General features: G+C 41.9%; 2 protein-coding genes across 7 annotated transcripts; both read left to right on the forward strand.

Moving 5' to 3' along the window:
* The first annotated feature begins 7,447 nt into the window (after positions 1-7,447).
* On the forward strand, positions 7,448-10,387 carry LOC148016516 (pentatricopeptide repeat-containing protein At3g61360-like). The gene is made up of 2 exons (XM_087664222.1): positions 7,448-9,366; positions 9,690-10,387. The coding sequence occupies exon 1, from the start codon at positions 7,565-7,567 to the stop codon at positions 9,305-9,307; it is 1,743 nt and encodes a 580-aa protein (XP_087520348.1). The 5' UTR covers positions 7,448-7,564; the 3' UTR covers positions 9,308-9,366; positions 9,690-10,387.
* Positions 10,388-32,145: 21,758 nt separating this feature from the next.
* Positions 32,146-58,528, forward strand: LOC148016517 (pentatricopeptide repeat-containing protein At3g26782, mitochondrial-like). 6 transcript variants are annotated; one of them, XM_087664218.1, is made up of 4 exons: positions 32,340-32,351; positions 32,435-32,559; positions 54,130-54,784; positions 55,794-58,526. In XM_087664218.1, exon 4 carries the CDS (start codon positions 55,832-55,834, stop codon positions 57,968-57,970), a length of 2,139 nt encoding a protein of 712 aa, XP_087520344.1. In that variant the 5' UTR covers positions 32,340-32,351; positions 32,435-32,559; positions 54,130-54,784; positions 55,794-55,831; the 3' UTR covers positions 57,971-58,526. The 6 variants fall into 6 exon arrangements, with proteins under 6 accessions (XP_087520340.1, XP_087520344.1, XP_087520342.1 ...); XM_087664216.1 differs by having other exon boundaries at positions 55,816-58,526; XM_087664214.1 differs by lacking the exon at positions 54,130-54,784 and having other exon boundaries at positions 32,146-32,351; positions 55,816-58,526.
* Positions 58,529-64,793: the final 6,265 nt, after the last annotated feature.

The raw sequence follows: 64,793 nt of genomic DNA on the forward strand, positions 1-64,793 counted from the left end.
ATATACACACTAAATTAATGAAACGCCCGAAAAGGACAGGCGTCCCCATCAACTTCTCGCACAAAGAATCCTCTTTGTGTATGAGCCCCGGTCATCTAAGTTTACGGAATCCACCGTAAAACCTCATGGAATCCACCGTGGAATATGCCTCCTGGCATCAGTAATGTAATATGTTTTCCTTGAAATTGAATATTAATTTAATGCGTGGAATAATCTATATCAGGGTTATGCTGATGACGCCAAGGCATACCTAAAATAATATCACTGGACTGTAATGGTACAACTAGAAAATTCCTTCTTTCAGTGTATTGACCAATTTGAATTTCTAAATCATGCACTTCCTGTGTTCCATTATACCTAGTGCCTAAGAATGCTGCTTTAATGCGATAATGCATAGGAACAGTTTGTAACTTCAATTCTTTTACTAGCTTTGCAGAAATAAAATCATGAGTACTACCATCATCATGCAAAATAATCTTTTCCTTTCCATGCACTAAACATTTCATTGTCAATAAAGAATGTGGAGTTGGCATACCTGGTAAAGTATCCGAAGGAGTAGTAATATCGTCTTCATCTTCCGTGAAATCAGGCATTTCTTCATGTTTTTCATCTTCCATTGCTTCAAGGTAGTTGATATGGACAGGTGGCTTCTTCGAATGGCAATTGGCTGCTAGATATCCAGGTTGGTGGCATTTATAACACACTATAGGTTTGGCTTTAGATACATTGTTTGCAATGGCAGGAAGTCTAGGAATATTAGGATTTGGATGTGGAATGGGCTTGGGGTTTTGGTTGGTATTGGATGGTAAAGCAGGTGGTTTTGCCCAAGATTTACGGAAAGATGATGAAGGAAAACGACCTTGATTAAATCTTCTAAAATTTGAGTTGAATTGCTTAGATCCATAGTTACCATTGGTTTGGAATTGCTGTGGACTCTTGTCTCTTCCTCAAAGCTTGTCTTCAGTGTCATGAGCTAAAGAAATTGCGTCTTCAAGAGTTGCAGGCTTGAACATATTGACTTCATCGTAGTAATGCCCAAGTAATCTAGACATATACTTGCGCTTGTGTGTCGCTTCAGGTACGTCTTCAAGCATGCGTAACTGGAGTAATGCATTCCAAAAGCGTTCGGTATACTGAGGAATAGGCTCACGATCTCGTTGCTAAAGAAGGTCCCATTGTTTTATGGCTTTTTCATGAAATTGTGGAGGAAGGAAATTCTGCATAAACTTCTTCTTGAAATTCTCCCAGGTAGTGGGACAATCTATATTCTTACGAACCACGGTCCACCAAAGAGATGCTCTATCCACTAAATGATTAGTGACACACTTGATTTTATCTTTTTCTGCGTATGTTTCCTCATGAAAGTAATCATGAAACTGACTGATGAATGCAAGAACAGTTTTTCCATCTCGAGTGCCATTGAAAGTACGGAATTTGAAATTTCTTTTACTTATCTTTGTTTCCTTGCGGATGGATTGAGCTTTGAGAGTCGTGTCGATGGTACGTCGAATAAGGTCTTCAGATTGAGGTTCTTCTTTGTCGGTAGTCGAGAGCTTGCAATGCTTGCCTAGCTCGTCGTTCTTCATCCAACTGCATCATAATTAAATCCAGCTTTTGCTCCATCGTAGGTTCAGGTAGATCGCCTTCAGCCATTAAATCATCCATATGTGGTTCCGTCATCCTGCAAAACTTCAAAAAACCTCATACTCTCAAAATCCAATTAGCGGGATGAGCGTAGCTCAAGATCGGGTGTACAAGGCTTATATAATTTTGTGTGTGGCTTTCACAGTCTTCGTCTTTGGCTATTGCGGGATTTGTAATCTTTGAAAAATCTGCATTTTATCCTTCTGTGTGTGCTGAAACGGGTTTAGCAAACCTACGTATGCAAAGAGTACCTTCCAATGAACAACTTTGCAGTTCGGAGTTTCTGCGCAGGAACAGTCCTTCTATGAGTTTTGAACAGAAGTCAGTTTTGACTTCAGGTGACTTGTCTGACTTGCAGAGTTGCAAACTTATGTGACTTGCAGAGTACCAGAACTTGCAGAACTTGGTTGATTTAGCAGACTTGCTGAACTTGAACTTTGTAGACTTGCAGAATTTATGAGGCTTGTGTGATTTAAGGCTTAGATGATTTAGCTTATAGCTAATAGGAATCTAAACAGCGAATTTTAGGGGGGGCATTTTTTTCAGCCGCCGCCGAAATTCACGCAGACATACTCTGAGGCGCCGATTTGACGAATTGAATAGTTTAAGCTTTTTAAGATTAAACTAAGCTTATTAAGCTTATGAAGCTTACTTAAACTTTTAACCTTGTGGATTGAAAGACTTATCTCTCTGTGTAACCACGACTTGGAGAAGAGGATGTAGGAGTGGTCCTCCGCTGTTGCAGGCCGGTCCTTCGCAATCTGAGGATGGAAACAGAGGTTCTTGAGCCAGGAATCCACCCGTATCGACCGTTCGCGATGAGATTGACCGTAGAGCTCGATCGTTCCAGGAGCTCCGCCTTCACACAAGATGGGTAGCGATTGGAAGCTCTCGATCTCAGCTTCGCTCTGATACCACTGGTGCGCAGATCGGATGTTGTACGCTCGCGTAGTGAATGCCGGAAGGTCCCCAAGAACAAACGAACTCTACTTTTTGCACAAAACTCAAGGTAAAAAGCATGCACGACATGAACAAGAGACCAATTGGGTGCAATCTCCCCCCATACCTTGTGTGAGCACTCCACAAAGCATGTATTTTATGTATTAATCATCTTCAAGCTCAAATAATAGCCCAAATTACAAAATAGCAAGCTTTTGGCTTTTGAGTTTGCTTTAGCACAAAATAGAAATAAAGCTAATGGGCGGTGCCCAAAGAGTCAGGCATACCCAATACAATGTCCAAGTACAAATAACATAATCGTGCGCCCATGCGCATACAAAATAATAAATAAATATCCAACGCCTCAATAAATAGGCACGACAAAATATAGGCGCCATGCCTAAGGTATGCGCCCATCAAAATATAAATGATAAATTGAATACTCGCTATCCTCCAATGCTTTCCTCCACCACTGCTGCTATCTCTACACATCAACTGAAGCATTCACAATCGTTAGTAAAATAATACAATAAAACTGACAAAAGTGAATACCTAGCAGTCTTCAGCTACATAAATAAATCAACTGGTTAGAAATCAATCCTAACCTTAATTTATTACGAGTGCGCACTCTAAACTCATAAACGTTTATTAATTTAATATGCATTTTGCGGAATCACCCACTATGGAATCACCCCTGTACACACTAAATTAATGAAACGCCCGAAAAGGATAGGCGTCCCCATCAACTTCTCGCACAAAGAATCCACTTTGTGTATGAACCCCGGTCATCAAAGTTTACGGAATCCACCGTAAAACCTCACGGAATCCACCGTGAAATATGCCTCCTGGCATCACTTCCATCCCTAGACTCTAAGTGTTTTGAGTCTTGTGATCATTGTTTATATAGTCCACAGACACATAGTATGCATAATAATTCTGGCATGAAGCGCATGGGTGAGTCTTTGGCTCTTATTTTCATTCGGATGGATGTGATCCCATGCCCTATTAGTCGTTAGGTGGTGGTGCGAAGTACTTTGTCACATTCATTGATAATTACTCACATAAGGTCTAGGCTTACTCTACTAAGCAAAAATCAAATGTATTGTCTACCTTTTGGCGTTGGCTTGCTCTTGTTGAGAACCAGTTTGGGTATAAGCTAAAACGCCTAAGGTCAGATAATGGGGATGAGTATGTCTCGAAAGCTTTTGATTAATTTTGTGATGAGCGGGGGATTAAGCATCTGTTGACCACCCCCTACACCCCTCCCTAGAATGGTATTGCCGAATGTATGAATAAGATGATTCAGGAGAGAGTCCAGGCAGGCAAGCTTACCCTAGTACTTTTCGATTGAGGCAGCTACTACTGTTGTACACTTGATTAACCAATCCCCTAGCATTGTTATTGATTGCCAAGTTGTAGAGGAGGTATGGATTGGGAAACCTCCATCCTATGCTCATTTGCGTATCTTTGGTTGTGAGATATTCTGCCATGTTCCCAAGGACAAGTGTAATAAGTTGGATCTTAAATCCGTAAAATGCATCTTTCTTGGTTATGGGAATGCTGGTGAGATAGGCTATCACCTATGAGATTCACAGGCTCGTAAGGTTATCTACAACCATGATGTCATTTTCTACAAGGAAAAGATTCATAAGCAGCCTGAGCAAGTCGTTGAGATATGTAGCATGATCTTTCAAGAGGAGCCTCTTGCTCTTGTATAACTAGCTGGACAACTTGCAGCCAACCGATGCTCCAATGGCCCAGACCTCACATGTTGTGCAAGATTAGCTTGCTTTGAGATGCTCTACTAGAGCTATACATTAGCATGAGAGCATAATGTCCTCCATGGATTATGTTATGGTGACAAATGTAGGTGAGCCTCTCTCTTATGATGAGGCCATGCACAAAGATGATAGTCACTCATGGAACAAGGCTATTCAATCAGAGTTTGACTCCTTATAGACTAACCATACATGCGATTTGGTTCCTTTACCTAGTGCCAAGAAGGCATTGCTATGCAAGTGGATATACAAGTTGAAAAGTATCCCTAGATGCCCCAAGCTCACTTATAAGGCCAGACTGGTAGCTAAGGGTTTCAAACATGAATATAGTATTGACTTTGATGAAGTCTTTTCTCTTATGGTCAAAATGACAACCCTACACTTGGTACTAGCATTGGTTGCTTAGCTAGATCTAGGCCTTCATCAGATGGATGTAAAAATGACTTTTTCACATGGGGACTTGCATGATGAGATCTATATGCAATAGCCTCTACGCTTTGAAGAAAAATAGGGAACACCTAGTGCACAAGTTGAGAAAGAGCCTTTAAGGCCTTATGCAAGCACCTAGGGAATGGTACCATAAGTTTGATGCTTTTATGGATTCATAGGGATATACCTGTAATGCTATGAATCCATGCTGGTAGGCCTATGCTTTTGATACTCTATGTGGAGGATATACTTATTATTGGGAGAGCTCATGATGAGCTGGATGCCTTGAAAACTTAGCTCAAGAAGAGTTTGAGATGAAGGACATGGGACAAGTCTCGCATATTCTTGGGAAACACATCACGTGGAATCACTCCAAGGGGCTCCTTTATTTGTCATAGAAGGAGTATATCCAGAAAGTTCTTGAGCGGTTCTATATGTAGGATGGGAAGCCTATTGGTTGTCCTCTACCTTCTCATGTGAAGGTTAGTTAGGCTGATTGTCTATAGTCTGATGAGCAAAAGGTTGAGATGGCCAAGATACCTTATGCATGCATCATGGGTAGTTTGATATATGGCCTGATAGCTACTCATCTTGACACAACATTTGTAGTGGGAGTTTTGGCACGCTACATGGCTACACCTGGCAAATGGCATTAGGATGTCGTCAAGGGTATCATGAGGTACATGAAGGGTACAATAGCTATGTACATATGCTATGGTGGCTAAGATATAAGGGTTGTGGGATACATTGACTTTGATTATGCAGGACATGCAAACACTAAGAAGTCCACCTCTAGCTATGTATTCACATTTGCTAAAGGTGATGTTTCTTGGATGTTTAGGGTGCAAGAATGCACGGCCCTCTCTACTAATGAGGTTGAGTATATTGCAACCACCACTAAGGCTTGTAAGAAGGCTCTTTGGTGGCAGACCTTGGTCTTATTGATGTGGTCCTTACATTGCATTACGATTCTATGAGTGCTATCCATTTAGCTAGGAATCCAGTCTTCCATGTGAAGACAAAACTCATTGAGGTGCATTACTACTTCATTAGAGAGGTCATTGAGGATAGGATTGTTGACCTTGTCAAGATCTCAACTGACCAAAATCCTATAGATCTACTCACAAAAAGTCTCTCAACATAGCATTTTCCCTTCCTTAAGAAGTTGATGGTGTTGGATGAGATGACATCTTTCCTCATCTTGTTGTGCTTATGCACATTTTTCCTTTGTCACCTTTTTCTCATTCTCTCCTCACACTAGGGACACATTCGCCTTTAGGTGGGAGGTTGTTGGGGGTAAAGGCGCATGTGCCTAGCTGCCGGTGTATTACTACACTAGTAGTACATGCACACCAATATACTACAGGTAGTGAGTGCCCATCACTGTCACTTCATTCTTTATTCTTTATTCTTTCAGTGACATTTGACTTGTACATTATAGGTGGTGGGTGCCCATCATTGTTACTTTATTATCTATTCTTTTAGTGACATTTGAATAAAGGGAAGGTTGGTTACATATTGTGACTGTTGGAGTTCCCACATCTTGTGTCTCTCTCTCTTACTCTTGCTCCTTCCACCACAGCTCTTACTTCCACTTGCATGCTTCCACTTCGGGCTCACTCCCTTCAAGCTTCAATCTCCATAGCTATATTAAAGCAATCTAGTGGATTTTTGTAGAATCTTGTTCCACATGTTTGAAGGCATAGAGATCATATCCAAAAAGCATCCTCCATAAATCTCCATTATAAAGGGATGTAAATTTGGCCCTCCAGATCTAGCAACACTTACTCCACACTTTGTGGAGACATCTCCTTCTTGTATTTGCATATCTCACCATCAAAATGTAATAAGTGACCTATTGATTAGGTATTTCTACTTTTATAGCCAACAAATGTTTATTGAGTACCCTATTAGCAAGTCCAAATTATTATAATAGTTCATACTAGAGTTGATTCCAAAGCAAAGCTCATGGAATGTTTCTCCTAACCTTAAAGTTGCTTTAAAAATGATATTAATACAACAATCCTTCCAACATGTGGAAAATGGGCATTTTTTAATGTGCCTAACATAAGAAGTTTTTGACAGCTCCCCATGTGGAAAAGGGGTTTTTTTCACTTGTTTTTTTCTATAATGTTCAACATCATGAGCTTCTACTCAGGGGGATTGCACACCTACCTAGGTGCAGTGGTGGGAAAGGGGTTGCTCGCCTGATAGGTAGTTAGCAACTAGCTTCCTACTGCACCTAGGTTGAGTTGGCATGCCCCTTTGTTACCAATCACACCTAGCTATGTATGTGGCGCCCCTCGAGTAGAAGAAGCTCATGATGTTGTTGTAATTCACAATGTGGGGATTATAGTGGGAATTTGTCTAAAATAGGCGGGGTTGGGTTGGTAGCCCTTTGCCCCTAACTGCACCTAGCTAGGTATGCAGTCCCTCTCTCGTAGAAGCTCGTGATGGTGTTGTAATTCGTAATATGGGAATTTGTCAAAAATAGGTGGGGGTGGGCAGTCCCCTACCCCTCTAGCCACACTTCGCTAGGTATGCTGCTTGTTAGGAGGGGAAGCTCATGATGTTGTTATGATTGAGAGAGTGAGAATTGAGTGGGAATTTGTCTAAAACTTAGTGTGGATGTAGATGTGTCTATTGCATAAATTAATGAAGCTTAGGTTTTATGCTTGTGGGGAAGGAGAGAAGGGGACAGAGACGCACGCAAGAATGAAAGAGACAGAGAGAGAGAGCTCTCGCTCTGAAGAAATGTGCTGTTGGGTGGAGCTATGGCGGTAGCTTTCTCACGGCTGCTGAGAAGGCGCATCTGGCTTGCCCCTCGCAGGCTCGACCGTGCTGCCGCCTTCTCGTCAAGCGCCGCTTCCCTGTGCGATCCGCCGCCCCACCCAGGGCCTCCTCCACGCCGTATCTTGCGACACCTCGGCAAGCAGAGCGGGGTCCCGCACCACTTCCAGCGTGATGCCGTCGCCCTCCGCCGCATCATTGAGGACCATCGGTGGGACTCGACTGTGGAGCGCTCCCTCTCGACTGCATCCGTCTCCCTGTCGGATGGCCTCGTTGCGGAGGTCATCAAGGTCCTGTCCGAGGCTAGATTGGCTCTGCGTTTCTTCATCTGGGCTATGGAGCGCCTCGAACTGAGCGCCAACACAGTTGCTGTGCTCATGCGCCGGTGGTGCCACGAAAAGGAGTTCGGTCTCTTCTTGAAGATACTGCAGAATCGCCACCAGGTCATGTCTCCGGAATCATATTTGGTCCTGATCACAGGCTATGGATGGGCTGGCATGGTGGAAAAAGCCTTGGAAACCCTAGAAACCATGCAAAAACAGGGCGTGGACACTTCCCCTGCTCACTATATGTCCATTATCGGTACTCTATTGAGAGAAAAGCGGCTTGATGTAGTCCCTATTGTTTATGAGAGAATGGCCCAGGCTGGGCACTTGCCAGATGTGCATACATATAACAAGTTAATTTCAGAGTTCTGTGCAGCCGGACTAAAAGAAGAAGCCTTGAAGCTTCTGTACGAAATGAAAGGGAGAAATTTACGCCCTAAACTTGAAACTTACAATATCGCCATTTCTGCTTTTAATAAAGCAAATCGATTCAATGAAGTCATCTGGTTAGCCAGTGAACTTGAGGATAGAATGGAGTTAGATGTGAAGTCCTCCAATGCTTTAGTTAAATGCCTTTGTTTGGCTGATAAGACAATGGAAGCCTTAGAGGTATTAGAGTCAATGATACAGAAGAATTTTATTCCAAATTTTGTGTGGGTCACCATGGTGGCCAATGGGCTCTTCGACTCTGGAAACATTGATAAAGTTTTTGGGCTATGGAAACAGCTGAACAAATACTTGACTGAGACGTTGGCATTCCAGGAGAGGCTCTTGAAAGAATTATGTGATGCACACAAACTTGCTGAAGCAGAAGAAGTTTTTGAGTTCCTCAAAAGCAATGATTTAATGCCTTCCAAGGCCATATATGGTGTCTTGATCCAAGAGGCATGCAAGTTGGGAAATGTCCAAAAAGGGTGTGAAATTTTTCTAGAAATGCCAGAAAAGCTTGGGGCACATGACAAGGAGACATGCAATACAATAATCAATAGTCTTTGTGATTTTGGGAATATGGTCGAGGGAGGCAGGATCCTTCATCATATGGTGCACCAGGAAGCAGATGCAGACTTTAGTGCCTACCATGCACTTTTGATTGGCTTTTGCAAGGCAGACAGCAATGAGAAGGTCCAACAATGTCTAAACTCAATAAAAAAGAAGTGCAGCTCTCTTGAAACTGAGACATATTACTTAGTTGTGCACGACCTCTGTAAGTCAGAAAGTTTGATGGAGGCTTCAAGCTTCTTGCAGGAAATGGTAGACATAGGCCTAGTTCCTCCTTTGCCCCCCTGCAATGAACTCATCAATAGACTTCAGACTTTTCTTGGGAACAAAGGAGATAATACTGTGACCAAATTAGAGGATGCAGCTGCTAAGCTTTCAGTGCAAGAGATTACAGGCACCTGATCTACCAGGGCATGCAGTTGGCGGTTGTTGACACATCCAAGATTGCAAGACAGAAGGAGGTATCTACCAGCCTAAGTTTAAGGACACTGCAAAAAGTTTTCTGAATACACTAAGATACGTGCTTGTCAGAACATGATGTCTTCTGCTGCTTGAGAGTTATTCAATGGGCTTGCAAAGCTCTAAGCAGCTACTTAATGGTGGATCAGGTGGCAGAGATAAGTTCCATGTTGGTTGGGATTTTATGTCTGCGCATTATGGTGTAAAGGCATTCCTAACTTGTTTGCTTAATAATGTGATGACTTCATGAGCTACAGAAGCTGATTAATTGTTACACACCTTTTTATGCTGTTTCTGATTTGTTGAATGCAATTGGAGCTTGCAGGTGATGCACTGTGCAAACTGTGATGTGTTTGAAAGACGTAGCCATGCTACTGAACAGTACTCGCATGTCAGGAAGGACTTTATTGCTATCTTAGTGGAGTATTGTTTGCTTGATCTGGTATAGAAGCTTGGTCGGAAGTTGTGGATCAGTTTCATCCTACAAAAGAGATTATTTCCCTTTAGGTTGAAACATGGCAATGCAAAAGATATGCAAGTTAAAAGATGTCTTCAGGGGCATGCTAATATGCTCATGCAAAGGCTGTAGAATTGGTACTTTTCTTGAAAAGAAAGACCTGACCAAGTCTGAGGCCTTACAGATGATCCCCTTCATGGAAAGATCTTAGTGTTCACTGACCAGGGAACAAAGGAGTCTTACAGTGTTTTTAGTTCTCAGTTATGCTTTTGTTGCATGCATTTGCATCCATATTTCTGGAGTAAAGCGAGAGGATGGAAGCGGCCACACAAAGATTTGCATAATTGAGAAAGTGTTACTCTCGTGCCAACAACCTATATCTATTAAAAGTGACATGAAGGCTTGAAGTACTCAACTTGTCACAATTTGTTTGGTATAAGAGATGAGATATAGAAGAGATGGAGAGATGGTGAAGGCAAGTCCATGTGACATGAAGCCTTGAAGTTGTGTGTAAGATTTAAGTGTTATGTTCATTGATATATTAAAATACATATTTATTAGTTCAATGCTAAAATCCAGAACTCCTAGTCTCCAAAACTGATCGAAGCTTCAAAATTTTGGTTTTTGACATTTTCGTTGTACTTCGTTTCCGAACCTCCTTGTACTATTGAGAGGTGGGCGCATTGAAATCGGGAAATAATCATGAATGACAAAACATTATGGTCACTTGAGGGATACAAAATAAGAAATTGATTAAAAATGACAAGCAAAGTAGTTCTTGAAGCAGTGAGAATTGAACTATTTGGTCTCCTAAATTTTGAGACGTAGTCCATATAGGAGAAAACCTTGCTTGTGATTAGCACTCAAGGAACATGTTGAGACCTTAAGGTTTGAAAATAATCAATTTCTCCTTGAGTGCTTGTGAATATTAAGGTTGATGAACCCCATGTCTAAAATAATAGAGGTGAGGCACATCAAAGCAAGACTTTAGCATCTTCTTCCACTTTGCAATGGTCTTCTTGGTCTTTGTCATCTTTGTTAGCTTCAATTTGATGCAAATTTTGGCTCCTCATGCTTAGCTTTGAACCTTCACTAGGGTACGGCTTATTATTTACTACAATATTGGCACTTGCATAATCAAAAGGTGAGCTTGGAATGGCCTTTGGTGGCATCACTTTAAGGCAATGATACTTCAAGTTATTCAACTAGCTATATAGTTCAAGATCACGATAAACCAATGACTAGTTGGGGGGTTGCCAAAGCTACTATGAATGATTGCTCCTTTTCTTTTGTCAAATTAATTTATTGAGTACAATGCTACAACCCTAAGAGGGCTTCAAGAAATTTTGCATGCACTACTATAGCCAATATATGACCAAATATTTTGTTGTTCAACCACCTTTTTAACTTTAATACAAATTGCCATCCTTTTTTTGTGCAATGTCTTGATTTCTTATTAGGATAATGCAACATCATTAGGAGCAGTTCAAGTTGAGTTATAAAGCTCAAAATATTATATATTGTGGTTATTGCAACAAGGGAAGAATAAAAGCTACCTCTATTTGGCTATGGCTTCCAAGATTAGGGTTTCACCTCTAGGAGAAATGAGTTTGATGGATTGTTGAGAAGTAGTGTTATGGACATGATAAATACATTGAGAAGATTGATGTCACGATAAATGACAAGTACAATGGACAAGGAGATATTGATGCCAAATTAGAGTTATTGGCTAAGAAATATAACCAAGTTGTAGAAAAATGGCTATGGTGGATAGAAAAAATTTGGATTGGAAATAAGGAGGACACGAAGAGAGCATAGGCTTTGATATGAAAATGAAATTGTGGATCTCAATCAAGGTCAACATATAAAGGTTTATTTCAAAGTGATGAGAATGAAAGATTAAGCAAGAGAGTTGATGTTAAACACACACACAATATATAATCAATGGCAAGCCTCTTACATAGACATCAAGTACATGAGTTGTATGCTCCAAGAAACCCTAGATCATGGTTTCCTTGTGTATTTTTGGAATATTGAATAGATCTAATCCATTTCCTTTCTTTCAAAGGGATTTGAATGATCTCAAACTCTCGAGTTGCATCTTTGGTGTTTGCACTAATTCTAATCTAGCTACCATGCTTTAGATTAAACTAAAAAAAACAATATTTGACTAAGGATTTTAGCATTAGTTACCCTTGGCTTCTCAACCCTACCCTTATCCAAACATAGCATTGAAAGGTCCTCTAAGTATTTTGTAGTATTATTTTGTAAATCTCAATATATTTGGACTCACTTTGGGCTCTTAGCAAATCTACTTTTTCTTTCTTCCTACTCTCTTCTTCAGCTTTCTTCTGTGGTGGAGTCTTTTTCTTTGACTTCTTGTTCCCTCCTTAGCTAGATTGTGCTTGCCACTCTCCTTCTTCGTCACTCACCATCCTCTCGCTGAATTGCTCCTATTCTTGGTGCAGAGGGGACTTGTCTGGCGTCTCACCGACTTTCTCATCTTCTTGCGCTTCCCCAAGGCCTCTCTGATGATGGCCATCAAAACCCCTCCAAAGCCAATGGTGGAGGCCTTTGACAACGACAACTTCCTAGCTTTGGAGGCCGAGGACTCTCCCCACATGGCTCTTCCACTTGCGGCCAATGCTTTTGCCAATGTTTCTATTGTTTTCTACACGAAGCCATTTAGGTTGACCTGATCGAGCTACTCATCTCATAAAAAACATCTCTGCTCACTATAAACTTACGAGTAGAAGGGTTATAGCATCTATACCCTTTGTGCTGTAGAGAGTAACCAATAAATATGCACTTCTCAGCTTTTGGATCCAACTTGGATCTCAACTCATCTGGCACATAAACATAGGCAATGCAAAAAAAAAATTTCAAATGAGAAATATCTAGTTTCCTACCAGTATATCTCTCCTTTGGAGTCATGCCATGAATTGTTGTAGTGGGAGTCATGTTCATTATGTAGACTGCTGTAACAACTACATCAGCCCTGGCAGGTCTTTTTCATAAAGCATGGCATGAGATACCTCTCCAATATGCCTGTTTTTTCTTTCTGCAATTCTATTTTGCTATGGGGTATGACTACATGAATATTGCTTCTTTATGCCATGCTCCTGCAAGAATGACACATTGATTTTGCTCATCAATGTGTTGTACCTTTGACTGGAGAACAAGGCATGCACCATTTTGGCTTGTAGTTGGACTTTGAGGTCTGGGATGTCACTAGGCCAATGCCATCATTGGTGTGGACCATCACTTTGTCCATTCCCAACATGTTGTACATGTTCCTTTTTCGCCATCTTTCAACTTTGTTGGGCAGGCCTAATGCTCTATGCACCAACTCCAGACTCAGCTCGATTTTCACTTGGCGAGCTTCATTCTTTTGATGCACCATAATGGTGCCATGGTTCCTGTTGAAAGTCGGGAGGAATTCCGCGCACTTCTCATAGTCCACAACTTGGCCCACCTTCTCCACATACTTCTATAGCTTACATTGCTTCATGAGTTTCTTGATAGCTAGCTCCTCCATGACTATGTCTTCCAAATTCAGGATGTGCCTGAATTTGAATTGGTTGTAGGCCCTTGTCTCCACTGAGAGGCCATACTTTGCCTACTCTTCCTCTAAGAATGGCCGCTTGTTGGTTTTCTCCTATCCTGCCATTGTAGGTGCCTTTCATGAAGCCATAGCCCACCATTAGTATTCTTTAGATAATTTTTACGAAAAGACACATAGGAGATGGAAGAAATGCTAATGAAAATTGAAATACTTAAATATAGAACAAGAATTTTTCTTTAAATAGTCCATGCATTTCACAAAAATTTCTAACACTTTTACTCAATCATGAGTTGATTTTTACGCATTCTTTTCCATTTTTGAATATTGATTGAGGTTTTAGGGTTTGTTTTTATGTTCCACACCTTTTATCATTCACACCCTCCCCCCTTAGAGATGGGAAGAATCCTTCCTAGGATTAAAGGTTGAAGGGTGCATACCATTCAATGTGTGCTCACTGTGTTTCACCTTTGCATGAGCCAAGCGTAGAAGTTCGGGTTGTACTCCATTTGAGCATAATGGTCCATGTTAACAGGTTAGATGCTTACATGGGTGAGGTAAGTGAGGACATCTATGAGGAAATCACCAGAGTCCATTTTTATTGGCAATGTGTAGCTCCTTCTTGGTCAACATGTGATCTAAGTAGGGGTGAGTCATGATGTGCTCTTCGAGGGGCAGGTTGCGGATGGTGGTCAACACTCTATAGGAGGTTGGGGCTACATGATTTGGGTCGTATTTCGAGGTCTTGATTGCACGTCTCTGCCCAACATTGGTCATGATTTGGTAGCCTTCTTGCTTTCATTGGAGTCTGAGAGCATACCATTGGCGCAAGAAAGAGGAGTCATTAGCAGCCATCTATTTCAGCTTCTCAATTTCCTAGTCAGTGGTAAGGATCGTGCCCTTGGCGTAAGATGTAATGAGGCATTGCTTGTGTGCTTGTTCGCAAGTAATCTTGATGTCTATGAGTTTACTTGCAAACAAGCATGCAAGCAATGCCTCATTACATCGAGATTACTTAGTTGGTTGCCTTCGACGTTTGGATGCCATGTTTACCGCACTTGCTAAAAGCTATGACCAATTTGACCTAGATCTCTTAGACGAGCCTTTAGCAATAGAGGTACGCACACTACCTTGCTCATGGAAAGAATCGGAATTTGTATTCATCAAGTCTCGACCCCCTTCCTTAGACTTGGTGGTGGGTTCCTCTACCAGTGGCCTCACGAGCTTTGGTGGAGCCACACTACCCTTGCTAAAAGGTGTAACTATTCGTACATTGCCAATAGCAAGGTGAATACGTTGTGATTTGTAGTTGACATTACAATGTGCTTGCTTTTTAAATGAGTGTCCTAACGGCAATTCCTGGCCAACATCTTTTGTGTTTGGAAATATGTAAAAGATAATGGGTATGCTTTTAGACTCAATAGAGGCTGCTACTTTGCACCTTCCTAGAGGGACATATGATTGACCCCCAAATGGGCTGAGTTTGGTGTTGGTAGGTTGTAGTTGTGGGCGGCCAGTTTGAGTCCAATGATTGTGAGTTAATAAATTGAAACCATCTCCCTCGTCAATCAATGCGTTGAAGGTATGCATTTGTTGGGCAGTGAGGTGACTGTTATGCATAGGTAAGTAGGTGCTACTGCCTCCTCATCTTCCTTCTCAATTTTTGTTATTGTGGCAACTCAGACTTTCACACGGGGTTACCAGCATTAGAGACTTGTGTGGTAGGTGCGTTGGTATTGGTCGATTACTAGAGTTCTTGGCCAGAGTGGTATTGATGTTGGGACCCTATTCTTCAGTGATTGCTGAGATGATGTGACTTTTTAGGACTCACCAAAAGCCCTGGCAACCTGTTTATAATCCTCCTCTTCATCTGTGAACGGCAGATCGATAGTGGCTAGCATATGCATCCAATCCCACTCATCCTTCAAGGGAAGGGATATACTTTGTTAGTGGCCCATAGGATTTGCTGACTTGTGAGTGGAGTTTCAACATAGCATAGGTGGCATCTAGGTCGACTGGAGTGGTCTCCCAAGTGTCCATCTCGACTCTTACAGCTTTTGATCTATTGCCTAAGAATATGAGACCGTTGCCCCAATCTTCTATCACCCATGCATTTTGCATCTAAGGTCAGCCTAGCAGGATGTCGTAGTCAGCTCCCTTCATGACTATGGAGTTCACTAAGAATTAGACTCTCGCTATCCTCAAGGGCCAGCCTTTTAGCACTCCAAACGGTCTGACCTTCATTCCATTAGCCAGCGTGACATTAAACCTTGTGGTCTCCACATGTGGGTTACTCCAAGCCTGCAAGACTGCATGGCTGAGTACATTGACTCCTGCTCATGTGTCTACAATCTCTTTCTTATAGCATCTCCAAATGCATTGATAGGCAAGATTGCATGTATCTCTGTGCCTTCCCCAAAAGCGTTCACGTGCAAAGACCTAGGCACTGAGTTCAAGGTTAAGCTTAGTATGTGCGTTACTGCATTGTGGTCAGGCAAGTTGGTCATGCCAAGCTCATCATGTTATTCTACCCATTGGTTCAACCCTTGCCATAGCGTTGGGTTCTACCTGAGTAGCTCTCCTAGAGGTAGGGTCACAGGGGCTGATATCAACGTCATGAGAAAGTTTCCAACTATCTACTTTTCGTTAGCCTCTACACTCTTTTGCCAATGATCTTGGGCAGTCTGTCCAACTGTGGCATCTAGTCTCTGTCTGTTACGTGGGGTGCGGATGCATCTCTTGATTTGAACCGAGTAGGTGAGATTGGTGTGCTCATGCTAGAGAGCTCATCGATCTCGTCTTCCATGATGGGTTCCACATATTTTGGGTGCACTTGTGATTATCTCACCCACTCCTTGACCTTATCGATGACTTCTAATTAGTGCCTTGGATCAGAATATTCTCCAACCTTGGCACTTTCCTTTTCTGCTATCTTAGGAGCAGATGTCTTTGCTTCTGCATCCATGACTTGCTTTCCCTCTGGTAACGTGGTGGCACTATCTGTCGTCTTAAGTGTAATCCTCGTCTCATCTCACTTTTTCCTTCTTCTACGACTTCTCTTCCCTATTGAAGCTGCATCGAGGTTGGTAGGTCTTGGTAATGAAATAATGGCCTACTTTACTTGTGCTCGGGTCATGACATTCAGCGGAATTGGTGTGGCTTTGCTGTCAAAAGTGTTTTAACTCCAAACAATCCAAATGGTATAGATGGCACGATAGCTGAACTAGTGGATGGTTTTCGCTTGGGGCACTTGGCATACAAGTGTGTGATTCCACACTTAGGGCATCTCAAGTTAGCCTTGTCTTGATTAGCTTTCTCCCCTTCAAGACATTGAGATGAGATGTGTCTTGGATGACTACAAGTCCAACATGCGATGGGTTCCTGGTTCTATTCTCCTAGATCTCTACCTCTTCCTGTGCCGAACACCATCACTGGATTTGGTCTGAAATCCATCAAGATGGGATTACCCTTGTTGTCATACAAGATGTAAGGGTTTACATATGCTTTGTCCTCGTTTGGCTCCTCTACGTAATGTATTGGAGCATTGCTCATTGATGGATGGGTCACGTTGTGTGTAGGTGGTCTAGGTATCCCTGTGGGGTTGATGTCCATCCTAGGGATAGATGGCTTTGAATCATTAGGTACTGGAAGAGCTAGTGGAGCTCCCCTTTCGTAATGTGGTAGTCTACTCACTAGGTAGTAAGGTTGATTGTATGGCCTTGGTAATCAGCAGTGCATTGCATCATGGCCAAACCTACCGCAATTGGCATAAGGCTTGGATCTAGGATCCATATACTTGGTTGGAAGGTGGTTTCCTCCGCAATGCACACATTGCACATGAGGTCGTGCAGGCCTTCTCATCATCTCTTGTAGGTTAGCCAACTCTAGCTTCACATTTGCTAACTCTTGGCTCTAATCGACATTCTTTCCCTTGACTTGGGTGCTTTGACTGGATCTTTTACTAGCGGTCAAAGATCTTTTTGAGGTTCTAGAGGCAGTGATGTCTCAGGTTATGGGTCTTGAGATCCTCTCTTTGAGTAGATTATCCACTTGTATGGCTTCTTCGAAGATCCTAGCTAGTGCGTCTCTCAGCAAGCTTGAGTTGCCTACCATGGCCTTGTAGACTTCCTCACTACGTATTCCATTGATGAACACTACAGACACCACTCTCTCGGTGGGTTGCTCGTTAGTGGGGATTCTCTTATAGAGACTCTGCATGTGAGTAACGTAGTCCTTGATGTCCTCTTTGTTCCCCTGCTTGACATTTATCAACCGCATGATAAGATTATTCGAGTACCTAGTCTCTGAGAATCTCTTAATGTGGAGACTCTTAAGGTCATTGAAATTGTTGCACCCCGCACCATCTAGGCTTGTGTACCATGTCCTACCCTTATCACCAAAGCATAAGCTAAAAGCTTGTGAGTATTGGGTGAGATCTGTGAGGCAGTTAGCCTTTCAAACCTGCTCTACAAAATTGTATAGGTCATTGACTAGTACTTGTCTAGTTGTTTCACAACTACAGGGATCCTCGACTGGCACTTGGAGCCCTGGGTAACTCCTAATCCTGCAAGAAACAATGTTGCTAGTGCTGCCATGCTTTGCTCTATCGACATGTTGTGTATTAGTCAATTTGTGAGAAGCTCACTCAACATTAAATTTGCCTCTAGTGCTTTTTTCCTCTTTGTGTTCGGTCATGTTCACTAGAGCCTTGACCTCTCGCATTCCAATGTCTTGCCATAATCTCCTAGTCTAGTGCATTGGTTGTATGCTGCTATGCTCTGCAAGACCTTCCATGCCATCTTTCTTTTCTCCTCAAGGTCCATTATGATGTCTTTTGATAGTCTTCCATGGTGATCCAGCCTAGTTTGTGCGTCATATTTATTCACCATTCATTGGATTACGACTGGAAAATCTCTCAAGTCAAGCTATTCGTTTTCGTGGTTTACATTGGGCTCTACCATATCTGCGGTCTCTTGCTCCACTAAATTGTCGATGAGGTTGATCAAGTCGTCCAGCATCGCGCTCCCAATGGTGTTGCTCCTTCGATGAGTCTGGCCTTCTGTGTTGTGTCTGTCACTTAGTTCTACCAATTGAGTTGCTTGATCCCCTGTCTAGGTTTGAGGGTCGTCTCCTATGGGTGGGTTCGTTTTATTAATTAAGTCTGAGCATGTTCCTTTTTTTATTTACAAACAATCCTCAATTTATGACCACTCAGTGTGTGCATCGTGCTTTTCCATGCACTGTGAGAAATTAGGCTTTCAGTTTTTCCAAGTGTACTTCCAATGTTAAAAACAATGCGGGTGCAAACACAAGATAATGAATGCAGCTTCTGCACTCCAATCTAAGTTCTCGACCAAATAGGCCTTTATACTCAGTCACACCAACCTCTCTCTCTAGTCTCCAGGGTCTATGCTACTCTACTCAACTAGTGGTCCGATTTTAAGTGTCTGATTTGCATGAGTCCAATCATCCAAGTGCTTGATTGTCCGAATCGGACGTGCCACATGTCCGATCGGAAGGGTTGGATGGTGTCCAAGTGATCCAATTTCCAAAATTGGACCATTTGATTACTTGGAATCGGATAGTCTGAGTCTGATTCTGGGAATTATACTCTGTCAATCGCATCTGATTTCGTCGGTTGTGTTTGAAATCGAGACTAAAATTGAATCAATGGCAACGATTTTGGGCATGCCAAGCCACACAACCTTCCAAAATGCAATAATAGATAAGGGGCAAGGTTTGTAGATACCTAGGATGGATAAAAAAGTCTAGCACAACTTGATCAATTTGTTTGTTTGGCCCTGGACTCTCTCTTCTCTCACAAGCTCTCTCTCTCTCTCTCTCTCTCTCTCTCTCTCTCTCTCTCTCTCTCTCTCTCCTTCTCTACACTATAGAAGCTAAAAATGAGCCTTTGCATCCCCCTTCCTTGGATCTTAAACCTTTGTTCTAAAATGCCTGAGTGTTGTCCCGTTAGTGCTTATGCCTTGTCAATGGATTGCAAGCCCATTTTCCCCCTATTTTTACCCTATTTTGGGCATGTTTATAGTCAAAACCCTAAAAATATTTGATTCAATCTCTTGATCCTATCCTACTCTAAATGCAACAAAATCAAAACCCAAAAAAACCAAAATGTAGTGGGAGCTCACACTCAATCGCCAAGACCTACAGACCGCTTATTGCTTTAAGCATTCCAAGTGAGCACAAATGGCTATCTCTCACCTAGCCGATGCACCTTCAATCCTACGAGGGTGTAGTGAGCTTATCTTGATGCCAAAATGAGTAGCCTCCTCTCTCAAACGAGTCGGTAGCTCCACGATTCAAGATGCAAGCTCAAGTCTCCTTCTTCAAGCTCCATCCTCCATAGCCGCACACGAGACAATGTTGAGAGTATAGACATATGAACTCTCCTTTTGCAGGAGTGGATAAGGGCAGGCACGTGTAAATGGTCCTAAGGGGAAGAGGAAACCCTAACCCTAGCTAGTTGGGGCTATATAAACAACCCAAGGGTCTACGTCAACTTTTGAGTGAGAGTGACCTAAGTTATACTTTCATGAGCAACTGAATAAGCAAGACTTGTTCTTGTACTTGTGAGCTCTTCTCTCCCTCTTATGCACACTTCAATTCTTGCTTCCACTCTAATTTTCCACATGGTATCAGATCCATCTCTGATCCTTCAGCTTCTCTTAGTGTCTTTACACACCTAAGTGCACAAGAAGAACTCTTGCCCTCTCATTTACCTTCCTTTCCACCATTGCCAGCCTAACCCACCTCTATTGGAGGACTTGGGGAGAGAAAATGAGAGCATTTTAGCTCTTGATTCCTTCTAGAGATCTTCTCTCCAGCTCAGGGCGATTTGGAGCGGCACATCAAAGTCGGAGATTAGGCGATGTGGAGGGCAGCATTGTAGCAAATGCAGAATACGACACAAATTTGCAAGCGATATGTCCTAGAGCTCGACGCGACCTGTAGATGGCACAATCCTCCCAGTTACCATGGGGCTTTCTTAGCCCCCCTAGTGGGCCATCTCCACCTAAGAGGGCTTGCACTAATTCCTTCTATGCTGGCTGCTGTGAGCAAAACCTAATTGTGGGTTTCTAGCTGCCATAGCCAGGAAGCTTCAAGCTTCCTAACTTTTCACTTTCTTCAATCTGGAATCATTAACAATGATTCTAATCACTGAAGCATATGCTTTGAAGTGTATTCCTGATCTGTGAGTAGCTCCAATACTTGGGAGACATCATAAGTTCACCAAGAAGTGTGCTCTCAACACTGGTAATGAGTCAAGTGTCTCACCAAACTTGACAAGGTAAATACCTAAACATCTCAATCTTGATATGAGTGCATCTAAGTACTGAAAAGGCATTTAGGGACATCAGTATTAGTGCCCTATGTTAGAACATGAATATTGATGTGATTGAAATCTCCTTGGACTCTTCACCAAGTGTCGAAGTCATTAATCAACCTTGCTCAACCAAATGCTCGTACACTAAACCACAAGGTGGGGAGGAGCCAGAAGTCCAGTCAAGGTTCACATCATTGAAACCTAGGAAAACAGTAAAGCTTAAATCAAGGGTTGTTCGAAGGACAAGACCGCCAAAATCTTACCTTGAGATATTACATATGTATGATTTCCAACGTTTTTCATCCTTACAGCTTTAAAGTTGGTTATCATTTGTAGGGCTATCAATTCTGTTATTTGGTTCGTACTTGGCCACCTATAAAGGACTAGACATTGCCATTGCCTAAGGCAATAGGTAAGACCTTCCTATAATGGCCATGGCCTATGCAGATGTAAGGCCTCAAATTTGCAAGTTTAATGGAAAAGATTTCCATCCCTGGCAAGTCTTGGTAAAATATAAAATGATGAAATGAGGCTACTGGCCCTTCATAAAAGGGACCAAAGTTATTGACCCATCAAATCCCCTTGATATAGAAGACGATGAAAGAGCTCAGGCCATCATCATGCTTCATCTGGATGAAGCCTTAATTCATCATATTGACAAACTCTCCACTGCAAAGGAGAAGTGGAATGAGCTTGAAAGGCTCTATGGTGCTACAGGGAAGAACTTCAAGATTTTTCTAAAGATTGAGTTTTTTAGCTTGGAGTATAAACATGGAGAACATCTAAGTAAGTTTATTTCACATATGAAGGGGCTCATGGCATAGCTGGCCTCCGTGCAAGCACCTATTCATGATGAAGATGCCATTGCCATCCTTCTGAATTTTGTAAAGAAGGTCTTTCCAACCCTTGTTACTACCCTTACTAATATCCCGAACCCAACTTTGGCAAGTACCATCTAGTCATGCCTGGATGAAGAGAAGAGGAACCATAACAAAGGCTCTTAAGCATTTACTTCCCGTGAGCAAGTGTTAGTCCATACAGCTTCTACAAAGTGCTCCTTCTGTCATAAAAAAGGGCATATTGTAAGTAATTGTTGAAAGAAGTATCCCGAAAAAATGAAATGCAATAAATGCAAAAAGACTGGGCATATCACCAGTAAGCGTCCCAATGTTCCAGAAGTACCCAAGGAATCGGAGGCCAACTTTGCCTCCTAATCCACAGTTGATCGACTCTTCTGAGTCCTGTATCCCTTTTGCTTATAACCATCCTTGAAAGCCTGTTCTATAAAGGCATTCTAATTTGGGTTAAGGGGGGGCATTCTCTTATGCTTTGTATTCCAATGCCACTTGGCATTGAGGTGGGGTGTTGAGAGTATAGACATATGAACCCTCCTTATACAGGAGTGGATAAGGGTAGGTAGGTGTAAATGGTCCTAAGGGGAAGAGGAAACCCTAACCCTAGCTAGTTGGGGCTATATAAATAGCCCAAGGGTCTACGTCAACTTTTGAGTGAGAGTGACCCAAGTTATACTTTCATGAGCAACTGAATAAGCAAGACTTGTTCTTGTACTTGTGAGCTCTTCTCTCCCTCTTGTGCACACTTCAATTCTTGCTTCCACTCTGATTTTCCCCAAACAAGAGAAGAGAAGAAGAAGAAGAAGAGAGGAGATTATGGAGAGCTTCTTCTTCAAGATCCCTCACCCTCACATACTCACTCCTTCACACTCCCTCTCTCAAGCACACACAAGCAAGCAAGAAGGAGAGAAGCAGAGAAGAAGAAGAGACTCCTTTTGCCACACACCAAAGAATGAGCTCCTCATTCACTTTTCAGGTTTATATACAAGCCCTAAGTCCCTTGGGCACATGTCTCCTTTTTTACATGACCAGGCATCTTGCCAAGTCCTCTTTCCCTATTCCCTTCTAGTTGCCTTATCCCTTTACCTATGTCCGTTTAGACTTTACAACTTGCACATGAGGGAGCCTGGTGCTCTTATAAAATGAGTTACATTGTGCCTCACACTTTCCTTGCGAGAGCTCGGAGGTTCTCCTTGATCCTTGAGAGGAGCTCCTTCATCCTTGAGAGGACCTCCTTCATCTTTGAGAGGGCCTCCTTCATCTTTGAGAGGACCTCCTTGATCCTTGAGAGAGCCTTGCTAGAATATTTGGTGGTCTCCCATGTTTTTTCTAAGCTTGCCTTCTCCTCCACTTTTCCTACCTAGGCAGAATGAGCTTCTTCATTCACTTTTTGACTGGGCTTCCTTGGTCTTCCTTTGCTTCTTTTTGGATGCATGGTTCGTGACAGTGACATGTCTTGTTTAGTCTTCCTTTGCTTCTTTTTTGTTGCATGGTCCGTGTCCGTGATGTATCTTGTAATAACAACCTATAAATAACAAACCTATCCTGTGTCACAATACTAAAATTTGTATGGAAATCATTAGAAAAATCCTAATTGTTTTCTTTTTGTCATGCACTTTCAACTTCTCTTCTCTCTCTCTCTCTCTCTCTCTCTCTCTCTCGACCTTGGCTTTTATGGTGCCTCATGGATGCTATAGGTGAAGGCTAGACTCAAAAGTCATCTTCATATTGATATGTATGATCATATTGAGAGTGCTACAAATGCAAAAGTGAGATTGCAAAGCTTGAGACTTGAGAACAAAATGGCTTGGTCTTTGCATATTGTTTTTGTTGGTAGGGCCCAAACTATACAAGGCAATGCATGGCAATCCATATAATTGTGACTTAAGTAGTGCAATCTTCAATGTCCCTGCAACAAGTAGTGTTTCTACATTAGTTGGAGACCTACGACTCTCTCAATGTCAATGTAGTTATGGTGTCTGATTTGGCGAAGAGAAACATGTGTGTACTCTAGTTGAAATTGTTGCACCTACATGAAATGGCACCATTTTTTGTGTTCCTAATGCCCTTCTCTTCATTGTAGCATTCATTTGAATATCTAACATTGGTGTTTGGTCACACAGTGTTCACAAAAAACTCAAGCTTAATATAAAATGAATTTCAAAACTTTCAAAAGAACCTTTAAAAATTAAAGAAGAATATTACAAACCTTAATTTTTACAAAATTCTTAGTTATAAATATGGTAAATACTTGTAATTTGGTTCAAAAATCCATCCAAAAATTTTAGTCAAAGGTTTTTGTATTTGTTATGGAAAATGTTTTTCTTGAACATGTAGTTGGCTAGCACGCATACAATATGGTATAAATTAGAAAGGAATAATCAAGTAGCCAATCAAAGCTAAGTTGCATAAATGAAAGTATTTCAACAAAGAAAATCAAGGTTCAAGATGTACAAGGCAATATATGGTTGTCCATGCAGTTATCATTGTACATAGAACTTCCATACTAAACTTACATTAGCAAGCACTTTCTTTTGTCCAAAACAATGTGAAACTATGCATTTAAAGCATAATTCTTAAAAGACATTAGGAGAATAAGAACTATAGACACATTAAAACAATTCTAACAATTGTACAATAGATCTTGGTTTGAGATAATCAAGTTGTTTAACAAACTAGTGCCATGGACTCACCCTGCTATTGAGATTTTTCCAAAACATATAGTGTGTATCCTTTCTTACAAATGATGCCATGGTTGTTGACACAACAAGGATAGTTCTTCTCATACAACTCTTACTTCCATGCTATTGTTTGACATTGCAAAATGGTCTAGTATATTAGATGGAACACATGCAAATCATAAATGAATGGAAGTGCTCATGTAGCCTCTGTCGTGATTCATGTGTTCGGCTACACTCAAAGCATATTAGCATTTGAGTGTACCTCCAAAAATATAAGTCTAAAATGTAAGTAAATCTATAGGATTACACTTATAGAAAGGGGTGTTTAATCTTATAGGTGCATTAGTTGAGGTCTAGATAGTAGCTCCACACAAAGTTGGTTAGTGATATAACATATCTATTAGCATGGGCAAGCACAGTTTTTGTTGCCCATGGCACACTCCAATAGAGGTCTCTACTTGATAAGTCACTAATCTCCTAGCTAAGCAATGGGAAAGCAACAAAGTAGCAATTAGTACATCAAACATTGCCATGTGCTTGCTATAGCTTGCAACACAATTTGACTTTGAAGAGGTACAAGAGTATGTTGGAGTGGACTTACAAATGGCTTCAAATGTGCATGCTTTCTAAAGATGCTATCATAGAAAGGGCTTAATTAAATAACAAGCTCTTGTTGTTCCATCTCGTGAGTAAAGCAAAGGTACATAATAATTTTTTAGTCATTCATAATATGGTCGAGCATTCAAGGCAATGCAATTACAACACAAGAAACATGCAAGATTTTTGTTCCATCTCGCTTAGAGACTCAAACTTGCTTGAAAATTGAATGGTAACATTTGGGCACGATGGATTAATATTGAACACATTCTTGCCCCATTCTGGCTAATCACAATGTTTGAATTGTACCTCATGTTAATGTACAAACTAAAGCAAGTCATTGTGATCACAAATAGCACAAACATTGCAGTGCTCCAACATGACATCAATAGGTACAAGAGAGAAAACATTAATGCTACTTAACAAGATGTGATAGGGCATCTTGACTTATACAACCTAATGGCATCAATAGCAAGCACATTTTTATGCCATCCTAATGTACTAAATGACTGATCAACATGGTAGACACATGGGGCCTGCAAACATCTTCATAGTGTTCATAGCGGACAAAGTCACAAAAGTCAAGTGAATCAAGGAATGAACAATCAAGGCAATTATTTAAAAATTCAACCCTTAATGTTGTTGGAAGGAATGCCCTATCAAGGACATCATGTTCCATGCCAGTCTCAATTAACTCAAGAACAAATACATACTCCAAGGCAAGCAAGTACTTGATGAGGTGCATCACCACTTTATTGGTCTCACTCTTTGTCTTAAGCATTATTTTTGCCTTGGTCCTATTTTTTCTTTTTTGCTGACTCTTCTTCACCATAGAAGATGCATCCAGGTTGCTCGATCTAGGTAATGAGATATTGGCCTGCTTTGTTTGAGCTCATGTCATGAAATTTATGGGGATAGGTGTGGCATTATTGTCAAGTGACTCAACACGAAAGAATTTGAGAAGCACAGATGGTATGATTGCCAAGCTAGTGGAGGGTCTTCACCTAGGGCAATCAATAAATAGGTATGTGACTCCACATTTGGGACACCTCAAGTTGGTCTTCTCTCTATTTGCTTGCTCCATTTCAAGGTAGTGATATGAGATATGCCCTAGACGGTCACACATCCAACATGCTATGGGCTCTTGGTTTTGAGCTCCTCCTAGGCCTCTACCTCTCCCTATGTCTAAGGCCATGACTAGCACAGGTCTATAGTTCATCAATATGGGATTACCCTCTTCGTCATAAGAGACATAAGGGTTCACATATGAGTCTTCCTCTTGTGGTTTCTCCACAAAGTCCACTAGAGCATCACTTGGTGGATTTTCAAGATCCAATATGAAGGCTTCTTTGCAGATTGTTGCTATATTATCAATCAACCAAAGCCGTATTGCAAAAATAAAGAATGGGATTGCCACCTACATATATAGTGTAAGCACTAGAAGTAACCATGTTGACAGGCAAGATCCTCTGCAATCAAATGCACATATATCATAGCACTTGTTGAATGCACCATAGTGGTCCACAATGTAAGTACAACTTTTATTGTGAGCCACAATATATAGAAATGGTTATACTACTATCTAAGCTTCAAGCATCAGAACCTTGTGCCATATTTTTTAATGCCTATAGTACTATGGGATACACATATGAACATCTACCAAGGCATCAACTCATCCATCTCACAATACTTACTAAAGTACATTATGAAGGCCACACCAATAGTCTAAACATTTCCATGGAGGATGATGCAAAACTAGGTTTGGAAGTCATGGACATCATGAACTCAAAGATCATGATCGTGTAACTACTTACAAAACCAATCTAAAAAACAAAGGCTCCATTAAATTGCCTTCAAATATGCATCATTGCCAAGAGTAAGCCTATCCATTACATCACCCTAGTTGAAACAACATCTCGTATCAAAAACTAAAGTGATGATCATCTTTTCTTATTATTAACAGGAGGTCATTGGGGGGGGGGGGGGGGGGGGGGGGGTTTGGCCACATGGCACTCTCTCACCCCTTCTTATGCTTGGCAGGGTGGGTGCCATGTGGGATTGTGACCCTCCCACCGCCCCCATTTTCCTTGTAACATGTGTTCATCTTGTAGGCATAGCAATCTCCAAAGAACCCTTAAAAAGGAAGTATAAAGTGAAGCACAGGGAGAAACATTACTTCACATCAGTACATCCCTTAGGCAGACGATGTCCGCGTGGTGGGCAAAGCACGAAGTTAGGTATTTTTTGGAAAACAAATTTGAATACCCCTGCTAGACCACCTGCACGACAATTAGTTAAATAAAAAAGCTTTAATATCCCCTCATCTGTGTGGTGCACCAAGCGCACAATTATCTAATGTAAAAAACAATTATATGCCCCATGCTCCCTCACATGACGCTCTAGACGTGCGATTGTTTGCTTCTATAAAAATTTATAAACCCCCCCTTGCTAACGTGCTGCAATCGTTTACTATTAAAAAATAAAAACCCTCTAGAGGGCCCACTCGGTGCATGATGCATTTGCGTGTATTATTATTTGTAATTTGAATTTTATCTTAAAACACCCCCTCGCCCTTGGGACCCAAGGGATTATTAAATTTTAAACAAGAAATATAAACCCCTTGAGGATTATTTAAAAGTTTTTGAAAAACCTAACTTCTAACGTGACAATATGTGTGTGTGTGTATGTATGTATATATATGTATATATATGTATATATACATATACATGTGTGTGTGTGTGATATATATATACATACATATATTACACACACACACACACACACAAACACACACCCAACTTAGCTCACAAGTTGCTTGCTATAAGTGTGTGTATGGCTAAAATACAAAGGGCTTCATAAGCAAGTCGAAGGGCTATTTTGATTGCTTCTATTGTAGTAGAAGGCTTTGCACATTGAGTTAACTACTTTTAGAGGCCACCCTTTGTCCCCTACCATCCATAGCTTCCTCTCAACATCTACCATGAGTCTTGATGTAGCAACCTTGATATGTACATCAATCCACACATGGATCTAGCTATCAACTTCTCAAGCTAATGACACTACAACCTTCTACCTCAAACTTCTTAGCATGCATGAGGTGCATGAGTTGTAATAGAAGGCTCAATAACTTTGAAGGTCTCCAATAAGCATATTGAAGAAGGGATCATGATTTTTACAAAAATGTTGATGATCATCAAGCCCCTTGATCATCTTATGTCATCGAAACCTTTAGTCACTACCTTTGGTATAATACAAGTGCTTCACAATAGTTTTGGGGTCTCTCATGGTTTGTTTTTTAGGGACTCAACTGACCATGAATCATATTTCCACGTAAGACATTCATCAAGATGTGAAATGTGTTAACCAATAGAAACAATGGTGCTTCAAAGTTTGGCGTGGAGTGTGAAATGTAAGCTGGTGCATAGCACCAGCCTTGCACGAATTGTCGGGAGGAGACTAGGCACGGAGTGCCTAGTGCACCCTATTGACTTGTGCTTTACAAAGCCTAGAACTCTTGAGAATGAGATGTTCTGAAAGTACTACACATGCTATGTGGTGGACAAACCTAGTCACATTAACAATTGTGACCCACTCATTGCCATGTTAGGGAACACCATCAAGTTGTACAACAAGCTCATGCAATATACTAATAACCATTTGAATCACTAGATAGAAACCTTCTTCTACAATGTTTTTGTTGCACCACAAGACATTCCACAAAGTTATTGTTAATAGAGAGCATGACTAGGTCTTACTTTGTGAAGTGTTAATTATGAACCTCATGCAAAGAGTAGACCACCTAGTTGCTTACTTCTTCTTCATTGCCCCAATGCCAATGCTACTCAATCCAAACTAAATATTTCATGCAATATCTCATTGTAGTAAAAGCATGAACAAGTTCAAAGAACATCAACATTGTCATATCGTGAGAATTTAAAGTAAAATAAAGACAACCAAGCAAGACTAGTTTAGACGATCAATGTAATATTATACTTTTGTTTTGTTGCTTTTATTAGGCTTTACTCATTTCTAATTTTTATTGCAACAAGTCAATTTTTGACATTTTTCTTTAAATGGTTTTCAATCATGTTATTACAGGTGTAGCTATGTTACATTTTGTAATGATCTTTAAATGGTTTTCAATCATGTTATTACAGGTGTAGCTATGTTACATTTTGTAATGATCTTTTTTGTTATTTTTTGGGTTAAAGAAGGAAAACATAAGAGTACACCCAAAATTTTAGGCTTTTCAAGTTTGTAAACTACAAAAGCTTTAAAAAGCTTAAATGAAAGCTTTGAATGTTGGGAAGCCTTAAGCCTATATAAAGGGGGGGAGAGTTAAGTAGTATGGGCCATTCTCTTCATTACAAAATTCATCTCTTATTTAAGGAAAGAGGAAGGTCATACATAAGTGTGTGGAGACGTGTACGTTGGTTCCTTGATCATCATGTTTGCAAGCTAAAAGATTAGATTCAAATCTTCATCATTTGTTCATTTTAGGATTAGTTTAAACAAATTTATCATTTGTATTTTTATTTGATTAAGATTAGATTCAAATCTTCATCATTTGTTATTTTTAGGATTAGTAAATAGTAGTGAAACGAAAATGATGGAAAACGATCTTTTGAACGTATGGCGAAAATGAAAGCATAACGAACTTTTGAACATACTAAAAAAAATGAAAACATAAAACTTCAACAAACCAGATATTTTGAATGAATGGGAGAATAGCACATTCTTCCATAATTATTTAATTACGAAGAGATTTGTGCCAACTCTTCGGTATGCTATATAGCATGCTTTCTCATTTCAATTAGTAGTGAAATGAAAATGAAAGAAAACGATCTTTTGAACGTATGGCGAAAACAAAAGCGTGATGAACTTTTGAACGTACTGAAAAAAAAAAACCGTAAAACATCAATAAACTAGATATTTTGAATGGATGGGAGAATGGCACCTTTTCCCATAATTATTTAATTACGAAGAGATTTGTGCCAACTCTTTGGCATGCTATATAGCATATTTTCTCATTTCATTTAGTTTTTAAAAGTTTTTTAAGTACTATTATTGTTTATTGATTTCATTTATTTATTTTATTAGATTTACTATAAAGAGGAAAAAAATCATCATCCTTGCACGTCGAAAAATAAACTATATTTTAGGAAAAATAAAGTTACGAAGTATATCATGTTTTTTCGTGAACAAGTGCACTACAGTTTTATGATAAAAACATATTGTTCTCATCAACATCAATGGACACTATGAATAAACAAAGTCACAAGGCATCCTTTATGACTTCTAGAAAAAGGAAAACTATGGCTTCTAGAAAAACACCACTAAAACTGTTTGATGCAACTTGGTACAATATATAAAAATTCGAATCATCTTGGGGTGACAGAATGTGAAAGCATCATTGGAAGAGTAACAATGTGCATATCCGGTGGTATAGTCACAATGCAACATCATGCTATCAACTTGCAAAAGAACGATCCATCTATAGAAGAAATACAAGCCAATGGCTTTGTCAAGCACTATTCTCATCCTTGCATGCCAACAACACAGAGTCAACATGATGATAACTAAATGCCGACCATGTCTTGCGAAGAAAGAGAGAAAGAAATACGTAATTCTCAGTGCAAAGCCATTATGGCTTCAACTATTGAGCATCATTGATACATCCATCTCGGTCTACAAAATGATAAGAGCGATTGTGAATGGAACCTTGGACTGTCGATCTATTCTTGATAACCCTCTAGTCTCTTGGAATGATGGATCGCTTTTGCAGCCATTTACTAGAATTGACTTGACTACATTTGATATTGCAGATGTGTCTACATGCTACATAATCCATTGATCCAGAAACATATGGTTATAGTAGAACATCCACATCTAAGGACATGGCTTTGCATCCTCAATAGGAAATCCATTGAAAGGATTATAGAGCTCCATTGTGAAAGCTCTCCATTTGATCTAATGCTCCAAGTAGATCATGAGAATGAAAGATGTTACAGTTTGGTCGAAAATGCAGTCGAGCCAAGCTGAAAGGCATTCCAAAGAATCGATCAACACGAGTTCGCATGCATCATATTACGGAATAGTAACCGCCTCATTGAAAGAAAAGCGACGTTTAGGATAGATGGCTTGCCTACAAGAACCTCACCTTGCCTAGATATCACCTTGGAAAATGTGGTGTTTAAGTTCTTATTCCCACTTGGCCATGGCACCTACAACCAAAAGAAATGTGAACATTCAAAATCTCAATCAGTGACTCAAACTACATATGCATACATATTCTCCTTTTGACATCCTCCATGTATTTAAACAACACAAAAACTTATCTACAAACATACTTCACTTTGAAACATGATGCATGTCTAAACACCATTAATAAAACTGCTACATAATAAATATGCAAGAACTACATATAAAACTTCAAACTTCTTTATTGAGCTGCACATGTCAACCTAGTTTTGTGTATACTTCTTTCATAATTATACATCTTGGGTGCTTTGGCAGGCATGACCTTTTACTTTCGAGACATATTTTTTAGTGAGAATGGATTGACCTTTGAGTAACTATACTCATTTTCCTTTTAAAATTGATGGGTTTCTACATATTGTTGTGTGCAAGGAGCACCATTTGTTGTGCATGAAGCGCATTGTAAGCTAATAAAACTGTGGGATGAGCTCCTCTCAAGTTTTAAAAAAAAGCAATTGGACATACACACACCCATGTGGTTACTTACCTTGAGGCAACTTTCTATTTCAATCCTTCTCAAAAAAAAGGACACACTTATTGTGCGTAAGAGCATTGACCTTTTTTCACAAAGAGAGAGAGAGAGAGAGAGAGAGAGAGAGAGAGAGAGAGAGAGAACACCCTTTTTCTTTAATTTTCTAAAATAAACTCTTCTTTCTTGAAAAGTAAAATATCCACACAATTCAAAGCGAAGTGGATCACTTGATTAAAATTAATAGTGGGTAACCTTTTTTGGGATTTACACCATCTTGTCACACACCGTCGTATAAGCATATGCCCTAAAGAGCAATGCTAACAAAAAACGAACAATTTAGAAGATTATCATTATTTCAATTCGCAAAAATGACGCGACGGATCGTTTTAGGGATCCAATTGTAAACAAAGTGAAGATTGCCATTATTTCAATTGGGTGTCTTGCACTCACTTGGTAAAGAAATACTATTCTAAAATATGAAAATTTTAAATTAAAAATAGCCTTAAAGTGTATCAAAGGTGGGTTTAAAAAATGAAATTAAGAAAACGCTATCATATTTGCACGGGAGGTTCCTGCACACGGTCTGAGGGGGCAAAATGGCAGCACCCATAGTCTCTACCACCTTCATAAGCAGTAGGGGCAGCAATGCATGGCTCACCTACGAGCCCGAGAAAGAGAAGCGACTGCTCAGGCACGTATCAGCATATGAGAAGACGTCAGTCGCACTGGTTTCCCCCCAATTGTACGACAAGCAGACATACAAGGTATTGCAGCCATGTCTGTTCACAATCTAGACATGGATTCTATGTGATTGCACAGATTGAAGCCTCCTTTTTATGCTTTCCAGAAAGGTCATCAAGTTGAAAATGGCACCTCCATATTGCCAAATGCTACTGTTGAGTGGCCTCTGCAGGAATTGGGGTTACCAATTCCTGCACAAGCAAAAGAGACCGGTTTTGTGAACCCGGACAGGTGAAATTTTCTAAGCAGCCTCAGAAAAATGGATAATCATTGCCTATTTCATTACAAATTGGAATTTCGGAGTGGGCTTTCCATTTTATTCAAAAACAATTTATCAAGCTATGTCACAAGAAGTTTTAGATGAATTTCCACTAGAATTCCTACATTGTGAACCACGACAACATAATGATCTTCTGTGCGGAAGGGACCATATACCTAGCTGGGTGCATTTGGGGGCAGGGGGACTGCTGACCCCCGGATTTGTAAACTCGGCCAGGTGACATTTTCTAAGCAGCCTCAAAAAAATGCATCATTGCTTATTTCAGTACAAATTGAAATTGGATTGGTTTTTCCATCTTGTTCCAAAAAATTTATCAAGCTATGTCACAAGAAGTTTTAGACATTCTTCCATGTGAAAAAAATGGCATTTTCCCCTACAATGTCGAACATCGTGAGCTTTTGCTTGGGAGGCACTACATACCTAGGCCAACAGTCCCATGCCCCTTGCCATACCTAGCTAGGTGAAACCGGCCTTCCTTCTTGGCAAGGGTGGTGATAACCTAAATTAACTCAAATTAAAGCAAGCATAAAATACACAAATATGGAGATACACACTTTACCACTTAATCTTGGATAGTCGACATCTAATTGGCCCCAACAATTGGTGCCCCTTATGGTTTTTCTATAAGGTTGAAGTACATTGAGATATAGGCTGATATCTTGCAATCTTCCATACAAATGACTGTCATAAATAACCAGCACTGCTTGGTCACAATTTACTCATTGATCGTACAACAATCAGGGCTTAGATTGGGTCTTCAATCTCTTGCATGTAGGCCACAAAAATTTGGGAATGGGCTACCCCTTGGATCAGCTGCAAATTTGGGCACGGATCCTGAGGTGGATGTGGAAATCCTAATGGCTGCTGCAAGTTAGGGCTTCAGCAACAATATCTTCAATTGCTCTTCACCAATGGCTGGAGTATGCTAAGAATTGTTGAGGGAATGTCAAAGGATGAGAGAGAAAATCAGCTGAAAGGATTATCTTGTGAATGATAACTCTAATGGCAATTTTGATGGCACCAGCAATTTTGACAGGGGGTGAAACCTTAGTGCTAATGACGAGCCCTCGTTTTCTCTCACCGCCTCTTAGTGAGGTAGAGAAGCAAACTTTTTGCCCTAGTCCTATCACGCTACACGCGATCAGCTATTGCCTCTCTCAAAGCTTATGTAGTGGCGGCAACTCCTTCCTTCCTCAGCCTTTAAATATTGGAATGACCTACAAATGTACCCCCTCTTAGCTTGCATGGGTAATCTTGATAAGTGGCAGCCTCTTTTGCCACTTGGTAGTCTTCTAATTGTAATTTTCAGCTTTAATTAATTATTTTTCAGAATTTTATATTCTGAAAATTAATTAATAAACCATTTGACCTTACCCAATGACTAGCTAGTGTCTATTCACAATTAATGTGCTAGCCCTTAGTTGCACAGTGTTACCACTAGACATGTAATGGCCCAATTAATGGCCTAGATCCCAAACTGGCACCAAGTACCCACAAGTACTTGACCGACATAACTTTGTATAACTTTTGCAAATGTCATCCACTGTTCACTTAAGTTACTTAGGCCGTCTCCATAACTTAACTGACTTGCACTTCACGTGTGCACAACTTAATAATATTGAAGCTAAGTATTAAAAATATACATCCTCACAATAGACCTCCTTCTTGAAATCCTTGCAGTTGTTCCTGATCGCACCAACTGTAGTGTAAGGTGACAAAAGAAAAGGAATACTGAACTAGAAAAAGCACAGGCATCATAGTCAAATAACATTGGCCTTGATTGTTCATACCATGCTACGGCCAAACTCATGGTGACATTTCCAGTCATAATTAACTAAAAATGAATCATAATTGTTGTCAAAGCCGAATGGGGTGCATCCATTAACTCTAAACCAAAGGCATTCTAACCAAGCAACCATAATAAAGCATAAACTAAGCATAAACCATGGTTGGAACTATCAATGGCATCCAATAACACTCTACTACCCATAAAAACCAGCTGAATACCATTGATTAGTGATGATTATCCATGGAAAACCAGCAACCGATATTAATCTTTGATGACCATAAACTAATGCAAATATATAGTTTCAAAGCCATGGTAAAAACTACATCCATCCATATACCAACTACAATGCACTATCCACCCGCATACCAACTACAGTGACTATTGCACTAAATATTGATCTCATGGCAAACATGCTATGGGGCCAAACAATACCTTGAATGCGTAGCGAATACATCCAATGCTCCGGACCCTTGCTTTGATGAACTTAACTACGTCCGATCCAAAGTTGGCTCCAATTGAAAGGCATTGATGTAAAGTTGCAACAATTCTGAGTGGATTGCCAAGTCACTCTCTTCTATTCATTTAGCATCCATTGGTGAGAGTAATTTTGAAACTTCACCACGTATCTCTTGGAACTTTTACCTTCGATCTTTCTTTCTTTATGTGCCATTGTGCCAGGATTTTCTCCCATACCAATATCTCATCTAGATTCTCAACCTTCTAGTTGAATTCTATCTAGTAGGTATATCCTCTGGCACATCACCATAAAAAGGCCTCAACAAGCTCATGTGAAAGGCATTATATACCTGCTAGTGTGGGGGTAATTTCAGCCTATAAGCAACTTCAATGATTTTCTCCAATACATGGAAGGATGTGTCAAAAGTGGATGTAGGAATGGAAGCATATATGTATGCTGAAATAGACTATTAAATACAAGACAAAGACAAAAGAACATTGCAAAAGAAGAAAACTTAGAAGAATACTTGGGAAATGGAATCCATATACCAAGACACAAGACGGTCACGTACAACAGTGAGTCATTGGCTGTGAGGGCACTGGCACTGGCTCTTCTCTCCAATGAGGACCTCCAAGTGATGAATACAATGACTGAGGAGGAGGAGCATAGAATCTATAGGAAATAAATATGCCATGAATAGTATGTGTATCGTTTGTATCCCATGTAAGCACATCTTCCTCATGATTGTCCTCATCAAAATCCTTTGGAACTAAAAAGGACGTTGAGGATGTGAAATAGCTTGATAAACAATGTACCATAATTGCTTCTGCATGAATGAGGCTTTCATAACAGCACTCCAAGTTAGATAGTGAGGTGTCATGATTGGATGCAGTGATGGAAGCGTGGAAAACTGCTGTAATAAACTGCTGCACATAAGAGAGAAAGGAAAGAGAAAGAGAAATATTGCAAAAGAAAAGAACACTGCACAAGGAACTCAGAAGCAAAGAGATGCTCAGGAAATGGAATCCTTATATCAAGATATGAGATAGTATAGAACCAATGTGAGTCACCAGTTGAGGCAAAAATAAGGCCATAAATAATGTCAGGTCGGCCAACAATAAATGCTAAAATGACCATCATAAAATGCCAAGAAAAAGTAAATAATGAGGATAATATCTTGGTGCCCTAGCCCTCTGACATGCATAGACTCAGCCATGAATTGACATATTTTCTAATATCAGGGTCATGTAACTTATCATTAGTAGAAGTGTATAGAGGAGCCATTTGGAGAGGACAGGAAGAGAAGATAGAGGATAGATGGTGGACAAAGAGAGACGATAGCCAAACCAACAGCAAAGACTATACAAAATGAGAGTTTATAGGTAGTGAAAACTAAAATCTCATGTTTGGGACGAGTGGAGGAAGCCCTAGCATGCATTGCGTGTAGAGTCAAATGGGCTGCCTTTGTTTTTATGCAAGTTATTCAAGTGAAAATATCTTTTGAGATCGACGGAGAGTTTCAAGCTATCATAGACTGTAAGATCCCCATGTTACTGGCTCTTCCTTCAGATAAAAAACTTAATGGGGAGAATTACCGCATCTGGTGGGTAATGGTACTTGCCATCCTGGAGTCTTATGATTTGGCAGAGCTCGTAACCTAGGCTATAAACCATCGTACATCACGTGATGCCTCCAAGCTTTCTACAGATGGATAAATTGAATACCTACATTTGCTCTTTCCTATTTCTCTCTTGCACTTTAGCTGTTATTGCTCACATTGAGCACTTAATTGTGGCTCGAGAGATATAGCTAGAGTTGGATCAAATGTATAATTGGATGACTGTCATGAAGCGGGTGTCTCTAGAGGTTTAGATGTGGATGTTGAGTGCCAATAAGTCTTATTCTATGTGAAAACGTGCCAATAAGCTTCGGCAATCGCAAATGGAGGTTCATAATGCAGGAAAGGTGATTACCTTGGAGGACATGGCGATAACTCTTCTTTCATAGTTACCACCCTGATTCAATGTATTCTATTATACTGTTGATTGCTTCAGGGTGGATAGATACGCTTAAGTGGGAAGAGTTGGTTCTGACGATCTTGGACCAAGAGAAACAACTCAAAGGTCAGAATGCTTCCAAGTCGGAGGCATTGATAGGTTAGTCTTCCCAATAGCAGGGCAAGGACAAGAAGAAGAAGAAGAACGAGAAGTCCAAGTAAGATAAAGCCAAGGAGTCTACTTGCCATATTTGTGCTATTACAAATGGGTAAGCATTTTCATTCCCTTTAATGACATGTATCCAAGTCGATGATGCCATAACGATACATGTAGTACTATAGCCACTGCCAAAACATAGTTAATAGACCCAGATATAAGTAAGGGATAAAGAGTGCCAGACTTGGCACCTTGTGCTAGGACAAGATTCTCACGGGTAATCTTCCATGAGGAATCCCCAAAGGATACAACATAACCTGTATCATCCAACTATCCAGCAGAAAATGGGCTTTAACATGGCATACACAATGCAAAGTAAACATATTGCCTGAAGCAAACTACAACTGGACATCTCTAATATCAACAATATCTAATGCCAAGTCATTATCTGATTTGACAGATTTAGTCATGTTGCGATAGGAGTGGAACTACTCCTGATGAGGGGTAATATGAAATGAAGCACTTGAATCGATCAACCAACATTGAGCATAGGTGGACGAGACATCAATCAACAAAGAAACATCAAGAGAAGAAGTTGCAAGTATGTAATCATAATTAGAATTAGTCTGCAAGATATTAATCTCTTCAATCTTAACACTGAACTTGCTAGGGACAATGTTGCGATCATCATTCTTTTCCTACACATTGCCCTTTTCCTTTTCCTTGCGCTTGTCATCACACATTTTATGGCCATGTGACTGAATATAACCCTACTTCCTACAATAATGACAAGTCAATGCAGACTTACAGCCAGGGGACTTACTGCGAGATTGTCCACATGACTGAGAACGAGACTTCTAAGAGTCTCTTCCACGGCGGTTATTACCGCTCTTACCATTATTGCCTCTGACTGTCAAAGCATGAGAACTACAGGAAGTATCAACATTCTTTCTGTTAATTACTTCATTCATTAATGCGCCCTTTACATCCCACAATTTCAATTCATTAGCATGCATATTTTGCATACATAGCAGTACGAAATGTGTCCCATGACTCAAACAATGTAACCAACAAGAAAAAGGAAGGAAGATTATCCTTAAAGTCAATCCCTTGTGAAGACAAGTGGCTGAAAATAGAATGAAACTCATTTAAGTGGGCGGACATGGAAGTCCCCTTCTTCATACGAGAGTCTATGAGTTACTTCAGCCAATACATCTAAGAGGCAAGGCTCTGCTTGTCATATATATTATGAATCTTGTCCCATAGCTCCTAGGCCGGTCTGTCCTTCAAAGATAACATTATAGAAAACCTACATAGAAAGTGACAAAATGATTGTAGATTTACATAACTCATCCAGTTCAACCCAATCCTTTGTATCAAAGTGTTTGGGCTTCACACCCTCATGTCTTAATGGCTTAATCTGCAAATTTTGCACCAAGACTTGCCATATCTGTGCCTTCCAATAGCTGTAATTAGTGCCATTTAGTTTGTCAATATTATAGATAGCACTGTCATTTGACCCACCAGCCATAATGCAATAAATGCAAGCACAATCCAAGACAAATAGGCTGTTGTAAAAGACAGCAAAACGGGCCAAAATTGAGACGAAGACAATGTCTAAATAGATGAAATCAGCAAAGAGTAAGGCTGTCCACTAAACTGCTAGTAAACGACGATCAAGTCAAAGCATATGCCATCATAGATGATGCATAAACCTGCAATTAAGCATGCTGAAGTAATGACAGTGGAAAAACCAAAGCCAAGTGTGAGCAATCAATTGATAGAATCCAATTTGCAACTGCTACATGTGACAGACATCTGGGAGTGTAAGACCCAATATCTTCTTCAAGTTCGTAAGTTGAATCGCTGAAGTACCCAAAGCATAAGGCCAATGCTCAAATACATGTAACCAATCTCAAGATCAATTGCCAAGGCAAACCATAAGCATATCCAGGCATATCTCAATGCAAATGTATCAATGTCATACATCAGTGCATCCAATGGTATGCCCGAATAACCTCCAAGAGCAATAGGCATATAGTTTCTTTGAGAAAAGAGCTTGCTGCCCTGTTATACCAGCAGTGAAATAATGTCTAAAAACTAAGCCAAAATGAGCTCAATACATCCCATAAAGCTTCTAAAGACATGTCCCAATGATATACCAAAGGTTCAGCATCAAATGAGCACCATGAGACATCAGTAAGAGCTCCAAAACTCTGAGAAATAGGCTGTCCCAAAGGTATTACAGTAGACCTGTCATAAACAGTGAGACAATGGTTGATCCCATGAGCTCCAAATGATGCCCGAACTCATGCCAAAGGTATTATAGTAGACCTGTCATAAACAGTGAGACTATGGTTGATCCCATGAGCTCCAAATGATGCCAAACTCATGCCAAAGGTGCCAAGTACAATGCCAAGTGGTTGCCCAAGGCTAGGAGCAAGTGCCACAAGCTGGAGATCAGGTGGGATGAATCAGAAATAGGGACATGGTTGCAGGTGCAAACATGTTGATTGCTGTTCTTGTGACTGCTGTAAATGCTCAAGGCAATGGAGCTCCAAAGGCACTCTGAAGTGCTCAAGCAGGCCCAATGAAGCTCTAATACAAGGCCAAGAAGACTGGGAAGAAAGGGAGCATCAATGTTTACCTCTTCAAGCTGAAGCCATGGCTGCCATGAGGGAAGTATTGTAGGTATTCATGGGCTGAAGCAAACTGAAGGAGAAGCTCCCCAAACCAATGCTTTGATACCAATTGAAGGGAGAAGACCGAGTGAGAGCACAAGCAATTGCAAGCACTGGAGGTGTGAGCTATGGCAGATGGAAGAAGAGAGCAAGAGAGAGAGATACAGAAGATGTGGGAATTCCAACAGTCACCATATGTGACTGGTGTTCCTTATTCTATTAGTTACTAAAAGAATAAAGAATAACGTGACAGTGATGGGCGCTCGCCACGTGTAGTGTACAAGTGTGTAGGTATTGTTAGTATAGTGAATGCACAGGTGGCGTAGGCACAAGCACCTTTACCCCCAATAGAGAGTTTCTGTGTCCCATATGCAAAACCCTAATTTGAGAGAATCCTTCTATTATTGATAAATAGATAGGTTGCCCACCATTTAGCCCTATCCTTCTATGCAAGTTTCTCACCTCCACGTGTAGCTTTCAGTCTCATCAATCTTTTTCCATGGCTGTTTAGCCCCACTAGATTGTTGCCATGCCATCATTAGTTCCTCCAGACTATTGTGTTTGCTGATCATGGAGGCCACCTTGTTGTCGAGGTATCTGCTTGGCATCGGATAGGCTGTATTTTGTAGTGCTAGCCCTAACATGTCATCCAATACTCTATCAGTTGTTGCATTTTGCAGATTTGCTGCTCTCTTCATTACCAGACACTTCCTCTTGTTGTTGTCTAGCTGCCTAGTGCATTGGTGATTAGTGTTTTGCACTTTCCCACACTCTGATAGGTTTGATTGGGGGTTACAGCACTCAAGATTAGTCTTTGGTGGACATCGCCCTCTAACATCTTTCACCGCTTTGCCCTTGAGCATTTTGTACACTCTTACATTCATTTACTACATTGATTCATTCACTTCAAAGTTCTCTTCTCTCTTTGTTTGTATTTGTATTTTTGCATTTTAAATTTTGAGTTTGTGTTTTGCATTTAGGGTTTCCATATATTGCATTACTATCTAAGTTATTGTGTTTTAGTTGTGTTCGTACATTGTGTGTTTTCTCAGTGTAAACCCTAGCATCTCTTCACATGGTATTAGAGCCGGTGCTCTTTAAAGAGTATCTTGTGGTATTGTGGAGGCTTGGTTTTGTGTGAGATACACAGACCACGCGTAACTATTTCACAATGTCTCAAACTCCTTGGGATCCTACTATGTCTCATCAAGCTGCTTCATCATAAGATGCCCTAAGGAGGCATTATGGATTCGATGAGAAAGACAATGCTTCGCCTTCACCTTCACTTTCTTCTTTTCTTGACTTCATGATGGAGTTTGAAGGATTCACGGGCAATAAGTATGGTCCCAAATACATCCCTCCTACTAGCTTTTTTGTGACATTTGGACCAGTTGGTGAGGCTAGCCACCTCTTCGATCAAGGAGGACATACAACATTTGGGACGATTGGCAAACCATCTTCTTCATTTAGCCAGGCCTAGTGTCGAGCTCATATAATCCTTTTGAGTCTTATGAATCAAAGCCCTCCCTTGTTTCTCCTTTTGGTGTGTAGGATTTGGATATTTTTCAATATGTCAATTTTAATTGAGGAGGCTCTAGACGTAGATATATATATTTACAGGTATACCTGATACTATATCTTTTGTTTCTTCTGAACATGGAGTTGGCACTTCTCTTTCACACTTCCCTCCCATCCCGTCCACATCTCTAAAATCTCTTTCTTTTGCAATGAGTAATCTAGGATCGCACTCCACTTTTGCATCTAGAACATAGGGAGTTGGGTTTTCTATCTCTTCTCCTAGTTTCTTATCTTTCTCTACACCCCATGTCACCTATCCTCAAGTGAATGCCACTTTGCGCCCTGATACATCATTAGGGGGAATGCCACCCTTTAACACTTTGCCTTCCACATACCCGCAAGTGAGCACATCTATTTATCTTGGGACGGCAATGATGGGTATCCCCCTCACTTCCCCCAGACACTCCCCTCCTCATCCATTGGTCTCTCAGACACAAGTATTCCCATCCTCTGCTTATGGTGCACCATCATATACTCCATGGGTCACTCCCAATCAAAGATTTTCATCCTCTGTTCTACATGTCCCTATTCTTTCTCCATCAGTTACTCATGCGGTCACACTACCCATACATAGTCAATCCATTCCAACTTTGGATCCAATGTGCACATGTCACGCATGTATGGTAGGCACTTTGGGATTACTTCCCAAGTGTGCTCCACTCCCCCACCCAACCCACCCTACCCTCCTTTCCCATCCTACAGCACTACCACTCTTGTTGCTACGGCCAAGAATGCCTTCATGGATAAGACTTGTTTTAATGGGTCGAATTTCACCCCTTGGTTGAACCTCAAGCAACAAGTGCTTGAATCTCAGGGTGTTTGGGACCTAGTTGTTGGCCTAGAGCCTATATTGTGTTAGAGATTTATTCATCCCTTGGATAGGAATTCTTAGGCTATTGTTGCATACTTAGTTCTCTTGAGCACAATTACATATTTCTTTTTATTAGGTCGGATAGTTCTACGTTGTCTACATGTGTTTTCCAGCTTTACCGGGCAGTCGAGTAGGCACACGATGTTGCATAGAGTGCCACGTGGGAGTTGCTAAGCTGCGCAACATTTTTATCATTATTGTATTCAGTGATTGCAGTTTTGGTGCAGTTGGCTGGTTTAAAACTGGTTGACCTGATTATTATATCGTACTTTTTGAGGCCTGCCTGTTGTTGGTTTCACTTGTCTGCTTTAGGTGGAAAGAGAGATCAGCTCGAGGAGATACTTCGATAGCCGGTTTGTACATTTGCCTTCTTCATTTCAGCATTCATTTACTGCAGATTTTTACATTGTACTATCTCTTTTCTCTCTCTTTCTCTCCTATTTATTGTTTTTAGTCTTGTCCATACACTTCCACATTTGCTGCACTCTGACATGGTATCAGAGCAGCTTAAAAGGTCTATTTGATCATGGGCAGTAGATTTGAATGGGAGATTTCTTCACGATAAAAGTTTGTGTTTTCAGCATTTGGAGGCTGAGGCAAACATGTGAAGCATAGGAAAGGGGCAAAGTTGTTTTTTTGCAGATTTTTGCTGTTCGTGAAGGAGAAAAGGCTGTGTTTTCAGCCTTTTGGAGTAGATTTTGAGTTTCATCACCTCTAGTGGTTGAAACATTTTTGGAACGAGTGAAGGAAGCCCTAGCACGCACTGTGTGTGGAGTCAGAGAGGGCTACCCTTGTTTTTGTGCAAGCTATTTAGGTGACAATGTGTTTTGAGATCAATGCTGAGTTTTAGGCTATCATGGACTGTAAGGTCTGCGTGCTACATGCTCTTCCTTCAGATCAAAATTTTGATGGGGAGAATTATCTCATCTGATGGGTAATGATGCTGGCCATCCTAGAGTCCTATGATTTGGCAAAGATCATGACCCAGGCTATAGACCGTCCTATAGCCCATGATGCCTCCAAGCTTTCTACAGATGGATAAACTAAATGTCTGCATCCGCTCTTTCCTCTTTCTTTCTTGTACTCTAGTTGTTATTGCTCACATTAAGCACTTGACTGTGGCTCAGGAGATATGGCTGGAGTTGGGTCAAATGTACAATCGGATGACTATTATATAGCAGGTGTCTCTAGAGGTTAAAGCCCTAAAACATGTAAATTACTAAGAGCATCATTAAACAGGCAGCAGTTCTAGAGAGTTTCTATGTCCCACATGCAAAACCCAAATTTGGGAGGATCCTTCTACATCTATAAATAGATAGGCTGCCCACCATTTAGCCCTATCCTTTTGTGCATGTTTCTCACTTTCACGTGTAGATTTCAGCCATCAAATTGTAGGTGAAGATGTCTTATGAGGTTGAGACAGAGTTTTAGGTGATCATGGATCGAAAGGTGCCTGTGTTACCATCTCTTCCATTAGTTTAAAAGCTCAACGGCGAGAACTACCGCATCTGGGGGGCTATGATGCTTGTCATTTTGGAGTCCTATGATTTGGTGGAGCTTGTTAACAAAGGCTATTCATCGTTCTTCTTTGCGAGATGAGTCCTGATTCTCTTCAAGTGATAAGTTGGAGTTGGCAAAGGCTCAGGCACATTGGGACAAACTCAATGCTTGCATCCACTCGTTTTTATTTCTCTCATGTACTACAGCTGTAATTTCTCATATGGAGCATTTGACGGTGGCCTGAGAGATATGGTTGGAGCTTGATCAGATTTATAATCGTATGATCGTCATGAAACGAGTTTCTTTGGAAGTGCATATGAGGGCCATGAGTGCCAACAAGTCATCTTCTATACGGGAGCAGATTTATAATCGTATGACCATCATGAAACGAGTTTCTTTGGAAGTGCAGATGAGGGCCATAAGTGCCAACAAGTCATCTTCTATACGGGAGCATATTAACAAGCTGAGGCAGCTTCGGATGCAAGTGCAAAACGCAAGGAAGGTGATCACTTTTGAAGACATGGTGGTAACTCTTCTTTCACAGTTACTGCCCCGTTTAGTGGTTTTTATTCCGCCTTGATTACTTCAGGGTGGTCTGAGACTCTTTGGCGGAAGGAGTTAGTTTATATGGTCTTGGACCGGAGCAATTAAAAGGAACCAATGCTTCTAGACCAGTCCTCTTAGAAGAAGGGAAAGGACCAAAAAAAGGAGGACAAATCCAAGAAGGACAAGGAAAAGGAGTCCACTTGTCACATCTATGGCAAGACAGGTCACTGGAAGAAGGATTGCCCCAACAAGGAGAAGAATGAGAAATCTTCAATGGATTTTGGAGTGGTGGCTGCTCCCTCATCAGCTGCTTTCGTCCACTTGGAGGTGGTTGAGGCATCGACCCTGAAGGCCTCTGATGTTGAGTTGATGGTCCCATACACTCAAGAGTGGATTGTTGATAGTGGTGCCTCACAGCACATGACTCCTTCTTTAGCAAGTGTTGCTCATTTGCGGCCTTCTCAAGGCCAGATTCTCATTGGTGATAGTTCTTCTATCCTTATTCAAGGATAGGGTCACATGCATCTTATTCCAGATGGACAAGGTGGTGCCAATACATCCGAGGTACTTTATGTGCGGCCTTGGGATACTATCTACTTTTGGTGCACAAGATTTGTACTCTCGGCCTCTTGGTCGAGTTTGATGTGGATTCTTTTCGAATTCTTGATTATGGATCGCGACAAGTTCTTTCTTTAGGTTATGAGGAGAATGGAGTCTATAAATAGTGGTTTTCTTCTGCCTTGACTTCTCTTCTTCTTACCTCTCAAACACAGTTTGAGCTTTGGTATGCTTGGTTTGGCCACCTCAACTTGTTCAAGGTTTGCCGGATATTGTGGTGAGCCAGCAGCCTTGTGTATCCTGTATCTATGGGAAGCAAACTTGTAATGCTATTCCCATCAAGGCTTTGAGACAGTCTTCAACACCCTTGGAGCTTGTTTCTACCGATCTTTGTGGACCAATGCAGACAGAATCCCTTTGAGGGAGCTTGTATTTCATGCTAATTGTGGATGATTACAGCAGGATGACGTGGGTTTATTTCTTAAAGCTAAAGTTGGAGACTTTCTCCAACTTTACAGATTGGTTCCTCTTTGAGAATAATTGATTAGGCCAGAAACTGAAGACCTTACGATCAGATAAGAACGAAGAATTTGTTTCTAATGAGTTTGATCATTTTTGTGTAGATCATGGTATCCACTAGGAGTTTGCCCACACAAACACCCCTCAGGAGAATGGCATATTGGAATGGAAGAATCACAGTGTGATCGAGATGGCCGGTACCATGATGGAGCATTGATAGACACCTTAATGTCTATGGGATGAGGCTGTGGCTAGTGCACTCCACATTCTTAATTGATCCCCTACTTCCATTGTTGGTATGATCCCTTATGAGGCGTATTTTGGGTCTAAGCAAGATGTTTCTTATTTTAGGGCTTTTGGGAGTGACGCCTATGTTCACATCCTGAAGATATAGCATGACAAATTTGAAGCAACTTCCAAAAGACGGGTGTTTGTAGGCTATAGCTTGCAATCTCAAGGTTACTGATTGTATGATCCCGTTAAGCGGAATGTCTACACGAGCTGTGATGCTCGGTTCGTGGAAGTTCTAGCCTCAGAGGGGGGTGAGGAACACCCTATTCTTGGAGGTCCCAATGATAGCTAGGCACCTGCAACTGTGCCTCTAGAGCCTGTGTCTCTTGAGGACTCTTCTTCGGATTAGGAGCTTAGTTCTCAGCTTGTGCCTCTTGAGGACTCTTTTTCAGATGAGGAGCTTAGTTCTCAAGCACCAGACTCACCAATTGCGCCCCTACAGTCAGTGGATCTTCTAGAAACTTCAGCAGATGGTGAGCGACGAGGCGAGATCTGTTAGGCAGAGTCATCCCTTGGACAGGCAGTCGGACACGTCAGCAGAGTACGGCAGTGCCACGTCACCACAGTATGGCAGAGAAGACGTCAGTAGGCGTGGCGTCAGCAATGCAGTCGGACAGATTTTCTATCTACAGTCGGCTAGTTTTCTACAGCCAACTTGGTGCTGGGGATTTTCTATTTTTTGGCTATTTAGAGCCAGTTTGTGGCACACTCCAATATTCACATTCAGTTTCTGATCTTGAGATCTATTGGCTGAGACAGACTGTGCTCGGGGGATTGACGAAGATCGAGGTCATCAAGTCGGAGACACATGCAAATATTTCCTCTACCCCCGTGTATATGTCTGCACTCTTATACAACATACTACACTTCAAATTTTATGCGTTTACATTGTCTCATTTTCTCTCTCTCTTTTCTCTCTGTGTTCACTCTCTCTCAGTCTTTGTCCTACGCTTCCGCATCGCTGCACTCTGACATGGTATCAGAGTAGTGAAGATGAACTGACTAAGTGCTGAACTTACCTGAAGAGGAGATTTCTGTGCGACACAAGGCTGCGTTTCCAGGATTCGAGGGCGAGCGGGAGGGCTGCGCATCGGATTAAGGCTGAAGCGAGCATGGGCATGTGGAAAAGGAGTCCAATTGGTGAATTTGCTGCAGGTTATTGTTGTTTGAAGGGGAGGAAGGCTATGTTTTAGGCCTTCCATCGTAGATTTTACCTTTTAATCGCCTCCGGCGAGTGAAGAAGGTTTTTGGGCAGTGGAGGAACCAGCCCTAGAAGGCTGCGTTTACACAGTCAGAGGAAGCTGATTTTGCATTTGTGCAAGCATTGCAGGTTAACATGTCTACAGAGACTGATTTGGAGTTCCAGGCGATCATGGACAAGAAGGTGCGTGTCCTACCGGCTCTTCCATCGGATCAGAAGCTTGATGGTGTCAATTACCACATCTGGCGGGTGATGAGGTTGGCCATTTTGGAGTCTTATGATTTGGCGAAACTGGTGGAGAGATTAGCAGGCCCTCGGTGAGAGATGAGTCCAAACTCTCTTCCAATGCTCGTGCGGATCTGACGAAGGCCTAGTCTCATTGGAACAAACTGAATGCCATGATTCATTCTTTTCTTTTTCTGTCTTGTACTACAGCCATGATAGCTCACAATGAGCACTTGACGACGGCTCGAGAGATATGGCTAGAGCTCGACTAATGTACAACCGGATGACCCTAATGAAGAGGGTTTCTTTGGAGGTGCAGATGCGGACCTTATCCGTGAATAAGTCTTCTTCACTTCGAGAACACATCAATAAGCTTCGGCAGCTTCAAATGCAGGTTCAAAATGCGGGGAAGACTATTTCTTCCGAAGACATGGCGATCACTTTGCTGTCCCAGTTGCCGCCACGATTCGGTACCTTTTATTCTGCTCTTATTGCCTCAGGGCGGGAGTCGACTCTTTGGTGGGAAGAGTTGGTTCCTATGGTCTTGGACCAAGAGGAACAATTGAAGGAACAAAATGCTTCCAAATCGGAGGCTTTGGTTGGTCAAGCCTCTCAAAAGAAGGGGAAGGACCAAAAGAAGGAGGACAACAAATCCAAGAAGGACAAGGAGAAGGAATTGACTTGCCATATTTGTGGTAAGACATATCATTGGAAGAAGGATTGTCCCGACAAAGACAAGAAGGACACGAAGGATTTTGGAGCGGTGGCTGTACCCTCATCAGCTACTTTTCTACACTTAGCAGTCATTGAGGACTCTACACCGAAGACTTCTGATGCTGCGATGGCAACTCCCCAGGCTCGTTAGTGGATGATAGACAGTGGTGCCTCCCAACACATGACTCCTTCTCCCGTTGGTGTTGCCCATTTGCGACCTTCGCATGGGCAGATTCTCATTGGAGACAACTCTTCCTTGTCTATTGCTGCGCGGGGTGAGATGCAGCTTATTCCAGATGGATGTGGTAGTATCCACACTTCTGAGGTGTTGCATGTGCCATGCTTAGGATATCATTTACTTTCGGTCCATAAGATTTGTACTCTTGGCCTCTTGGTGGAGTTTGACAGTGATATTGTTCGAGTCCTTGATTGTGGATCGAGGAAGGTTCTCTCTGTAGGATATGAGGAGAATGGCGTCTACAAATTGAAGTCTTCTACAGCTCTTACTTCTCTTCTTCTTACTTCTTAGACATAGTCCGAGCTATAGCATGCTCGGTTTGGCCACCTGAACTATGAGTACCTTCGGAAGGCGTCGCGAGGATTGTTTGTCCATGGTTTGCCAGACATAGTGGTGAGCCATCAACCATGTGTCTCCTGCATTCGTGGGAAACTGCATCGTGATGCGATTCCCAACAAAGCTTCAAGGCAGTCTACTTCACCTTGGAGCTTGTCTCTACGGATCTTTGTGGCCCGATGAGGACCGAGTCCCTGAAGGGGAGCTTGTACTTCATGTTGATCGTAGATGACTACAACAGGATGACATGGTCCTATTTCTTGACATTGAAGTCGGAGGCTTTCTCTCACTTCAAGGTTGGCTTCTTTTTTAGGAAAACTGATCTGGCCGATAACTGAAGACATTGCATTCAGACAAGGGCGGTGAATTTATGTCTAATGAGTTTGCTCGTTTTTGTGCAGATAGGGGCATTCACCAGGTGTTTGCTAACACCAACACTCCTCAAGAGAATGGCATTTTGAAGCGGAAGAACCGAAGTGTGATCGAGATGGCGTGCACCATGCTGGAGCATTGACAGACGCCTTAGTTTCAGTGGGCCGAGGCAGTGGCTATCGCAGTTCACATCCTCAATCGATCTCCCACTTCGGCCATTGACAGGATGACCCCTTTTTAGGCTTACTTTGGGACTAAGCTTGATGTCTCTTATTTCAGGATCTTTGGATGTAATGCCTATGTGCACATCTCGAAGACACAGCGTGACAAGTTTGAGGCGGCTTCCCGACGACAGGTTTTTGTTAGCTATAGCTCCTAGTCCCAAGGTTATCGTCTGTTTGATTTCATCAAGTAGGATGTCTACACAAGCCGAGATGTGCGGTTCGTGGAAGTTCCGGCCACTGAGGGGATTGAGGAGCACCCCGTCCTTGGAGATCCAGGGGAGAGTTGGGCTTCCGAGACAGTTTCTTTGGAGCCAAAACCTCTTAATGGAGATTCTTCTTCTGATTCAGAGTCTTCTCTTCCACCGACTTCCTAGTGGAGCTTCCACCGGCGGATGCTTCGGAGTCTTCAGCAAATGGAGAGCAACGGCGGCCTTCTCCTCATTGGGCCCGTGACACCCTCCGAGATTCAGGGATCGAGGGGGTCCCTGAGGAGTGGGAACCGTAGGATGGACCGCGGAGGTCATGGAGGAACCAGGCCCATTCTACGAAGCTTGTTTGCTCTAACTATTGTTTGATGACCTGTATTATGCAAGATTGTGAGCCCACTTCAGTGAAGGAGGCTTTGTAATCTGATTATTGGCGGACAGCTATGGAAGCCGAGTTGGAAGCTATTGAGAGGAATGGCACTTGGCCTCTTGTGTCTCATCCCTCTCACAAGAAGGTGATTGGTGTCAAGTGGGTCTTCAAGACCAAGTACCTTAGCGATGGTTCTTTGGACAAGCACAAGGCTCGCCTTGTTGCTAAAGGTTTTGCTCAGCGCCCCGGCATTGACTTCCATGATACTTTTGCCCCCATTGCTCGTATGGTGACTATTCGAGCTGTTCTTGCCTTGGCTAGCCATAGGAGATGGCATGTCTATCAGTTGGATGTAAAGTCGGACTTTCTCAACGGTGACTTGCAAGTGGAGATCTATGTTGAGCAGCTTCCTGAATTTGGATCCTCGGATGGGACAGTTTACAGGTTGAAGAAGGCCTTGTATGGTCTCAAGCAGGCTCTGCGTGCATGGAACGAGAAGATTAACTCGTTTCTTCAGTCGAAGTTGGGATATCAGCGCTCCAAGGCCGATCCGTAGCTTTATGTGCACACTTCCGAGGTTGGTCATGTGTTGTTTGTGTTGTATGTTGATGATTTGATTCTGATAGGGGATCATGCACAGAAGGTCCAAGAGACCAAGATAGCTTTACATCAGACATTCGAGATGACGGATTTGGGGCTTCTTCATTTCTTCTTGGGTCATGAGATTTATGGAGGGGAATGTTCATCTCTCAGTAGAGATACATTCAGGAGCTCTTGGTGACTTTTGAGATGGAGACTTATCGGAGCCTTTCTACTCCTATGGATCCGAACTAGAAGGCCACTTCACACTCAGATTCTCCCATGACGGTGACTCCTCAACACTCATGTTGATCTTTGTTTTGCTATGGGTCTTTTGGCGGGGTTATGAGTGAATCCCAACAGGTGCATTGGCAGGCTACCCTGAGGATTCTTCAGTATTTGAGGGGGACCTCTGACTTAGGGATTTCTTATCCAGCAAGCACAGATGCTTCAAGTCTTGTTTTTGTAGGTTGGAGTGACTCAGATTGGGCTGGCGATGTGGATCACCGGCGGTCTACTACAGGCTATTGTTTTACCTTGGGTACAGGCATTATCTCTTCAAGTAGCAAGAAGCAGACCATGGTCGCCCTTTCTTCTACTGAGGCAAAATATCGGGTTGCGTCTTCCACCACATGTGAGGTTGTGTGGCTTGATGCCTCGTCCAGGATCTGAGAGGGAGTGTTAGAGGTAGAGTCATCCCCTGGACAGGCACTTGGACATGTCAACATAGTATGGCAGTGCCACATCCGCACAGTACAACAAAGGACACGTCAGCAGGCGCCACGTCAGCAGTGGAGTCATACAGATTTTCTGTCTGCAGTCGGCCAATTTTCTGCAGTCGGATGCATTTAATACAGCCGACCTGGTGCTGGGGATTTCCTATTTTTTGGCTATTTAGAGCCAGTTTGTGGCACACTCCAGTATTCACATTCAAATTCTGATCTTGAGATCTGTTGGCTGAGACAGAATGTGGGCTGACGGAGATCGAGGTCATCAAGTCAGAGACACACGCAGATATTTCTTCTGCCCCCGTGTATATTTCTATACTCTTATACAGCATACTACACTGCAGATTTTTTGTGTTTACACTGTCTCCTTTTCTCTCTGTGTTCACTCTCTCTCAGTCTTTGTCCTATGCTTCCGCATTGTTGCGCTCTGGCAAGATCTAGCCTCCTCCTCGTTGGGCTCGTGACACTCTTCGTGATGTCGGGATTGAGAGGGTCCCTAAGGAGTGGCAGCTATAGGATGGCCCGCAACATTCTTGGAGGAAATAGGCACACTATATCAAGCTTGTGCACACTAATTACTGTTTGATGACTCGTGCCATGTAGGATCAAAAGCCCACCTCCATGAAGGAGGCTTTAGAGCATGATCATTGGGGCGGAGAGCGATGGAGTAGGAGCTGGAGTCAATTGAGAGGAATGGCACTTGGTACCTTGTGCCGAAGCCTCCTCATAAGAAGATCACTGGAGTCAAATGGGTCTTCAAGACTAAGTACTGCAATGATGGTACTTTGGACAAGCATAAGGCCTGCCTTGTTGCTAAAGGTTTTGCACAGTGCCTAGGCATTGATTTCCATGATACTTTTGCCCCTACATCTCGGATGGCTACTATTCGTGCAATTCTTGCCTTGGCTAGCCATAGGAGATGGCCAGTCTATCAGCTGGATGTGAAGTCTGCCTTCTTGAATGGGGAGTTGAAGGAGGAGATCTATGTTGAGAAGCCTCCAAGCTTCAGTTCTTTTGACGATAAGGTGTATAGGTTGAGGAAGACTCTCTATGGGCTTAAGCAGGCTCCTCGTGCTTGGAATGAGATGTTGGAAAATAGGTTAAATGATGTATGTTGCATGATGAGGAGACTTGTGTCCCATAAGCACAGTGAGGAGAGTGGAGAAGCTGGAAAAGCTATAAAAGCATGTACTTGGTTCATCTTTCAATGTAATGCTATTGTACTTTGTACTACACTCTTTGTCATTGTCATGTCCTACTTGAGATTGTGTTTATGAGTCTAAGCATTCAATCTTGTAACCTAATTCACTCAAGTAATAGTTAGTGTCATTTGTCCATGTTGCAATGATTCTAGTCACCACTTTCCAACCTCCATAGCTGCAGCCATACTAAAGATCCATGCATTTTCACATGAGAAGATTGACTCGTTCCCCCAAGGTGGAGGTCGTGTTTTGTTTGTCTTTTATGTGGATGACTTAATTGTGACAAGTGACCATGCCAAGATGGTCGAGCACATGAAGGCAGCACTTCATGAGAAGTTTGAGATGACAGATATGGGACTTCTTCATTTCTTTCTAAGTCATGAGATCTATCAAACTCTTAAGGGGGATCTTTATTTCCCAGTAGCAATATGTACAGGAGCTCTTCACTACATGTGGGATAGAGGGATGCAAGTCTCTTACGACTCCTATGGACCCAAATTGGAAAGCTACAACTCATTCTGATTCTTCTTTGGTGGATGCTACCCGTTATAAGCAATTGGTTGGCTCCTTGATCTGGCTTCTCAATACTCGTGTTGACTTATGTTATGCTGTAGGTGTGCTGGCCAAGTTCATGAGTGAACCCAAGATGGTGCATTGGTAGGTTGCTCAGAAGAATTTTAAGGTTTCAGGGGACCCTTGATCTTGGGATCTATTATCCAGTAGGTACAGGTGATGCAGCCTTGGTACTTACAGGATGGAGTGGTTCAGATTGGGCTGGTGATGTGGATCATTGGACGTCCACGACCAATTATTCCTTTATCTTAGGTGTTGGTGCTATTTCATGGAGCAGCAAGAAGCAACCCACGGTTGCTCTGTCTTCGATTGAGGTGGAGTATTGGGCAGCGTCTTCTACCACATGTGAGACAATGTGGCTTCGCAGGCTCTTGGAGGAGCTTGGCTACCCGTAGACAAGCCCTACTATTCTTGCTGTAATGCAGCCGACCTGCATTATTTCTTGCATTTTTTGTTGCCTATTTATTGGCCCTAGTCTCCTCACACTTTCTCAGTTCTAATCTCAAGTTTCCAAGTTGTTGATCATGGAGATTTCCCTCAGGGTTCATGGAGTGTGAGATCTTCAAGGTGGAGACATATGCAGACATACTCTTTGCACCCATGTACATATTTGCATCCTTATATAACATTCTTCACTGCAAATTTTCTACGTTTCACTATCTCTCTCTCTCTTCTCTTTCTGCTCACTCTTTGTCTTGGTCATGTAAAGAAATACTCTAACACAAAAACACAAATAACAATTGTACGACAAAGCATAGGCTGATAAAAGAACACAGTTAGGGTAAGGGTAACTCAGAGACAATGAACATAGAAAATAACCGAAGTGATATAACTACTGAATATACAATGCTCATGCAGCAAACACACTATGCAATGAATGAATACTGAACCTCAAACTCCTGTATCTCAAGGATTAGGGCAAGGATAATGAGCTGGAGAGTGTGTTGTACTCTGAATGGATCCCGAATCGCAGCAAGGCAGCCTCCGGATGTCGAATACCAACAATCGCAGCAGTGAGGAGCTGGTATCTGATGCAGACAGCAGTGAAGAGAGAGAAATACTAAAAACACAGGTTGCAGGAGAGGGAAAGACTAAAAACGCAAGCAGGACAGCCTGCAAGAGAGAAAACTGCCAAACGCAAGCTGGACAACCTAGCGACAGCCTGCAGAAGCTGGGCGACAGCTGGAGGAGAAAGAAAACTGCCAAACGCAAGGTGCAGATGACGTGGCAGGTAGTACGGTAGCAAGTCTATGCAAGAACAATAGTCACCTGGCTGGGATCTGGGATCAGCTCCAAACTGCGAGAAGAGGGCTGGAAATAAGGCACCAACTGATGTAGACAGCAATGGACAGCTTCTGCTGAGATGTCCTCCATGAACGGGGTGTGGGCAGCAAGCTGAAACGCCTGAAATCTGCAAAAACGAGATTTAAGATTGAATGGAGGGTAGAATATATATTTACAGAAAGTTTAGGCCCTCTCAAGTGGGTTTATGCGTATGGGACACAAAAACTCTCTAGGATCGCGTTTCTTTTAAATAAACAAGGTTTCTTCACTAATTAAGCAAGTTTTGGGGCTGTTTAAGTAAAGCTAATGCATTTTTAGCTCAACAGGTCAAACGCGTCTGCGTTGCTTCACTCTGACACATCAAGCCCCGGCAACCTGTCCACTGCTGCCACCCATCACCCCTAGCTATTGGCGACATCATCAGTCCCTCCAGACTGGTGTGTTTGCTGACCAAGGAGGCCACCTTGCTTTCATCTACGTGGCATCAAACAGGCTGCATTTTGCAGTGCAGGCCCCAATACTTCATCCCACACTCCACCAGCTGCTGCATTTTGTAGATTTGCTGCTCCCTTCATCATCAAATACCTCTTCCTGCTGTCACCTGGCTGCCTACTGCGTTGGTGATCAATGTTTTGCACTTTCCCACACTCCAACAGCTCTAACTCTGTCTTTGGTGAACATCACCCTGCAACATCTTTCACCACTTTTCCCTTGAGCATTCCGTACACTATTACATTCATTTACTGCATTGATTCATTCACTTCAAAGTTCTCCTCTCTCTATCTGATGAGCTTCTTAAGATTCAGGTCAGTGAAGTATCTAGCATGGACCAGTGATAGGAAGGCCAGCAAGTAAGAAGTCAAATCCAGCTAGTTGATCAACTTCACATGGCAGTGGGATAGGTGCAGGTGGCTGATGGAGCAATAGGTTGATACGTGTTCCAGCATCCTGGGTCACTTTCTGTGGTAGAACTCCAATCATGTAAGTATGACAATAGTGTTTTCCATTTCCACTTAGTGCATGTGAGTGCTGCAGGAAAGCTTTTTATATGTGCAAGCAATTTGTTTGTGCAGGCTTTCAGGCTAGGGTGAGGCCGAGAGGATATCTGGTAGCTATATTGTACAGAGAGTTTTTGTTTTGGGGTTGTTAAGTGCATCTGCTCTCTGAGCAGAACCTATAGCATGTTACTTTTTGAACTATACATAAAGATTCCCTGCTGTCTTATGTGCATGTGAATGAGCAGTGAGAGCTGTTTGAAGGTTTATACTGCATCGATGAAACATCTGACACAGTAACATAGGACTGTCCTGTAACCAACAAAAAGCATTTTATGATTTGTAGTCATGCTCACCATTTTGTAATACAACCCAGTCTATTATATAGACTGCATGCTATGTTTAAGATTAATAAATACACGTGCAATTGTATGCGCCCCAACAAGCAACTCCGTTGGTTATGTGACTTAGAATTTTCTAATCACCATTCCTTACATCTGCATTCTGGTTTTATCTCTGTAATTCCATGTTTCCTCTCCACATTCTTGCATAGCATGCTGAAACAGGCCAAATTTATACGCTCTCTGTTGCTTCTAGAACAAGAAAAGATATCAATGTGCAACCACTGCCGCCACTTCCTGCCATGAACAGGTGCAAAATTATGGCAGCAGTGCAACTCTTTGGCTTGAAACCGTCAAGAGTCCAGATTTCATCCTTGCTGTTCAAGAGCTCTGTTGTTGGAGTTTGATAACCCGAACCAACAAATTGAGTTTCTGCCATCTCTTGGGTTTCTGTGATTTTACCATAGGACTGTGTGTGTGGTGCCTGAGACAGTACTTGGGTAAGCAAATAGTTACAGGACATAGGTTGAGCTTAATGTTTTGAATGGTGTCCCTTCAGGTTTCTTAGAGACCCTTTTGAAAATTTTCATTTATTTACTTAGCAAATTTGGAATTGATGAGGGTCAAATCTAAACTGTTCTAACCCAGTCACAGTCTTCTTGTCGTGCGTATGCAGGATTGACGTAGAGAAGATGTCTTCCTGCTGTGCATTGGTTGTTGATATTTTCAGTAAACTGTCCAAGCAAGGAAGCCTGGGTGCTGTATATGGAGCACTGAACTTAGACCAAGATCAAACTCATGTAACCAATAACGTCCTTTATTGCCTTCTGCAGAAATGCATTGATGAGAATGATCAAAGGGCAGGAAGATTATTCTTTTATTTTCTGGTGGAAAGTGGTCTAGAATCTGATACTTTCCTTGGAACACATGTTATCCGCATGTTCACTACATTCAGAAGCTTTTCAGATGCAAAGCAGTTGTTTAACAAACTCCAGGAGCCAAATGTTCATACATGGAGAGCAATTATATCTGCTCACACTAAGCTGCAACTGTATGATCAAGCGATTGACTTGTTTCACCAAATGCAGAAATCAGATGCAAGTATCAATGAGTACATATACGTTGCTGTACTTGAGGCATGCGCTTTTGCAAAAGCTCTTCACAATGGTGTACAGTTACATAGCCATGCTGTTTGTGATGGATTTGAGTGTCATCTTTTTGTCGGCAACACGCTTATAAACATGTATGCTCAATGTGGCAATGTAAACGTTGCTCAAATTGTATTTAATAAATTGCCAAAACGCGACACAGTGTCTTGGAATAGTCTTATTACAGGTTATGGTCAAAATGAGCATTACTCTCAGGCCCTTGAAGTTTTTGAGTGTTTGCTCTTGCAGGACGTTGAACTGGACCAGACTACATTTATTGCCATCTTAAAGGTATGTTTGAGCATCAGAGCCTTAGATAAAGGTAAACTGATCTATTCCTACAGCATTGAATGTGGATATGAGCTTGATTCATCTATCAGCAGCCTAGCTATAAGATTGTTTGGAACTTGTGGCATGTGTGAAGATGCAAAAAGTTTGTTTGACAAAATGCTGGAAAAAGATACAGTTGCATGGAATGCTTTAATCGGATGTTATGCACAGCATGGCTATGGTCAAGCAGCAATTGAACATTATCAACTGATGAAAAGAGAGGGAAAGGACCCAAGTGACGTGACTTATGGTTGTATTTTGAAAGCCTGTTCAAGTTTGGCAGCTCTGCAATATGGGAAAGTGGTACATGAAGAGATTGTTGAAAGGGGTCTGGAAAATAATGTATTTGTTGGTAGTGCTCTTGTGGACATGTATTGCAAATGTGGAAGTCTCCAGGATGCACACATCACATTTCACAGGCTTCAAGAGCAAGATGTTGTCACCTGGAGTGCTTTGATTGCAGGGTGTTCCGTGTATGGCAAACATGAACTGGCTTTGCAGCATTTCAAGACTATGCAACAAGCAGGCTTGCGGCCAAATAGTGTCACTTTTATGTGCCTTCTCTCAGCTTATGGTCATTTGGGTTTGGTAGATGAAGGTTGTCTCCACTTCAAGTCGATGAGAGAACAGCATGGGATTATACCAACAATAGAGCACATAAACTCTATTGTTGATCTATTTGGCAATGCTGGGCTATTTAACGAGGCAGAAGATCTCCTTGAGTGTGTCCCTACAAACGCCAACCTTACAGGTTGGGTGTCTTTGCTAGGTTCCTGCAGAACACATGGCAAAGTGGACATTGGGACAAGGTGCTTTGACCGAGCAGTGGCAATGGACAGTGGAAATGCAGCTGGTTATCTGCTCATGTCAAACATATATGCTCATGCTGGTTTAGCTGAAGATGCACAAAGAGTGGAATTCTTGAGACGTCTCGCAAATGCAAAGAAAAAGCCAGGTAAGGCTCTTATTGAGATCAACAACAAGGTGCATGAATTCAATGTGTCGGATAAAACCCACCCACAAAGTCATAGAATAGATGAGAAGCTTAGGACATTAAGCATGCAAATCAAAGAGAAGGGCCACAAGCCACGTGTGGACTTGATCTTAAATCCTATCTCAGATGAAGAAAAGGAGGAGGTCTTGTGTGGCCATTGCGAAAGAGTTGCTTTAGCTTTTGGTCTTATTTCTACACATCCAGGAACAACCATTCGAATACAGAAAAACCTACGAATGTGTCCAGACTGCCATAGTGCGATAAAACTTATATCTGAGATTGAACGCCGAGAAATAATAATTGCAGACACCTACTGTATACACCATTTCATTGGGGGGACATGTACCTGTACCTATTGATACGTTTTTACGACAATGGCTATGCTATCAAATGTATAGAACGTGTCATATAAATTCAGACTTCGATAATCATTGTTTGTCTCCTGTTCGTTTTCCTGACATCACTGTCACTGATCCAGACAGAAGGATTGCTGTTTATAGGGTAATTATTTGGTTTTTAAAATATAGTAAGAGAGCCAACCTATCAGAAGATGTTTTTGCCCAACAGAATCCAGTGAACGCCACCTGCATTAGTCTTCCATAGGGATGCTTTTGGCTTGATAATCCATTTTCCATGGTGCTACAGCATATGCAATATACTTGGGGAATATTGAAGAGATTGGTTGTTTGGCTTCTTTTGCAGATGTCTATACTACAGTTATTGACTTTGAACTATCTGGGTATTGGGAGGCATACATTGTCCGGCCATTATTGTGGAGAACAGAACAGACTGATACTTTGCCCCATCTGTAATATTTCCGGCCATGCGAAGTTTCAGGGAAATAATAAGGTTACAGTGAAGTTTCGGACGGGATAATCTAAACTAACACACCTCCACTGAGTCCATACAAGTCACGGTTTTTCGAAACCGTATATTTCCCATAAGAACCTCCTCTTGGGAGGAGGACAAGGGATAATAATGGGAATTTAGGTAAATTTCTTTTTCTTTTTTTTCCCTCAGCCGAAGCGTGCCTGAGGGAAGATAATGATGCCTAACTAAGATGGATGAGTCGTGGGCTGCATGGGAGGGGGGGAAACCCATGCAAGGGGCCACGTGGGGGAGCCCTTCTCTCCCCCCCCATGCCTATATAAACAACCGCTTACGTGCAGAGGGGGGGATATACTAGTCGCCGTGCTGAGGAGGAGGAGGCTCTGACAACTCGTCGCCGTGCAAAGGAGGAGAGGAGGATTGCGAAGTGGAGCCTGGGGTCGCCGCCTGCTCAGGCCGGCAGTCATCGTGCTGCATCCGAGGAGGGATAGGCCGACGCGTTGATGAACGCTGCCGTGCTGCACCAGTTTCCGCCAGGCTGCCGCCACGATCACAGGGGTCTTCTTCACAATTTCTTTTTTCCCCCTGCCGTCGTAAAATTTCCCCCCCCAATCATTACTTCTCCCACCCACGTTTTCTGTAAAGGATAGAAGCTTCCTAGAAGCTTCTAAAGGGAAGGCCCTAAGCCCTGTGCACGCGGTCTTTACCCAGTGAGCTTAAAATCCCACACCTTGTGACGGGTATTCCGGCATAAGGGAGAAGCGGATAGACGGGGAGGTTGTTTTGCCAAGGATAGGAGGAATCCGCGGAGTTAGAGTCATCAACGATGGTGCCCAAGAAGACACAAGGCGCACCTGCGGGAGGTTCTTCCCCGGACTTACACGTGGATATCACCGCGGATCCACAAATCCAGGTTCCGTAAATATATTTCCACATGAAGAGATGTTTTAAATACACTTAACTCCATAGGGAAATTCATACTACGTTATCATTAATTCATGGGTAGTGATAATAGTACATTCGATAAATTATAGATAAAGGATCCGTGCATATCATGCATCTACAAAGTTATGAATGAAAAGCACTTATTCTCCTTGTGAACTTAGTTGCAAACTGTCTCGTCATGCATCTTCAAAGTGGAAGCCACATATGGCCTAGGATTATTGTTAAAGTGCATTGGTCATGTAGGAAAGGAGTATTTTTTTTGCATTTAGTCAATAACTCCCTTCGTTATGATTCGCGTGAGGGATTTATTAACTTCTGTTTCACGGCATGATAAAGAACCCCGATCTTATAAATGGCATGGAGGATGATGCTTGCAAATAGATTAAATCGACTCTTGCCTTAGTATTGCATGAACTTCACTCACGATGTTGTTGTATCTAAGGGTCGCACTTTTACTTTCGCAAACTTCATTTCATCATGTAACATTTAGGAATGATTGCATGGCTTATAAAAGCAGGAAATGCAAATACTTAGACACAAGGTTGTAGGTGTTATCCCTTGACCTAAATCCTAGTAAGCCCTATGTAGATTACTCTTCAAATTATCTTGCCTTTTGACTTTAACTAAAGGAAGGGATAGGACTACTGCGGATCTTATGGCATGTGAAAGTAATGAATTACAGGTTTACATGTATTGTAGCATTTTGCAACTATTTTCCTACTTTAGATAAAGTATATCATCTCTAGGAAAGAATTGTCCTTGTCAAAGACAAGTAGGTCAATTTACCCAAGTCATTTGTAGTATCACGACTGCTAGGGTTTCGTATAGGCATAGCTAGCCGATTCAATAAAAACCTCAAGTACTAGCTAGGGCTTGGCACGTTAGAGATGTGGCCAAGTAACGTAATTGGACACCAAGTCGAAGTCCTCAAACCCAAAGGTCCTACCCACCTTCCCGGAGAAATTGAGCCAATGGGACACGCACGCAAATAATGATCTAGGGTTTCTACCCTAAGGATCATTCGACCTTGTGCTAGAACTTGGTTTGAGTTGGAATCCCTAGGACCGAACGTTGTCGGTCTAGTGCAATTAGGATTGGGGTGAGTGAGAAGACGCCCTAAACCCTACTTCGAGTCTAATCATAATTCTTGACCAGAAAACACCATTCAAAAGTGAAATGATCTCTTGGAATGGAGGCGACACTTGTGCAACAAGTTGCAACGTCGCATAGCCTTGTGGTTTGATCACAAGAAAGTTTTGCCAATCCTTGGAATGAGGTTGGCAGGTTCTTGCGCAAGTTTAACTTGCAAGGGGATGGGTAGTCATCCTGTTACATCGCCCTCATTAGGGGAAATTTGCCAAGTTAAGGGAAGTTAGGTATTTGCTTGGACGCAAATGATTAATCAATAAATTAAAGCGACATGGCCGCCGGGATTTACTATTAATAAAACCTAAGGCATTGGTTAAGTTGGGTTAACAGGGTATGATCCTAACCCAAGGACAATAGGAATCTTGCCAAGTTGCAATTGATTCCGGATCGAATGCTGGATGCATTCGGAGAGAAGGATTCACTCCTTAACAGTTTGCCAAATAAACAATCACTGGAATTGATTGTGCTTGTAACAGTTTAGAAAGCACTGTTTGCATTGTTTGCTCAAGGAACTAAAGGATGAAAAGATATATAAATGCTTCAGGTTGAAGGCCTGAAGGGAGGGGCAGCTTCAGTTACCCCCGACTGCCTGCCTGACCCTAACCAAGGGGGTTGTTGACCGTGCCGGGAACGTGGACCGAACCCGCCACGAGAGGTCTTTCCGTTGTGATCTACTTGGAGCAGGAGGACGTTTGGGTGCCAGGGGGGGCTCTGGCCGTAAATCCCTCGCCTTCCGGGTCCTGCACAAGAGTCTAACGTGACTCGGGATTGGATCTCGAGGCCCGCATACTAGTCTACGGGCAGAAGCTTGGAATAGTGATCCCTAGCGGATTACTGGATAAGCCTTCGGGCGGATTATAGACAAGCCTACGGGCGGATCTCCTTGTATTTCAAAGATAAATGATGATATGATAATAAAGAAGTTGTTTGATATTGTTTTTCTATGTCACGTGATAAGATTACGTGAAGGAACCAGTGCTTAACGGGATTAATCAAGGGAGCTGTTTGTTATATGTCAAATTAATGTGTTAGGTAATTACATAACTAAAACAACCGAGGAAAGTGCGGAGGATGGACCATGGGTCCGTCCTATGGATGGGTGGTCCCGGTTAGCCGGGAACTTTTCTCAAAAATCTTGAAAAACAACAGGATGATCATCATCATCAAAGCGAATAACGAGAACGATGACCTAGAGGTACCTCTTACCCAATTTACGCTGTTTTAGGGGAACGGAATGGGACTAGGCCTTATGGCAGAGAGGTTGAGCCTTGCATCCCTCTCGTTTCCCATTCTCCTTGAACCAAGTGCAGCGTAAATCCGCTTCGGACCTGGCGCTTCTGCGTAAAGTAGTTCGCTCGGGTCTGACGCTAGTTGCTGTTAGCTAATGACCAAACAGGAAAACACTAATTCCGGTCGATCCTAAGTGGGAAACGGCCAGGATACTTCCGCTACGTGACAGACGCGGAAAGACCTAGATTGCAAAACCCGTAACATTCCATGGGAGTGCCGGGCGGAGTTTTCTAAACATTCTTCCCGATGGACTGCTAAGACGTGTCCTAGATGACTCTAGTGGACACGTTACACCATCCAACTTGTTTTATAAACCTTGTAACTTGCAACTTTAAGGCACGTGACATAAACTATGAAAACCTTAAGCCTCAATGTCGAGAGAAGGCTTGTAAGTTTCTCAAGTACATGTGTCTCTATACAGATGAGAGTGTGATCCAAGGACCCAGATGTTCCTGCAGTTCCTGAAACGTTGGGGACTGCCAAAATTTTGGACAGCTGATGGATTGCAGCTTGGCTGCTGTTTGTGTCTGGATGGACTTCACCAAAGCAGTCTGAAAATACCTTTACAGCGTTCATGACATTTCAAGTGACAGATATATAAATATGCACCCTTGTGATGCCCACCGTGATGAACCAGGAGTTACTCGTGTGAAAGGTGACTCTGAGAAACCTGTAGAAGAATACAACAGGATATAGGGTAGATCAGTTCACTAGGCAGGGAGTCTGCAGGAACAAGCAGGGATTCAGATTGTTCAGTGTTTACATGAAGACCTTCTATCAGCCGTCGTCTTCATATGTCTTGTATGGTTGGAGAAAACTCAATCGGGTACACTTTAAGGCAAATCTGTCAGGATCATATTAACCCTGCCCATTGTTGGATTGTAGTGCAGAGGGGTGTGTATCTTTTGTACTTTCCTGAAGGAAGACATTTTCTACCAGTTTACTTGACAGAGCAGCTGCCATTTTATTTGTGTGCATCAACATTAAGTCCAATCAGCAGGTTGTAATTGAGCAGATTTTACACCACAATTAGTACAATCAGACCTGACAAGCTGGACTGGGTGCTGTTGCCAGTGTCTGAAAATGGTGGATTGTTGACTCAAGGGATGCACTCATGGTCGAGGAGTTGTTACAGGGTTTGCATCTTGGTTTTTAGTTAAAGATTGTGGCATTCACCAAAGGCAGATTAATTGCAATCTGATCAAATTAGAGCATTGCATCCGATAGACTCCAGTGCTTGAAATAAGGAGAGCATAATACAGTTTGGCAGTTGAGTTGGTCCCTCTACTGTATGCAAATTGCAAGTTTTTTTTCTATGGGCTTTAGATTTTGCAAAAACTACCTTTAATACTCACTGTTAGACTCTGTTGATGAGCACAATGGAGTAAGACATGAACAGGTGATCTATACTACAGGGGCCAGCTGTGACAGTTGCCAACTCTGCCATTAATAACACACCCTAGGGCGTAGCAATGTAAACAAACCCTAAAAACATTGAGAATCCTGCTTAGGTGTCATTATCAATATTAGACTACTTACAATCCATTATCAACTCAACTGAACAAAACCTGAAAATTCCCCCCCAAGATGAAGGTGACAGTGGTGACATATGAAGACAACTACCAACGTAGCATGCCTCGCAATCGTTGAATGTGTTCATCCACTCCAGTATTGTTCTTAAAAGTGAAGGCATTTTGCATGGATCGATTGTGTCCCAATCCCTAGTATTGAAGTATATCAAAGTGGAACATAAATGTGATGAATGTTGAGCAACAAAGGACTGTCTGGAAACCCCAACTCAATGGGTTAATGTGCTCATTAACTACCTATATAGATGAAGTAAAGGACCAAATATGATGTGCTACTGGGCATTCAAAAAATCTATGGAAAAGGGACTCTTGAATTGTACTGCAAAAGAAGCATGTCCCATGCATTATTCTCCATGGACATGCAGTGCAAAAGAAGCATGACCCATCCATTACTCTTCAGGGACGAAATGCATTCCCAACTGGTAAATCATCAACCATAGTTCTCCATACAAAAACGTTAGCTGTGTATGCTAATAGGGAGTGCCAACCATGGAAGGTTGTTGCCTTCCACCAAGCGGCTGATTATGTAAGTGCCATGCTTTGTTAGCCTTTCTGTCAACCCACTTATTTTGTTCTAATCAGCAGTTGATAAGTAGCTGCTGCTGCTGCTGCTGCTTCTTCTTCTTCTTCTCCTCCTCCTCTCTCTCTCTCTCTGTAATAGGTCATTTTGGCCTCTAATAGATGTTCATGTGATTTTCATCTTCGTCATCATCTTCTTCTTCTTCTTCTTCTTCTCCTCCTCCTCCTCCTCTCTCTCTCTCTCTGTAATAGGTCATTTTGGCCTCTAATAGATGTTCATGTGATTTTCATCTTCATCATCTTCTTCTCCAGAGTAGTTACCATCCTATACAAAGAGGAGCTTTAGGGGATGATACAAATATATAGACAAGACAGGGAGGCTAGATAGATGTGGATAAGAGTCACGATTGAGAGCTTCAATTATATTTACATTGTAATAATTTTATTTTCCCCAAACACCTCTAGATATGCTCTCATAAGTCACTAAACCTCCACTCTATATCAATAGCAGGGAGTTCTCTAGCATGGGAGAGAAGATTCTTACAAGATAATTCAACCCACAAGTCCAAGCATAGGTCCAATTGTTTCACACATCAACGTATAGGCTATAGACTATATATGATGAGATGGGTATAAAGAAGCTAGACCTTACTAAGACGTCACATGATATTGTGGATGTTACAACATGTCGAAGGATCTCCTTAATCCAATAGCAACGCATAGCCTATCCATTTTTAATGGCATGGCACATTGACCATCATCATCACACGATTCAGGTGCTTTGCATATGGACATGGTGGCTAGTGCAGTGGATCATATCATGGATTATTGATCTATAGTGCCTTTGACTGCTAGATTCTAC

This window comes from Lygodium microphyllum, chromosome 23 (assembly GCF_053477565.2).
Source record: "Lygodium microphyllum isolate KBCC chromosome 23, Lygodium_microphyllum_v1.1.10, whole genome shotgun sequence".
Lineage (NCBI taxonomy): Eukaryota > Viridiplantae > Streptophyta > Polypodiopsida > Schizaeales > Lygodiaceae > Lygodium > Lygodium microphyllum.

Bases quoted from the DNA above. Each gene is read 5' to 3' on its own strand.
- LOC148016516 (XM_087664222.1), top strand. From the start codon at position 7,565: ATGGCGGTAGCTTTCTCACGGCTGCTGAGAAGGCGCATCTGGCTTGCC.
- LOC148016517 (XM_087664214.1), top strand. From the start codon at position 32,184: ATGGCAGCACCCATAGTCTCTACCACCTTCATAAGCAGTAGGGGCAGC. The intron at 32,352-32,434 runs GTATTGCAGCCA...TATGCTTTCCAG, and splicing joins ACGACAAGCAGACATACAAG to AAAGGTCATCAAGTTGAAAA. The intron at 32,560-55,815 runs GTGAAATTTTCT...GTGCGTATGCAG, and splicing joins GGTTTTGTGAACCCGGACAG to GATTGACGTAGAGAAGATGT.